The sequence below is a fragment of the Odocoileus virginianus genome, chromosome 14, assembly GCF_023699985.2.
Source record: "Odocoileus virginianus isolate 20LAN1187 ecotype Illinois chromosome 14, Ovbor_1.2, whole genome shotgun sequence".
NCBI classification, from domain to species: Eukaryota; Metazoa; Chordata; class Mammalia; order Artiodactyla; family Cervidae; genus Odocoileus; species Odocoileus virginianus.
The window spans coordinates 10,456,747-10,528,835 of record NC_069687.1 but is presented as its reverse complement, the minus strand read 5'-3'; the positions used below and the strand labels follow the sequence as shown (position 1 = coordinate 10,528,835).

Here is a 72,089-nt window from a genome sequence, read left to right as displayed (position 1 = left end):
ATTTTACAACAGAGAGCTCAAGTTGAACGTAAAGTCAATTTTAGACTGTCTGTGGCAATGACTGCTTTTATTTCCTTCTTTAAAGCTCAGTCAGAATGAGTGTCGAAAGCTCTTACTTAATTTTACTTGCATATGCCTACTACCACCCAACCAGTTGAGAAGTGGGGCCTATATGTTCTCCTTTTGAATCTGGGTGTTCTGAAATCTACAGTGTAATCTAGCCCATCTGAGGATGGTTCCTAAGCTTGATGAAACAGTTTCTGTCTGACTTTCCTGGGATGTACATGTGCATGTATGCCAAGTCACTTCAGTCATGCCCAAGCCTATGGGAACCCATGGACTGTAGCCCGTCAGACTCCTCTGTCCATGGGATTCTCCAGGCAAGAATCCTGGAGTGAGCTGCCATTCCCTTCTCCAGGGGATCTTCCCAATCCACAGACTGAACCCAGGTCTCCTAAGTCTCCTGTACTGGTAGGTGAGTTCTTTACCACCGGGGGCCACCTGAGAGGCCCAGGATGTACACAGTTGGACCTAAGTCACTAAGGCTTGGAGAAGCAAGCAGCCAAGAAGGTGCTGACATGGAAAGATGCACAGGGAAAGAAGCCGCATCCTTCAGTCTCCACCATGACTGGTCTGGTTGTCCAAGCTCAACAGTGAATCACCAGCCATTTAGAAAGACATCTATCCCCAGCAGAGCCACCCCAACCAATGTTGTATAGAGAAGAAGTAAGCCAGCTCTACTGAGCCCTGCACAGACAGAAGATTCAAAAGCAAAATTAATAAACTTTGTATTTAAGAAAAAGCTACTGTAGTCAACCCTCTACCCTCACTATCATTGGTTTGCTAGGCAGAAGTAGAGATCTGGCCCACCAAGTTTGTAGAGATAATGTGTGGATTTCTGTGTGGTATATGATTATATGTGTGTTCATGGCTGTGTGTGCTTGCAAACACACACCCATACACACACACACACACACATACACACATATATATATAGATATATGTGCATGTAGTTTTTCTTTTATAAAGGGTGATGGGAGTTGCTCATTTTCACACAGAAAACAAATAACAGTCCATACAGGGCATAAAAAAAAAGGGAGACAAAGATTTAGAATGTGGAAATGCTTTTTCTTTTAATGTCTATTAATGATTTCAAATCCCAAAATATATCTTTCCCTTTTTAACTCAGAGTTCATTGTTGCCTTTGAAATGTTTTATATTCCAAGAATACTATGCAGATAAAAATTTGAGTTTGTTTTAACATTTAAATAGCTCCTATAGAGTGGAGGTGAAATAAACATGCTCAAATTTGGGCTTGTGTGAACTGTATTTTTAGTTCTTCCGTAAACTAACTATGCAAGATTGCAAATTAATTTCACCGGACCCCACTTCCTTCACTTATAAATGGGCATGTGCTATGCACTGAGTTGCTCAGTCCGACTCTGTGCGACCCCATGGGCTGTAGCCCTCCAGGCTCCTCTGTCCATGGGGATTCTCCAGCAAGAATACTGGAGTGGGTTGCCATGTCCTTCTCCAAGGGATCTTTCCAACACGAGGATCGAACCCAGGTCTCCCACATTGCAGGCAGATTCTTTGTCATCTGAGCCACCAGGAAAGCCCATAAATGGGCATAGAGAGAATGAAATAATATACCAGAGACTTAAATTTATCATATAGAATATCCCAGATTATATTAAGGAGATTATGCATTGTTCTATATTATCTGTATGCTTTCATTAGCTAATATATTAATGATATAAATTTGAAACTAAAATTTGAATTAAGAACATATGAACCTCATAAGGGTAAGAGAGGAGAAAGCATGTAACACTTTAATGTAAAAGCATGACATCCATGAGCCCACATTTAATTTAATAATGAAATAGGAAGAACCAGAGGGCCACCCACTGGCTACAGACAATGATCTTGCCATTTTTCCCCAATATGGGAACTTCCTCCACAGCATTTACTAAAATCTCAGATAGGATCCTTGAGATACTTCAAATGACATCAGCACTTAGTTGAGGCAATTTTATTCCCAGAAACCCATCCGTGAACACAAAGTGATGAAAGCAAAACTTTAAATAAGCCTAGGCTTAGGAGAAAAATGACGTAATTTGTCTCTCTAGAAAGAGGTTCCTAATGTATGTAGTTAAAAAGCATTTCATGTGCCTTACCAAAAAATGGCTTACTATTTTTCAAGGAAAAAAAAAAAATCACAGTGTCACTAACAAAATGCAAAACTTTAATATCTAATAAAACCAGTGTTTCTTTTTAAACCTGGGATTTTATCCTCACTTGAAAATAAATCTTGGGTCCCCATAGAGGATAATGACTAGATGAATATAATTAAAACCAAAAAGAAAACCAAATGCATTAACTTCACATCTACATTAGTTTTTACCCCATAGGGATTCTCACTTTTATTTCACTTTTAGTTGGCTTCTAATTTCACTTGCCTTCTTGTAAGAGCAATTAAATATTTCTATAGATGAGCAAACTCTTAAAATATTCCATCTTTAGTATCATTTAAAATGCTTGATTCCTTCTTAATATGCCAGAGCCGGCATAGCACACCCAGAGTCAGAGAGAGGTCAGGTCACTACTCTGCATGAGCTTTCATCCAGAATGTGACAGCATCCAGGGAAGGGTAGGAAAGTGTTCCCTAATCATTGCTTTTCCTCAGTGTCTCTAGTGTGGTGGCTACTGATGACACTTAGCATCCTGGATTGGTTTATGTGATTGGGTACAAGGGGTGGGGGCCGGTGTCCAGGGGAATGTGAGCAGTATCAGTGTCGAAGAGAATAAGGGTGGAGGGGAAGACTGCTATTCCCATGTGTTAGCTTGGCTACTGATTTTAATGCCACTTTGTGTTAAAGAGGGGATGATTAACAGATACACACTACTACACATAAAAGAGAGAAAACAATAAAGACCTACTATATAGCTCAGGGAACTGTAATCAGTATCTTGTAATAACTTCTAATGGAAAAGAATCTGAAAAAGAATATATAACGATATATACATATGTAGATAACTGAATCACTTTGCTGTACCTCTGAAACATTTTAAATCCATTATAAAAGTGAAAGTGTGAATCGCTTAGTCGTGTCCAACTGTTTGCAATCTTGTGGACTATAGCCCACCAAGATCCTCTGTCCATGGACTTCTCCAGGCAAGAATACTGGAGTGGGTAGCCGTTCCCATCTCCAGGGGATCTTCCCAACCCAGGGATCAAACCTGGGTCTCCTGCATTGCAGGCAAACTCTTTCACCATCTGAACCACCAGGGAAGTCCCTAAATTAAAAATATTGCAAAAAAAATTAATATAAATAAGTAGAATGGCTGTAGCCTCCATCTCCTGGAAGACACTAAATCAGAATACAAAAAAAAACAGTCACAGAGAACTGATTTAATTCATTGCTGTCATATTTTTCTTTCTTCTGGTCTCTCTAATAAGTGTTCATTGTAAAAGCATGAGAAAATGCATACAAACAAAAATAAAATAAAGGTAAAATAACCTGTTATCCTCCCACGCAGAGTACTTCAGTCTTTGGGGGACATGTTTGTTTTCAAGTTGTATGCAAACAGCTGGTACACAGCTGAAACAAATCTCTGGGTAGTAACACAAGCTGAGACTCTACAATAAAATATTGAAGAATAGCCCTCAAGTAAAGACCTACCCCAGATAGTCAGTTCCTCTAGTCACAATTATGCAAGACCCAAGTGTATTCCATTTCTAATGGATTGCTTTAATGAGGCCACAAATAAACATAAGTCAAAATACATTCGACTTAAAAGAGAGTTTATCACTTACTGAGTTGCTCAATCATGTCCAGCTCTCTACCAACTGAGCCACCAGCAAAGCCCAAGAATACTGGAGTGGGCAGCCTATCCCTTCATGATCAATCCGATATTCACCCTTGACAGTTTATTTTGCCTGCTCATTTTCATCTCTATCACCCACTACAGTTCAAGCATTTTGAGTTTATGCATCTTTTTTTGCTATTCTTTGCATTCTAAGAATTAGACATAAAACTAGGTACATTGCAATAACTAACAATTACCTGATGAATTTATGAGCAAACTCTTAAATTACAAATCAAATGAGGTAAAATGATTCTTGTGTAAATTTATATAAACAGTCTAAAAATAGAACAAATAATAAGAGTTAATTTAACAGATTACATTAATAAAATATATTTATTAATATGTAGGTTATAAAGAAGTAAATTAGTCAGACTCCTGAAAATTGATTGCTGGAGTTGTTGGAGAGTAACTTAAAACCTGTAGACTAAATAAACAAACAAAAAATCTTAAGTAGAGATTTTTCACTTTCATTTTAAACAAACTTCTAGTCTAACCTATTCATAAGGTAGCAGCCCTTACTTTTGGACCTTACTGTTTTTAAAATATTTTGTTATTATTAATGTCTTGTTGATGATTCTGTCTATAAATGATCAATTTTAGTGCCTTCCTGTCCCATCACATCACGGCTAATAGATGGGGAAACAATGGAAATAGTGACAGACTTCATTTTCTTGGGCTCCAAAATCACTGCAGATGGTGACTGCACCCATGAAAGTAGAGGATGTTTACCCCTTGGAAGAAAAGCTATGACCTACCTAGCAGCATACTAAAAAGCAGAGAAATTACTTTGCTGAAAAAGGTCCGTCTAGTCAAAGATATGGTTTTCCAGTAGTCATATATGGATGTGAGAGTTGGACCATAAAGAAAGCTGAGCTCCAAAGAATTGATGCTTTTGAACTGTGCTGTTGGGGAAGACTCTTGAGAGTCCCTTGGACTACAAGGAGATCCAACCAGTCCATGCTAAAGGAAGTCAGTCCTGAATATTCATTAGAAGGACTGATGCTGAAGCTGAAGCTCCAATAACTTGGCCACCTGATGTGAAGAACTGACTCCTTGGAAGAGACCCTGATGCTGGGAAAAATTGAAGACAGGAGGAGAAGGGAGCAACAGAGGATGAGACGGTTGGATGGCATCACCGACTCTATGGACATGAGTTTGAGCAAGCTCTGTGAGTTGGTGATGGACAGGAAAACCTGGCATGCTGCAGTCCATGAGATCGCAGAGTCAGACCTGACTGACTGACTGAACTGAACTGAACTGAACCCAAATTTATGGTATCTGAGAAAGATAACAAATATATATATTTATTGATAAACTTTTTCCTAGTAATATCATTCAAAATATTGACTTAACTAATACTTTTCTTGCTGTGGTACAATGGTGTTTAACCAAGACAAAAAAGAAAAGCAAGATTTTGCAGAAAGTCTGCTCTCAGGTAGCAAATATTCAGAAAGAGTTCTTTCCTTTCTCCCAAGTTCAATTTGAAGTTTTCATGTTCTTTAGATTTATGCAGAGCATTTAATGATGTTCCAGCTGAATCTAGATGACAAGGTGCATGCATTTAGAGCACCTAGAGAAGAGTGGAACCAATACTTACAAGAAAGGTGGTTAGACTAGCTTACTCCCCACATGTGTGTGTGTGTGTGTGTGTGTGTGTGCATGTGATCAGTTGTGTCTGACCCTTTGGCAATCCATGGATTGTAGCCCACCAGGCTCCTCTGTCCATGGGATTTCCCAGGCAAGAATACTGGAGTGGGTTGCCATCGCTTTCTGCAGGGGATCTTCCTGACCCAGAGATCACAGCTGTGTTTCTTGCATCTCCTGCCTTTGCAGGGAGATTCTTTACCAACAACACCACATAGGAAGCCCCACTTTGCTCCCCCTAAATCCTTCACAAAGGGCAAGGTAAACTTAAGCCAGTGTTCCAATCCCTTTTATTTTTCCAGTGGAGAAGCAGATCAAAGGCCAAAGCCAATGCTAGCCACATGCATGCAGGGGTTGTCTGTTTACACACACCCTCTCTTCTGGTTTTCTTGGGGCAACTCATTAGAATGTGAGACCACAAGGGCAAGGCGTTCAGATCTGCTCTGATTAAATGAACTTCAGGAGCAGGGCAAAGAGGCTTCATTAGCATAGTGGAGAAGAGCAATTAGATTCAATTAACCACTTAAGAACTGCTTGCCCTTTGAAATTTCTTAGTGCCTTTAGCCCTAGTTATCTCATCAGTAAAGTTAGTATTGCTCACATATTTTAATGAGAGTAAACAACATTTGTAAAGTTCTTTATGGACACAAAAAGCATGTAATTTATTAAGGATACAGTGTGTGTTTAATTGTTTTTTTTTCCATTATTATCTCTATTAGATTTTGCCTATTCATTATGGGGCATAAGCAATGTAGGTTAAATTAAATTAGGGATAGAATATGATTGACCATTTCAGGAGCTGTAGGAACTGGGGAGACTTGTATGTGGTACTTGAGAAGATAATCTTTGGTAGGTTTATGGGAATTGAAGGTGCTTTTATCAGGTCTTCCCTGGTGGCTCAGGGGCAAAGAATCCCCCTGCAGTGCAGGAGACACGGGAGGCTCAGGTTCAAAACCTGCATCAGGAAGATCCCCGGGAGGAGGGCATGGCAATCCACTCCAGTATTCTTGCCTGGAGAATTCCATACACAGAGGAGCAGGCTATAGTCCGTGGCATCACAAAGAGTCAGACACAACTGAAGAGACCGAACATGCATGCAAGCAAAACAAATCTATCACCTATGAGAAGAGATTTTTCCCTGAGGTCACAGAAGGAGGAAAATTGTTTTCTATTAGGATCAAAAAGAGATTGTGTTATTGTTGTTGTTCAGTCGCTGAGTCAAGTCCAACTCTTTGCAGCCCCATGGACTGCAGCATGCAGGCTCCTCTGTCCTCTTCTGTCTCTTGGAATTTGCTCAAATTCATGTCCTTTGAGTCAGTGATGCTATCTAACCATCTCATTCTCTGCCGCACCCTTCTCCTATTGCCTCCAATGTTTCTCAGCATCAGGGGCTTTCCAGTGAGTCTGTTCTTGGCATCAGGTGCCCAAATTACTGAACCTTCAGCTTCAGTATCAGGTCTTCCAATGAATATTTAGGATTCATTCACATTAGGATTGACAGATTCGATCTCCTCACAGTCCAGGGACTCTCAAGGGTCTTCGTCAGCACCACAATTTGAAAGCATCGATAGATGCATTTTCCCAAAACATAACTGCAAAGGGGATTGTCATTAAGAATAACAAGAGTCACTTTCCAGTTAATGAAATGTATTATTTTTAACCAAACAGAAAAACATACATACAAATACTTTGAAACTATGGCGTAGTATCCCAAAGTAAGGCATAAGTTACGGATAATTACTTCAGTGGAGAGGCATAGACACAGAAGTGGAAGCCCTCTAAAAATCTGACACAAGAGCAGAGTAAACAGTGAACCATGGAGGAGACACTAGCAAGGAAGTCCAAGATGAAAAATGGCAAGGCCACAAGGCCCTTGTAACAACTTGCAGAAATATTGGGCAGGCTGAGGAGGGAAGTCTGAACTCACTGGAGAGATGTGACTAGATGACACAGTGAAATCCCAGTAGATTTGCGGTAGAAGTGGCTTTGAAACAGAAGATTCTTATTGAGGAAAATAAGATGCTGCTCCTTGTGGGGTCACCAGAAATAAGAGCCTAGGGCAGCTAAGAGCCAGACCTGAGTGTGGGAATCCTGCTAGAGCAGGAGGAATAGGATGGGAGCTGGAGAGTGCCGCCAGGAAGTGGAGAATGCATTGCTAATTTGGGAAAGTTAAATTGTAGGTCACCCTCTAGTTGAATGAAGCTACACTCTGGGTGAGCATAGAATTGCATCCTTCCCTCAACCACAAGTGAATTCATTCATGAAACCAGTATTTATTGAGCATCTAGCCAGGTCCTGAGGTGCTGAGACAGAACAGAACCAAGCAAAACCTGATTCTCCCTGTGCTTACATTCCAGTGTAGGGAGACCAGGATGACTAAATGGGCAAACCCATACCTACCATACAAGGTGGTGACAAGTGCTCTCATGAAACATAAAGTGAAATAAGTAAAGGCTGGGTTGATATTTTAGGAAGAGTTATCAGGGAAGGTCATCCTGCTAAAGTGAATTTGAACAGACTTTGATTGAAATGAATTAACTTCTGAGGACAGACTGGACCCCGGTAAGTCTGCTGATGACTCATAAACTGAGGATATGAAGGTAACCATGTCTTGCATGAGCAGTGGTAACCAAGACAGGGGATAAATTAAGCCAAAACAAAATTCTAGAAAATGTCAACTAGGATGTGCTCTAGTTTTTGTTTCACAATTTATTTGATTCCTATTTAATCTATGGGCTTAAATATATGATTTTCCATCTGGATACATTACTTATTATTTAGATTTTAACTCTATATTTTATTGGTGACTTTGAATGTGTCTCTTTTTCAAAACAAAATTTCTGCTAAAATAGTTACTGCTTTTGTAAATGTACTTTTAAATTAACCTCACCTGAAAATAAATATAAATAATTTGCTCATTGGGCATTCTTATCTACAATTTTCTGATTGCATGAGCAGTTAGAGCTGAAAATTCCGAAGAGTTTTCATAATTTTCTACTTATCAGTATGCATAGGACATTCTCTGTAAGATTCAAGTTTTGCCATATCTGTATGTGAGATGCTTGTGCTTGCTACATTTTTCTATCAGTTGCAAATTAGAAAAAAATACATTTTATTGAGTGTTATGATAAGCTAAAAGATTCAAATGAAACATTAAGTAAAAATTGTATCCAGAGCAAGCTATTGTTCCTCTAAATCATAAGGAGGCTATTTTAATAGTATAGACATGCAAATTCAATGACAACGCTAAAAACCATTTCAGAAAGAAACATGATACTATTCAAAGATTAGAATGCTCTGCCAGAATGTGATTTTAATTTATGGTTATCTGATAGCCTTTTTCCTCTATAACACATACAGAGCCCAACTCAGAGTGAAAACTTCTATCTTATAGAGATTAGAATGACTAAATTATTTTCATCATCTAAATTCAGTGTATGATTTGAATTATATTATTTGGCTCAGAGTGAACATAAAATATACAGATTATATTTTACCTTTATTTAGCAGGAAAAATTTTCTAGAAAGCTTCAGGATACACACAATCTCATGATGATGGGAAATAAAAATATACTTTGTAAAATTGAGATTTGACAGTAAAATAAAGAAAACAACTCTGAACATGTCATGAATATCAATCTCATGGAGTTTAGCAAACTTTGTTCATGATTTGCTCCTTTGTCATTTTTGGTATGTTCCTCCTGGTAAATGTGTTGTGGTTACAAGAAAGACAAATGGAAGACAAGAATGACCAAGGAGTTAACTTGCACTTTGATATTTTTAGGACTTTAATAGCAGTTTTAACTATACACTTTTCTAACAAAAAATAATAATAATAAATTATATGTATTAAAAGAGAATTTGAAGGTAAATAATTGTTCAATTTCAATGGTAAAATTTGGATACATATGTGCTAAGCAAAAATATTCTCTGATACTTCTTTCACAATCTCTGAATAAAGTCTTGATATCTACTTTTAGGGGGAAAAAAAAACTTAACTGTGAGTTATCACTGTGACTGTGTTATTCTTATTGAATGTTAAAAAAGGAACGTGGGAGAAATATTTATGGAACACTGTACCTTCCAAAATTAGAATATACTTTCTTTTCAAATGTACATTTAGAAAAGTTTCAAATTAGACAATTTAGAAATTTAAACAATTTAGAAAAGTCTCAAATATTTGGAAATTCAAAAACCTACTTCTAACTAATATATTGTTCTGAGGACATATAACAAGGAGGATTAGAGAAGTTGCAAATTGAATAGAAATTCAAATATAACATGTAGGAAGTTGTTGAATTCAGCTAAAATTATTATTACTAGGAAATTGATCATTTTAAATACTTAAAATTGAAAGTCTAGAATAAGTGACCTAAATTCTCATCTTAAGAAGGCAGAAAAGGAAAGCAAAACAAAACAACATTGAACATAATAATGATAAGGTCAGGAATCAACAAGATAGAAAACAAAAAATAGAGAAATTTTAAAAAACAAAACAGATCCTTTGAAAAGACCATCAAAATCTATAAAATTTCTAGCTGGACTAATCGAGAGAGAAAGAGAATTAATTGCAAATATTAGGAGTTAAAAAGAGGGTTATCATTATAGACATGGAAAGGATAGCAATGAATGACTTTATCATAACAAATTGAACAAGTTGGATGAAATGGACAAACATGCTTTAAAATACAGCAAACTACAGCAGACAGAAGATAGAACAGAAAATCAAAATAGTTTTACATTTTTTAACTGAATTTTATTTTTTTAAAACCTTCCTCCAAATGAAACTCCAGACACGTGTAATTTCAGTTGTGAGTTCCATCAGCCATTCAAGGAAACGTAGAATAAAATAAAAACACACAACATGAGAACTTTGTCAGCTTTATTTGGGGCTTACTGAGGACTTTAGTGCTATAGACAGTCTCTCAGATAGCTCTGAGGAACTGTTCCAAAGAAGATGGAGTGGAGTCAGTATATATGAAATTTCAGTGAAGGGGATACAAGCAATCAAGCACACTTCTCTGTAGAAGGTTGCTGCTAGTCATGAGAAAGAGATGTCTCCGTTAATGATTTTAGTGCTTTTCTAAGTATGAAAAGATGTAAGAAATCAGATTCATAAAATTTTCTGCTGAAAATATCTAATTGTCTGAAGGCGAATCTGCCACTTTTCCCAGAGAACAGCGTCTCATTCCTGATTGCCACCTTGAACTCCTTTCAGGATGTGTTCAAGGTCAAAAATGACAGTAGCTAATGACAACCCCTGAAGAGCCAGGTGGAGGGCAACATTCCTGAGTTGGCAGCAGAAATAAGACCAATTTACAAAAAATCATTAGAGAGAGGAGGGAAACTTCTCAATACATTTTGTGAAGCAAAATATAAATAATAATATCAAAAATAAACAAAAAATAAATTATAGAACATTACAAACCAACATCTAGTTATGAAATAAATGGAAAAATAGAACAATATCAGTATATCAAAAGGTGTGACATTTTAAAAGCATAGTACATACTAACTTCATGAGCTATTCCCAAAAAATCAAGGTTGTTTTTTCACTTTCAAAAAATCAGTCCCTACCACAAAGCTTACCATGTTTTGTGTGCAATCCTGAATAACCCACCAGCACCCTGCCTCCTCAGTTTTGTATTATCTTAGTCTCTAGAGACTTTCTACTTTAAAATTCAGTGCCTATTTTAAAATTACTTTCTGCAATTTGTCATTGTCTGGAGCTATTTTGGATTTGAAATTTTTAAGAGCACCAGCCAATTAGTCAATTCAATTTTTCCAAATCTATCAACCCGCATCTTATTTCAGCCTCTATCTAATTTAGATTTCAAAGCTGACATTTTAATCATTCTGTTGAGGATAATCTAAATTTCACTCATATGTCTTCATTCATGTTTTCTGACTGTATTCCTATTATAAAAAAGTCAGAAATCTAGTAAGGGCTTATACCTAACCAGTTTTTCTATGATAATGAAAAAAAAAAAAAAAACCAGACAATCACAGAATGAGTAATAATACCTAAATGTGTGATCACTATCCTGAGTGAGACCCTCACCACTAATGCCCACATTCATAAGCAAGTACACCAAACCTTTGGTATTCTACTCCTAAAAAAATCATATATCACCAGACTGTCTCACCTCCCCAACACTAAACATAAAAAACCCTGAAATACATTAGCCCTCCACTATTTCTTCCTCACCCCATTCCTCATTCCCATGATAATGGAATAGGATTATGTGCATATATCAAAACAACAACAACTGTGTCCTGTGTTTCCTGGTTTCCCATCCCCTGAGTGAGTGTGTTCACTGGCTCAGTCATGTCTGACTCCTTGCAACACTTTGGACTGTAGCCTTCCATGAGACTTCCCAGGCAAGAATACTGGAGTGGGTTGCCATTTCCTTCTCCAGGGCATGTTCCTGACCCAGGGATCGAACCTGTGTCTCCTGTGGAGCAGGCAGATTCTCTACCTGCTGATCCATCAGGGAAGCTGTATACCTTGACAGCTCAGAAAATCCTGTTTTCTCATATCCTGCCTTCACTTAGTTAAATCAGAGCATTCAAGTCACAAGCTGGAATCAAGAGTGCTGAGAGAAATATCAACAACCTCAGATAGTCAAATGACACCACTCTAATGGCAGAAAATGAAGAGGGACTGAGAAGCCTCATGATGATGATGAAAGCGTAGAGGAAAAGAGCTGGCTTAAAACTCGACATCGAAGAAATTAAGGTCATGACATCTGGTCCCAAAACTGCATGGCAAAGATGAGGGGGAAAAGTGGAAACAGTGACAAATTTTATTTTCTTGGACTCCAAAATCACTGCAAATGGTAACTACAGTCATGAAATTAAAAGATGCTTGCTCCTTGGAAGGAAAACTGACAAACACAGACAACATGTGAAAAAGCAGGGATATCACTTTGCTGACAAAGGTCCACAGTCAAAGCTATGGTTTTCCCAGTAGTCATGTACAGATGTGAGAGTTGGACCATGAAGAAGGTTGATCATTGAAGAATTGAAACTTTTGAATTGTACTGCTGGATAAGACTCTTGAGAGTCCCTTGGACAGCAAGGAGATCAAACCAGTCAATCCTAAAGGAAATCAACCATGAATACTCATTGGAAGGACAGATGCTGAAGCTGAAGCTCCAATACTTTGGCCAACTGATGCAAAGAACTGACTCCTTTGAAAAGTCCTTGGTGCTGGGAAAGATTGAGGGCAAGAGGAGAAGGGGGCAACAGAGGATGGGATGGTTGGATGGCATCACTGACTCAATGTGCATGAGTTTGAATACACTGAGGGAGATAGTGAAGGACCAGGAAGCCTGGTGTGCCCACAGTCTGTGGGGCTGCAAAGTGTCAGACACAACTGAGCAACAGCAGCAAATTTAAATCTGCCCTAGTGTCTCATGTCTCATGTTAAAAAACAAAACAAAGAAACACACCCACACAGAAAGCAACTTCGTAAATCCTGCACACTCCTCTAGGTACTTCTATTTTCAACATTTTTTGTTACTGTATACTGCTGTTGTTCAATAACCAAGTCATATCTGACTTTGACGACCCCATGGACTGCAGCATGCCAAGCTTCCCTGTCCTTCACCATCTGCCAGAGTTTGCTCAAACTCATGTCCATTGAGTCAGAGAGGTGATCCACTTTGTCACCATCCATTTATTTATCAAATGTGTTAATTATGTCTCCTCTCTCTCGTCATTTTGCTAAACTAGTTCTGACAAACATAAACATTGACTTCATGCCAATGAAAACCAGTGGACACTGTTCAAGCCTCTTCATCATCCACTTTCTCTGGCTACTTTCTTTGTGTTCAAGTTGGCCATCTTTTCTGTTTCATTTTTTAATGTTGGTACAACAAGTTGCCTTGTTTTCCTAATGATTCTGTAGTCTTTTTTTTTTTTTTTCATTTGACGGTAAAACTTGGCATTCATCAAGAATTTGTTATGGGCTATTTGATCTCTGTATATTTTCTTCCTGGGAATTAAGTAAAGCATGTAGTGTTAGCATCTTAATCTAGTCTACTAACATTGCTATTTCATGATCTCTAGAATAGCTTGTGAATAGTATACTTGGGAGACTACTGAGCTAATTTTCCATGCAATACTCTCCCATAAATTTTGTCTCATGTATTTTCTATCTCCCTAAATGACACCAACATTTATGTAAACAACTCATTTCAGAAGTCTTTATAACAATAGATGTTATTGTTGAGGTCAGGGCTTGTCTCACTTTCAGTTCAGTTCAGTTGATCAATTGTGTCCAACTCTTTTCGATCCCATGGACTGCAGTACGCCAGGCTTCCCTGTCCATCACCAACTCCTGGAGGTTGCTCAAACTCATGCCCATTTAGTCAGTGATGTCATCCAACCATCTCATCCTCTGTCATCCCCTTCTCCTCCTTTAGCATTCCTCAATTCATCCCTGGCTGAGACAGATCACTTTTTACTTCTCATAACCCTTAACTTGTTAGGAGTTATTTGAAAAAAGAGTCTGTCTACCAAAGTAGACATGGAGAAGGAAATGGCAACCCACTCCAGTATTCCTGCCTGGAGAATCCCTTGGACAGAGGAGCCTGGTGGCCTACAGTCAATGGGGTCGCACGAGTTGGACACGGCTTAGCAATGAAACCACCACCACCATCAAAGTACACAGTGAATTCTTTGAGGCGGGAACTGCCTTTCTTCCCAATACTATATTTCTAACATCTATTTGAGTGTCTGGTACTAATAGATGCTGTCTATACTCCCCTTGACTAAATAAAAGCTTCCTAGAATTTCTTTCACATAATAACTTACACAGTGTGCAGAGCTGACTGGACCAGAAAGTGAAAGTTGCTCAGTCGTGCCTGACTCTTTGTGACCCCATGGACTTAGTCCATGGAATTCTTCAGGACAGAATACTGGAGTGGGTAGCCTTTCCCTCCTCCAGGAGATCTTCCATCCCAGAAGTCAAACCAGGGTCTCCTGCATTGCAGGTGGATTCTTGACCTGCTGAGCTACCAGGGAAGCCAGAAATAATTTCTAAAGGGAAACTGAAGTACAGTGGCATTTTCCCTTGAAAGAAAGCCTTGGTAAGTGTGATAGGACATACTGATAATAGTAATAGAGGTTGAAGTACTGCTTATCTTTTGTTGAAAAGGAAGTCACTGCATACTGTGAAAACTTGACATGCAAATGAATGTACCAAATTCATTGAAAGTTCAACCTTAATCTCTTCTGAATGTTAACCCAGATGGCTGAGTAATATTTTTTTAATCTTCTCTTTTTTTTTATCTTCACTATTAAAAGAAACTCTAAAATTGCTAACAGCTGATGTTCCTTTAGTTCATTTTCCCCTTATATAATTAATAAATAGTCAAGTAATTTATGTCATACTTGTGTTTTAAGCAAAAATTAGAGAAATCAATGGTGTGGGAAAATTTCTATGGGGCCATCATGTAATCTTAAGTTTTGAAATAAAAAATAATTTTGTTTACAGACCCCTAAAGAGAAATCTATTTACACATTGTAAACTTTGTGTCAAAATAATAATCTTCAAATAATACAATTTGAGGCACATATTAGATATTTTCATTGTTCTATGAGAAATTGTTTTTTAAAAAAATAAATGAGTTTAATTAGCTTACTAGTTCATTATAACTCATTAATAATAAGCAAGATTATTTCATGTGTTCACATGTGTATTTCAGTTTTAAATTAAAAGTTAAACAGATCTTGTTTCCTCGATGTGTATGCCCAGGAGTGGGATTGCTGGGTCATATGGCAGTTCTATTTCCAGTTTTTTAAGGAATCTCCACACTGTTCTCCATAGTGGCTGTACTAGTTTGTACAAAATAGTAATTCGTTATGATATGTATGTGTTAAAAGCAGAGACATTACTTTGTCAACAAAGGTCTGTCTAGTCAAGGCTATGATTTTTCCAGTGGTCATGTATGGATGTGAGAGTTGGACTATAAAGAAAGCTGAGCACTGAAGAATTAATGTTTTTGAACTGTGGTGTTGGAGAAGACTCTTGAGAGTCCCTTGGACTACAAGGAGATCCAACCAGTACAACCTAAAGAAGCTCAGTCCTGGGTGTTCATTGGTAGGACTGAAGTTGAAGCTGAAACTCCAATACTTGAGCCACCTGATGTGAAGAGCAAGACCCTGATGCTGAGAAAGATTGAGGGCAGGAGGGAAAGGGGATGACAGAGGATAAGATGGTTGGATGGCATCACCGACTCAATGGACAAGGGTTTAGGTGGACTCTGGGAGTTGGTGATGGACAGGGAGGCCTGGCATGCTGCATTTCATGGGGTCACAAAGAGTTGGACATGACTGAGCGACTGAACTGAATTGAACTTTATGAATTTTTCATCCCCTTTTAATGCTATAGTAGTGTAAGTTGCTCAGTCATGTCCAACTCTTTGTAATCCTATAGACTGTAGCCAGCCAGGCTCCTCTTGTCCATAGGATTCTCCAGGCAAGAATGATGGAGTGTTTTGCCAGGTCCTTCTCCAGGGGATCTTCCTGATCCAGGAATCGAACATGAGTTTCTTCCATTGCAGGCAGATTCTTTACCATCTGAGCCACCAGGGAATTTCTCCCCAAAGAAATATGAATTTATGATTCATTTTCTTTTTTTTTTCCATTTATTTTTATTAGTTGGAAGCTAATTACTTTGCAATTTTGTAGTGGTTTTTGTCATACATTGACATGAATCAGCCATGGATTTACATGTGTTCCCCATCCCGATCCCCCCCTCCCACCTCCCTCTCCACCCGACCCCTCTGGGTCTTCCCAGTGCACCAGGCTCGAGCGCTTGTCTCATGCATCCAACCTGGGCTGGTGATCTGTTTCACCCTAGATAATATACATGTTTCGATGCTGTTCTCTCGAAACATCCCACCCTCGCCTTCTCCCACAGAGTCCAAAAGTCTGTTCTATACATCTGTGTCTCTTTTTCTGTTTTGCATATAGGGTTATCGTTACCATCTTTCTAAATTCCATATATATGTGTTAGTATACTGTAATGGTCTTTATCTTTCTGGCTTACTTCGCTCTGTATAATGGGCTCCAGTTTCATCCATCTCATTAGAACTGATTCTAATGAATTCTTTTTAATGACTGAGTAATATTCCATGGTGTATATGTACCACAGCTTCCTTATCCACTCGTCTGCTGATGGGCATCTAGGTTGCTTCCATGTCCTGGCTATTATAAACAGTGCTGCAATGAACATTGGGGTACACGTGTCTCTTTCAGATCTGGTTTCCTCAGTGTGTATGCCCAGAAGTGGTATTGCTGGGTCATATGGCAATTCTATTTCCAGGTTTTTAAGAAATCTCCACACTGTTTTCCATAGCGGCTGTACTTGTTTGCATTCCCACCAACAGTGTAAGAGAGTTCCCTTTTCTCCACACTCTCTCCAGCATTTATTGCTTGTAGACTTTTGGATAGCAGCCATCCTGACTGGCGTATAATGGTACCTCATTGTGGTTTTGATTTGCATTTCTCTGATAATGAGTGATGTTGAGCATCTTTTCATGTGTTTTTTTTTGCCATCTGTATGTCTTCCTTGGGGAAATGTCTGTTTAGTTCTTTGGCCCTTTTTTTGATTGGGTCATTTATTTTTCTGGAGTTGAGCTGGAGGAGTTGCTTGTATATTTTTGAGATTAATCCTTTGTCTGTTGCTTCATTTGCTATTATTTTCTCCCAATCTGAGGGCTGTCTTTTCACCTTGCTTATAGTTTCCTTTGTTGTGCAAAAGCTTTTAAGTTTCATTAGGTCCCATTTGTTTATTTTTGCTTTTGTTTCTAATATTCTGGGATGTGGGTCATAGAGGATTATGATTCATTTTCTTCCTCAAGTGAGTTTTCACAAATATGCCCCAATCTTTTTTTTCCCCCTTTTTTCCCTCAGTCCAAAACCTTCAGATGTAGTCATCTAATATTCTGTTACGTTTCCCCTTTATTTTTCCCTCATAGCTCAGTTGGTTAAGAATCCACCTGCAATGCAGGAGACCCTGGTTCGATTACTGGGTTGGGAAGACCTGCTGGGGAAGGGACGGGCAACCCACTCCAGTATTCTTGGGTTTCCCTGGTGGTTCAGCTGGTAAAGAATCTGCCTGCAATGTGGGAGACCTCGGTTTGATCCCTGGGTTGGGAAGATCCCCCTGAAGAAGGGAATGGTTACCCACTCCAGTATTCTGGCCTGGAGAATTCTATAGACTGTATAGTCCATGGAGTCGAAAAGAGTCGGTCATGACTGAGTGATTTTCACTTTCACTTATGTTTCTGCACAACTGCTGCAAATTTAACTCAAACATAACAACAAAACCCCCAATTCAAGGCAACCAAAATTGATCTCACTCTTAAACCATCTCTATATCACTGTCAGAATAATATCCCTGAATCAAAATGCTGATGGTTCTGTTACTCTGTACAGAAATTTTATAATGCTCATAATTTATTATTAAATAAAGTTCCTTACTTTCAAGGAACTCCACAAGCATTCCTAAAACTCTATTTGTTCTTATACTACTATTTCACTATATGCCTTCAAGAACTCTGCCTTCTAACAGAAAGCATATGTGCCTTCTTTCTGGAAACATCTAACAGTTTTCCACAGATCCATGGTTTGACTCACCTGTGCCATATGTTTGAAATGCCTTCTTATGTTTCTGGTGAACTTAAGATTCTTGCTTTGTAGAGAAAGAACTCAGAGATAAACTATTAGGTAAGAAATGGTATTTAGAGAGAAACAACCTGGCCATCTCAGAAGTCAAGAGTACTAACACAATCCACAGACAGAGTGTAGACTATATCAGAAGACAAGATCTTTGAAATATGGGGTGATTAGTTTTTATGGGCTGGGTACTTTCATAAGCTATTGAGTTGGAGGATTATTCCAATTATTTTAGAGAAAGGGCACAGATTTCTAGGAATTGGGACAGCACCCACTTTTTGACGTTTTTAGTCAGCCTCAAAACTGGCATGGGGTTTGTGAGTGTGCCATTTCCCATGCTAGTGTATTATAATAAACATATTATGAGGCTCAAGGTCTACTAGAAGTTGAGTCTTCCACCATCTGGGTCCCAGTTGGTACTAACCAGTCTTTATCATGTCCTATGGTTATGTCATTCCTTTAAGGGTTGTATCCTGCCCTCTTCCCTCTTATTTCATTTAGATGCACCTAAAATTTTATCTACATTTCAGCATCAGATTAAATGCATTCTCCTTTACCCTAAACACCCCCCAACAAGGACAGAACTTTCTGTAAAAGTACGCAAACCTTCCCATGGGCTTCATTTATGTTTCTGACCACATAGTGCCTTGTTAACTGGATTTTTCCTTCTTTGATCTCCTTTGCTAGATTATAAAGTATTGAGACTGGGGACCTTATATTATTCATCTATGAATTCCTCTCAGAACCTAAAGCTCTGGTAAGGAGCAGAACATCTTGCAAGCACTCAAATATTTATTTTTTGAATAAATGAATAATGCAGTAAGAACATAAAAAGTGAAGAAAACAACATCAAAACTCTCAAATATGTTTTAACCATCAGAGAATTTTACTATTCCTGCAATCATACATTCTGGCTGCATGAATACATACACATAATTAAAAACCCAAAAGATATGAAATAAAATGGATAATAAAATGTTTTTTCAACCCTCTACTCCAGTCTCCATGCTATGCTGTTCTAAGGTACTTCAGTCCTGTACAACTCTTCGCTCTGTCCATGGAATTCTTCCCGCAAGAACTGGAGCATTGCCATGCCTCCCTCTAGGGGATCTTCCTGACCCAGGGATCAAACTCGAGTCTCTTACATCTTCTGCATTGGCAGGCCAGTTCTTTACCACTAATGCCCCCTTTAGTCTTTGTATCAATCTAAAAAGCAATGAATTTTCCCAGCTCAATGTATTCCCTAGAGATAATCTATACACATAAAAAGTTGGTTCTGTACATTCTTTTGCCAATTTACAAATGCTAGCATACTTATACACAATATTCTGCAGCCTGATTTCCACTGAAGAATCATCTTTTTTTTTTAATATATATATTCTCTCTCCCTTGGCTAAAATGTTCTTTAGTGGTTATACCATAATCTGTCAGTTTTTTATTAGACATTTATTGACAGGCTTGTAGATTTTTTTTCCATTCCTCTGTTATTATTAAAACTTGCTATAATGGATTATTTTTGTATATGTACCTTTGGGTGTGTGTGTGTATATATATACAATATATATGTTATAATTGAAATATAAATTCTTTAAGTAATGGATTAAATAATTTATTAGTAGTGCATAGTAGTAGTGTTAGTCACTCACTCGTGTCTGACTCTTTGCAATCACATGGACTGTAGCCCTCCATGCTTCCCTGTCCATGGGGAGTCTCCAGGCAAGAATACTGGAGTGGGTTGCCATTCCCTTCTCCAGAAAATCTTCCTGATCCAGGAGTTGAACCTCGGTCTCCTGCATTGTAGGCAGATTCTTTCCTGTCTGAGCTACAGGGAAGTCCTAAGCATATATATAAAGATTTCTAAAACAAACAATTAGAAAGGAAAAGCAATTTATTTGTAATATCATGTTATTATAGATTAAAAATCTATTTGTAGTTTTAGGAAACAGACCCACATAGACAAACAATGGGGGACAAAACTGATGAGGACCCACAGATCGAGTAGGGGGAAATCTGTAGTTTGGATCCTGATCTTCAGTAGGATATGAAAGACGTTACACTTCCATGGAAATGAAGTTAAATCAAAGATGGAGACAGCCCAGCCCAGCCTAGCCTCTGTTGGATCAGGAAGGACAATCAGGGCAGAGAACACAGGCCAGTGTGAGGAGGGGCCATGGTGGGCAGGGATGAGCCAGGCCTCCACTGCTTCACATTATGCTAATAGGAACACCTACACATTCTGGTGACATCTGGAGAAAGAGAAGTCAGATCTTCAAGTCACAATTCAAAGGTGGGATGAGGATCCTGCATCACTCAGTTCCCACAGACAGCTGTCTCACCATTTAGGATCCATGAGAGACATAGCAGAGCCCTGGGAACCATCATCACTTGCAACCAGAGCATAGTTCCCTCCTTTTTCACCTGAGCGCTTCTTCCTCCAGATCACAGCTCCAGTCACCACAGCTCCAATGACCACAAGGAGAACCAGGCCAGCAATGATGCCCATCATGGGGATGGAGGGTAGAGGAGGTTCCCATATCAGGGTGAGTGGCTCCTGAAGCCCCTCCTGCTGCACATGGCACGTGTATCCCTGCCCCTCTCCAAGAGGCACCATGAGGGCCACCCGCTTCCGGATGGTTTCATCTCCGGGGGCCAGGTCTCCACAAGCTCCATGTCCTGGGTCTGGTCCTTCCCATCATGCTGCCAGGTTACAGAGATCTCCTCATGGTAGAAGCCAGGGCCCAGCACCTCAGGGTGACCTCATGGTCAGAGAGGGGATGATGGGTCACATGGGTCTTTGGAGGGTCTGTGCGATGCGGTGTGTCCTTCACTCTCCAGGTATCTGCAGAGCCACTCCGTGCACCTGCCCTCCAGGTAGTTCCTGCGGAACTCCGCCATACCACCTTGCTCAAACTTGGGCTTTATGATCTGAGCCTCTGTGTCTGCCACGGTCCAGGAGCACAGGTCCTCCTTCAGTGCGAGGTAATTTTTGCTAGTCGTAGACCAACTAACCGTACGCGCGGAGGAGACACCCCTCCAGCCCCACGTGCATAGATGCTTTATTATTTATCTACCGCTGCATACCAAAATACCAAGTGCAAACTTAGACTTAACACAAACTACATTTACTTTCTCACAGTTTCTATGGTACTGAAGTTTAGGTATGGCTTAGTTGAGGCTGTATATTGTCACCCTGCTTATTTAACCTACATGCAGAGAACATCATGTGAAATGCCAGGCTGGATGGAGCATAAGCTGGAATCAAGATTGCCCAGAGAAATATCAATAACCTCAGATATGCAGATAACATCAACCTTATGGTAGGTTGCTTTTCTTTGCAGAAAGCAAAGAAGAACTAAAGAACCTGTTGATGAAAGTTAAAGAGCGTGAAAAAGTTGGCTTAAAGCTCAACATTCAGAAAACTAAGATCACGGCATCTGGTCCCATCACTTCATGGCAAATAGATGGGGAAACAGTGGAAACAGTGAGAGACTTTATATCTTGGGCTCCAAAATCACTGCAGATGGTGACAGCAGTCATGAAGTTAAAAGACGCTTCCTCCTTGGAAGAAAAGCTATGACCAACCTAGACAGCATATTAAAAGGCAGAGACATTACTTTTCCAACAAAGTTCCATCTAGTCAAGGCTATGGTTTTTCCAGTTGCCATGTATGGATGTGAGAGTTGGACTATAAAGAAAGCTGAGTGCTGAAGAATTGATGCTTTTGAACTGTGGTGCTGAAGAAGACTCTTCAGAGTCCCTTGGGCTGCAAGGAGAACCAACCAGTCCACCCTAAAGGAGATCAGTCCTGAATATTCATTAGAAGTACTGATGCTGAAGCTGAAGCTCCAGTACTTTGGCCACTGGATGCAAAGAGCTGACTCACTGGAAAAGACCCTGATGCTGGGAAAGAATAAAGGCAGAAGGAGAAGGGGACAATAGGATGAGATGGTTGGATGGCATCACTGACTCGATGGACATGAGTTTGAGTAAACTCTGAGAGTTGGTAATGGACACGGAAGACTGGCGTGCTGCAGTCCATCAGGTCACAAAGAGTCTGACATGACTGAGCGACTGAGCTGAACTAATTGAATACATATAAGATTGCTATTTAGGTGTCAGCTGGAGATAGGATCTCATCTGAATTCTCAGCTGGGGAAGAATCCTCTTCAGATATTACTCAGGTTGTTGGCAGAATTCAATATCTTTCACCTTAAGATAGAGCACCTCCCTTTCTTGCCAACTGATCTCAGCTCCTAGAGGTCAAACCCAGTTCTTTACATTGTGGGCTCCCCAACATGGCCACTTGTGACATCATCAAAACCAGCAAGCCAGAGTCTTCTCAGGAAGGTGGGCACTACATCTTATCTCATGTAGTCCTATAATACAGTCATGCATGTCTTGCACCCTCTGTTGTATTCATTTCCTTAGAAGGAAGCCACATTCCAGGGGATTACCCTTGGGTCTGATAACCCCTAGGCAAGGATCTTGAGGGTAACTTCAGAGTGTTCCTGCCACCACTGATAGAACAATTTAGAATTCTATCAAATATCTGAGAGTGCTTTTACTCCATGCCCTCACCAAGAGACCAATCCGATAATGGGGGCTTCCCTGGCTCAGTGGTAAAGAATCTACCTCCCAATGCGGGATACTCGAGTTCAATCCCTGGAAGGTTTGGAAGGGGGCTGGAAGATTCACCTGGAGGAGGAAATGGCAACCCACTTCAGTATTCTTGTCTGGGAAATCCCATGGACAGAGGAGCCCGGCAGGCTACAGTCCATGGGTCACAAAATAGTCAGACACAACTTAGCTACTGAAAAAAAAAAAAACCAGCAACAATTATCTGATTGATAAAAATAAATGATCTCTCATGTAGTTTTAATTGGTATTTATCTTCAACCATGTGAGTCAAAGCATCTTCTTACAAATTAATTTGAAATAAATATCTCCCTGTTTATGGATTGTCTATTGATAGATGCCTGTTTCTCTATATGTCAGTTTATTTCTTTTGTATTCTCTTTGTCTTAAGGTGTAGAAATCGTTTCTCTATATGTCAATTTATTTCTTTTGCATTCTCTTTGTCTTAAGGTGTAGAAATCATCTACTTGAGTTAAAAGAGCCATGTGTCTCTAATACTGTTGAAAATATGTATTTTTTTTGGTCATTTGTTTTTAGATTTTGTAGATTTTCTTTCCAATGCAGAGATTTTCATTTTCTTTATTTAAATATGGTGGAGAAAACGACATGGTTTTAGTTCTGTTCCCTTATACAAGACTAAATCCCAGATGGATGAAAGATTTAAATATAAAAGAAATCAGTAAGGAACAAGAATAAAACACCACTGGGGAAGGCTGGCGGGGGTTAATTTATAACCAACCAAGAATAGAGCTTCTAAACCAAGATTGTTTTCAAGAATTCTATGCTAAATAAGGTAGGAAAGTGAGGTCAATCTACATACCTGAGATAAACTGCTGGCTGGTTGGCCTTCAGGAAGATTAATTATTCAGTTCAGTCGCTCAGTCGTGTCCGACTCTTTGCAACCCCATGAACCGCAGCACGCCAGGCCTCCCTGTCCATCACCAAGTCTCGGAGTTTACTCAAACTCATGTCCATTGAGTCGGTGATGCCATTCAGCCATCTCATCCTCTGTTGTCCCCTTCTCCTCCTGCCTTCAATCTTTCCCAGCATCAGGGTCTTTTTAAATGAGTCAGCTCTTCCCATCAGGTGGCCAAAGTATTGGAGTTTCAGCTTCAACTTCAGTGTTCCGGTGAACACCCGGGACTATCTCTTTTAGGATGGACTGGTTGGATCTCCTTGCAGTCCAAGGGACTCTCAAGAGTCTTCGCCAACAACACAGTTCAAAAGCATCAATTCTTCAATGCTCAGCTTTCTTTATAATCCAACTCTCACATCCATACATGGCAACTGGAAAAACCATAGCCTTGACTAGATGGATTAATTAATAAGATCCCCAAAAAGCGAGCCCAGGCCCACAGCCCCAGAAAGGACAGTCTTAACCTAACCAAGCCCTCTCACTGCAACTGGGAAGTCATTTCCAGCCTGCCCTTAGAGCTCAGAGGTAAAAGTATAAACTGAACTTCTGAGCACAGACAAAATCAAGCCCTTAAATATCATCACTCAAAAGTCACAACGTCAATAATGGTGTCCTCTTCTATCTTCTCTAAAATTTCAACACTCATTACACTTTCAAAGTCATTTTCTTTCTTTACTTTTCTCCCCCTCCCTTGGTCTTTTTACTATCTAGTACATATATGAACTCTTGTTGTTCATTTGCTAAGTTGTGTCTCACCCTTTGTGACCCGATGGACTGCAGCATTCCAGGCTCCTCTATCATCCACCATCTGTTGGAGTTTGCTCAGATTCATAACCGTTGAGTTGAAGCTATTTACCCATCTCTTGCTCTGCTGCCCCCTTCTCCTTTTGTCTTCAGTCTTTCCCAGCATCAAGGTCTTTTCCAATGAGTTACTTCTTCACATAAGGCAGCCAAAGTCTTGGAGCTTCAGCTTCAGCATCAGTCCTTCCAGTGAATATTCATGGTTGATTTCCCTTAGAATTAGTTTAGTCTCCTTGCAGTCCAAGGGACTCTCAAGAGTCTTCTCCAGTGCCACAATTCAAAAGCATCAATTCTTCAGCACTCACCCTTCTCTGTGGTCCAACTCTCACACTTGTATATGCCTACTGGAAAAACCATATTAACTTGTTGTTTTATTTTCTGTCTCTCCAGTAAAGGTAATCTTTACAACTACAAGGACTTTGTCTACTTCTGTCACTTCTGATTCTCTGGAATTAATCACAGTTCCTGGTACACAGAGCACAGTATGTGCTCAAATTTTTGCTCTTTAATGAGCAATTGACTGAATTAATAAAAGAGAAATAAGGTGGAAAGTTATTAAGTGAGATTCACTCTTACTATACCAGAACAAATATACCAGAACAAATTATACCAGAACAAAAAAGCAGGTCTAAGGAGCTGCTCAAATTAAAGCATGATCAAGACAAAAAGAAATGATAGTAATAAGGGACATAACCTTAGAATAAATACATGGCTGCAAACAAATATGCATATATGCATGTGTACATATTTTTAATAGGAACACAGATTGCAAATGTCTGATAAGTAACCCAAAGTGAAAGAAGTGGACCCAAGAAACAGAAGAAAACCACCTTGAGTGTTTTCTAAATATAACTTAATAAAAATATGAATTAATAAATCAGTAAATTAAGAGTTTAAAATTACAATCAAACAGTGTTTTGTAAACAAAAAGGAATTGTTTACCAAGAAAAACAATTGGAAATTCCCATTAAAAATCCACAGAATTCTCCAGGAAAGAATACTGGAGTGTGGTGCCATTTCCTTCTCCAGTGGATTGTCCCAACCCATGGATTGAATCCAAGTCTCTTGCTTTGCAGACAGATTCTTTACTGTCTCAGCCACCAGGGAAGCCTTAAAATAAATTAGGAGCAACAAAGAATAGGATATACAAATTTGAGAGAAACTTGAATCAACAAAATACTAACATTTCTTTAAATTCATTTAACAGGCTTCCAACAAGTTTCCTCTGTTAATAGCCAGAGGGTAACTTCTGACTGAACCTGATAAACATTTAAAACTTGACATAGTTACTAGAGAATATAATTCCTTCATTAGAAAATACAGATGTTTTATTTGCATCTGGCCCATTTCTCCTTTTTCATATTATCTTGTTGTTTTACAGAAGCCTTCTATGAAATAATCAATATGGACCATTTATATGGTTGTAAATTAATTATTGTCTTTGGATGATCAATGTAATTTTCCTTTAAATACATTTTATTTTAATTCTTCAAATTCATTTTGTAGAAATTAAAAATTTTTATTATAGAATTCTCAAAAAACATTCTATTTAAATTCTTTTTTTGCTAACGCTGCACATGAAGAATTATTTACATCTAATTATTTTACCCTGTGATTTTTTAAAATAGATTCAACCATCAGGAAAATCAGGATGCAAATTTCAAGCAATACATTTAAAATAAGTTTTTAAACTTTTAAATAAAAATGGAACTTCAGCAAACTCAGAAATCCCAAGTCCATAGTTAACCATGGCAATAATGTCCTTGGTATTTAATTGAAAAAGTCACTGTCTGGACTCAGCCTAGGCATGGCTTACCTATTTCAGGCCAGAACTCCACTGCTGCCTATCACTGTTATCTGCTGATTGGAGCAGGACATGATAATCCCGGAACATTTTTGTTTTGTTTTGTTTTTAATGTGCTTATTCACTCAAGTCACGTCTGACTCTTGGCAACACCATGGACTATAGTCCTCCAGGCTCCTTTGTCCAGGGAATGGAGATGTACTCTATTATTCTATAATACTTCAGGGAAAGCAGCAGAGTCCCAGTGGTAACAGGAAGCTGACTAGGATGAAGCAGTCAATGACTTTTTAAGTTTGACCTGCCCTCCACTTGCCAAAACATATTTAACAATTGACCTGAATTAAAGTGGTAATCTTGAAGCTTTCTTAATTATCTGCTAAAACAGAGAACATGCATTTTTTCCCCTTGTTCTGTTATCATAGTATTCTCAACACCTGGAACAGGATCAAGACCATACAAGCACTCAATAAATATTTATCAAACTCTAGACATTTGTTTTTATTATTAAAACCAGTGGAAAAACATTCTCATAGAATTACTGTTGATTTTCTGGGGATAGGAGTAAAGAAAAATTTAATTTTCTTAAGGGAGCATATGGGGATTTTTACATCCCAACTTTAATCATCCAAAATGTAACTCTTTTACAATTTATTTTGACTTTGGATTCCATTCTGCCTGCTAACAGAAAAAAAAAAATGGTCTGTATAATTCCAGGAAAACTTGGTAACTGAATTTTTTTCCTAATTCATTTCAAGATTAAACTCTTTCCATTGAAAATTATAATTCAGTCAGCTCATTACACTCACATCTTTGTCTTCCTCTGGGAGCCTCTGTCCTCATATTTCAGTCTGTTGGCCACAATCATTGGGCCCTGTGTGCTGTGATTCTGCCTTTAGTTCCATTCATGCACTTGGAGCACTAAGTGGGTGCTGCCATGCAGTTTGCTTGGTCATAGTTACCCTGTTCTCTGGCTCAGGTTGGGACTCTCGGCTTCTGGAAGTTCCACTGATGCCTTTTGGCTACACCTTTGGCAGAGAGGCACAAGACCAGACATTCTTGGCTTCTGCCAAAATTATCCAGCACCTCTTCCTCAGCTCCAACGTGTTAAAGTTCTGTCTTGAGGAATATGAGTCACTTTGCAGAAACTTCCATCTGTAGTTAAATCTATTGCTGCTTCTTCCAATTCTCTAATCTTTCACCCGCCATTTAATTTTTTCTTCTTTGGAGCTGTAGACCAAAATCCTTCACTGTTGCATAGTATTGAAAAGCTAGCATTCCTGCTACAGGTCTCAGAAGTGTATACCCACCAGTGGCCACTTCATATAATCCACATTTGAACTTCTGTATCTTTTTTTTTTTACCATCTTTCCTATTGCATTTTTTGTATGAAATTTCCAAGGTTTACAATATATTACTACAGAATTATATGCATACATTTTTAAAATAAAGGTACACCTATAGTACTATTTGTGATCTAAGCATTAATAAAATTGAGTAATCTAAAATATGACACTTGTGCTTTGGGGTACAGCATTTATGGATCAAGTCTTTTAGGAAAACTCAAAGCCAAGTTTTCCAAAATCAAAACATTCTCTCCAGCAAAACAAAATCCTTTTTCTTTAAGACTACTGTCTCACCTCGGAATTTCAATAGCCTATTTTGCAACTTGAAGACTATAATTTATTTTTTGTTATTTTTATGTTTTGCCAGACTTTGAATACGGCCTCTGCATAAACTGTTTTTATCATTTTACTTTAAAAAATAATTATCTCAGCAGCTTGGTCTAGAATGTATTTTCTGACTTATTTGGGGGTGGGACTAATTTTCCTCTGCTTATAGCTTTGGAAAATTTCAATCATACAGAACAGTGAAAGTAAAGTACAATAAACAACATTTATCTAGGTTATCTAATTGTTAGCATTATTAGCATGCCCAAATATATGTGTTCTCTCTCTCTTACTTTCTCTCATTCACAATAAATTTGAAATTTTGAGAATCATGTTGTTTCACAAATAAACATTTCAAGATCTATCTAAAAACAAGGTCATCTTTTTAAATAACCAAAATACAGCCATCAAGTATAATAAATCCCCTCCAAGTTGCCGGCATCTGAAATAAAGCAAACTTTCCTTTCCACTAACCTGGCCCGCTTACAGCCGGAATCCCCATGCATACCTTGCAGTAACAACAGTACGAATAACAAACCAACAATAATTCAAGATTACTTTTATATTTGTGCTTAGAATATTTCCCACTGAGAGGAGACAAAATAGTGTCTTCAAGTTCCGTGGGTCATGTCTTACCTTCTTTATCTTAGTTAATTTGATGTTGATATAAGTGATGAGGGCATTAACCAAGGAGAGGGCATTAACTTTCCTTTTGTTGTTCAGTCACTGTCTGACTCTTTGCCACCCCATGAACTGTAGCCTCCTCTGTGCGTGGGAATTCTCAGGCAAGAATACTGGAGTGGATTGCTATTTCCTCTTCCAGGGGATCTTCCCAACCCGGACTCAGAGACTGAAGCCACGTCTCTTGTGTCTTGTGTCTCTTGCATTGCAGAAGTACTCTTTTTTTTTTTTTTTAACTGCAAAGCCTTCAGAGAAGCCCTTAACTTTCCTTCCCTTGACTAAACTTAGGTATTTTCCCTCTCTAGACCAGATTTCCCTTTTCTTAGTACTATTGTAAAGTCTTATTCCTCCCCATGGAGGTATAAATGCTCTACCTTTCTCAAGGACTTGGGAGCCATTCCTTTGAAATATAATCATCAGGAAGACCTGGTTCCTATCTCCCAGTCTCTGTGTGAGCAGGTAGGAGTCTCTGAAAGCTCCAAAGCCAACTCCTATCAGGAAGATTCAAGAGACAAATTTCCTTTTCCTTTGGGTAAAGCCGATTAGTGAAGACAGATAGCCTATGATCCTTGTCAAGTTTAATAGTTGTCAGTCCGAGTCCGGAATCTTTTCTCATGTGAGAATTATAACCCCTGTTTCTTATTATTCCTATGCTTTTCTTTTTCCATGCCCTTAATTTCTAACCTTTCTGTTTCCTTCATTTTAGGGTTAGTATATATATGTTAGTGAAAGGCGCTCAGTTGAGTCCAACTCTTTGCAACCCCATGGACTATGCAATCCATAGAATTCTCCAGGCCAGAATATTGGAGTGGGTAGTCTTTCCCTTCTCCAGGGGATCTTTCCAACCCAGAGATCGGAACCCAGGTCTCCTGCATTGCAGGCAAATTCTTTACCAGCTGAGCCACAAGGGAAGCCCAAGAATACCGGAGTGGGTAACCTATCCCTTCTCCAGGAGATCTTCCGAACCCAGGAATCAAACCAGGGTCTCCTGCATTGCAGGCAGATTCTTTACCAACTGAGCTATCAGGGAAGCCCCATGTTTGGAGTTGTGTTTTATAGGCTAATTTGAAATTTCTGTTTTTTAACACTTGAATGAATCTCATCAGTATTTATTTACATAAATGATTTGATCATTCTTACTCCATCAAACTACGTTGTGTGTGCGTGTGTGTGTGTGTATGTGTTTCATGCAGACCCTAATTTACTTAGTTAATTACTTTATTTTGAGTCTTTAGGGATGTTTGCATTCTGCTCTGCTGATTTCTATATTCAAACTAAAATAGTTACAATGTCTTTAATCCTGTTTTTCCTTATTTTGGCAACTAACTGGGTTTCAGTTTTAATTGATTTACCTGACTTCCACTTACTAACAATGGGACAATGAATAAACTTATATCACTTTCTCCTTTTGCTTACCCTACTGACCACAGGCTTTACATTACAATATTTCTATGTTGTCACATATTGTTTTTCTATACATGAATCCACATTTTAGTATGAGACATACAGTTAGATACATTAACTTCCCTCCATCAGTTCTTTTGGAAATTTTCACCCTTTACTTCTTGAATGAACCAATTTACCAGTAGATTCTCTGGTATTCTTTGATATATTTCATGAATACCATTTTCTCTGAATTTTTGCATGTTAAAAATGTTTCTATAGCCTTGAGTTTTGAATTACAGCTTGGCTGGATATAAAAATCTCTCTTCACACTTTCCTTTATTTTATTTAAAATGCTGAAATCTCTCATGATTTGTAGATTTATTTGAATCCAATGCCAACTTGACTTTCCTTTTTGGGTAGCTGACTGGGTCCTTTTGTCTAAGGCATTGAGAATTTATTTTCATTTATTATTTACATCATTACTTTATCAGAATACGTCTTAATTTTGAAAATTCCAGGTTAATTTTTCATGGCATATGATGATCACTTTAAAAATAATTTAAAGTCTTCTTCTATTTTCAGAAATAATTTTGGATTATAATATTATGCATTATGGGCTTCCCCAGTGGTTCAGTGGTAAATAATTCACCTGTGATGCAGGAGACACAGGTTCAGTCCCTGGGTTGCGAAGATCCCCTGGGGGAAGGCATAGCAACCCACTCCAGTATTCTTGCCTGGACAATCCCATGGACAGAGGAGCCAGGCAGGCTAAAGTCCATGAAGATGCAAAGAGTTGGGCATGACTGAGGTGACTAAGCATGCATGCATGTGTTATATATTTTATGTAGTATTATTTTTCTTCTTCACAATTACATTAAAAATATAATGGATTCTTTTCCTATCTTCTAAATAGATAATTTCTTTTGTGATCCATTTTAAATTACTTTCAAAAACTTATTTTATTCATTTTTTTCAATGTCTTTATTATACTTTTGGTCAAATCTGATTTCCCTCTGGCCATTTAGTAAGTCAGTTCAAAATATTTTTGTAAATTTTTCTTTAAATTTCTCTTCAGTTTTTCTTCAATTATTGTCTTTGTTTAATGATTATCTAATGTCTTTCAAACTTCAGTTCGATTTTGTTCTTTTATTTTCTGAGTTGTTTTTTTTTTTAACATTTCTCAATGAGAAATTTATTGCATCTGTAGTTTCATTCAATTGTGATTCAGAGAGTGTCTTAAAGTATTTTCTTCTTTGTGATTGGTATTGATGGAGAACTTTTATGATCTGATATGTTTTAATTATCATATTCTATTGTCTCCTTGTCATAGATGTCATCTGCAATTTTCTATTTGATTTGTAATATCTTATTTTTCTAGACCAGATACAATGATTGATACAATGACTATGTGTACCCAAGGTGAAGGCTACAGTGGAATGTGACTTCCAAGGTACATGACCACTGACGGTATCCACTGGCCCTTGGTTTGAAACTATTGAAAAGGTTTATATGATACAATATGTTCCAGACATAATTTTATTTAACTACTGAAAAAGAAACAAAGCATGCAAAAAAGCACACATTCCAATAGCAGTTTTATCCAAAGCTTATGAAAAATATCAGGTCCAAGTTCTAGACTGTACCTGCACCCTCCTCCCCAACCACCAGAGGGAGAATGCGTAGTGATTTAGCATCATAATACAGCAACCTGCCTATCTTATATCTAGATACAATTCTCTTGATACCACATGGACTAGTTTACAAAACTCAGCTAACATTAGTAAATAAATTCAGCAAGCAGTTCTGCAAAAACATATAATTGTATACATGCTCTGCCACAAATTTGGTACAAGATTTAGATAGCCAGCACTTTCCTAGAACAACTCACAATTCGGCAATCTAATAATCTTGACAAGGCTTTGTGGGCTAAAATTAATTACTGAGAATGCAAAAACTTTTGATTATCATTTCAAAATATAATTATGCAACCCCCATCCCTCTATTTTATTAAAACTTTGGAAAATGGTTATGCATCCCATCTAAAATTTAAATTAATTTTTTAACAAAAAACAAACATTCTCAAATACAAATGGTCATAAATCTGTCACATTTTGATAATCTTACATAAGAAATGGGCTTCCCTTGTGGCTCAGACTGTAAAGCGTCTGCCTGCAGTACGGGAGACCCAGGTTCGATCCCTGGGCTGGGAAGATCCCTGGAGAAGGCAATGGCAACCCACTCCAGTACTCTTGCCTGGAGAATTCCATGGACTGAGGAGCCCAGTAGGCTACAGTCCACGGAGTCGCAAAGAGTCGGACACAACTGAGCAACTTCACTTTCACTTTACATAAGTAATGCCATTCCTTGATATGTTCTATAATCATCAAGAATTTGCTTTGAGTATTTTATAAGCTTCCCTTCAGAATTTTAATTACATTACTGTTCAATATTTACCTATGGTCAGAAAGGCAGTTACAAACATTTAACACAGTCAACTTACCTCCAGAAAAATCAATTGCTGTGTCACATCACTAAACCCTGTGAAAGCTGGGATTTTCATCTCTTGTATTTATGATTAAATCTCAATTCTCCCAGATAGAACTCTGAGGCATCAAATTTGCTCACTGAATAGTTTAAATGTTAAATAAAATTTGAATCTAATCGCAGGTTGTGGCTGTTGCTCTTCAGTCACTCAATCGTATCCAGCTCTTTGTAACCTCATGAACTGCCTTGACCATCTCCCAGAGTTTGCTCAAATTCATGTCCTTTGAGTGGGTGATGCCATCGAACCATCTTGTCCTCTGTCATTCCCTTCTCCTCCTGCCTTTACTCTTTTCCAGCATTAGTCTTTGCTAATGAGTTGGCTCTTTGCATCAGGAGGCCAAAGTATCGGAGCTAGTTACCGAAGATATAGTCAAATTGATATTTTTATTCTATTGAAAAGGCAAGAACCTAGATTATGGCTATATCAACATACAATATTCAAGTTGACTTAATAACTCTGTTAATAATATGCTTAAGTGATAGCCTGAAGGAAGTTTTAGCAACACAGAGAGAACTGAGGGGAAGTTTAACTAGTTTTCTGCCTGCCAATGCATGAGATGCAGGAGATGCAGGTTTGATCCCGGGGTGGGAAGATCCCCTTGAGTAGGAAATGTCAACCCACTCCAGTATCCTTGCCTGGAGCATCCCGTGGACAGAGGAGTCTGGAGGGTTACAGTCCATGGGGTCACAAGAGGTCAGATACAACAGAATACACATGTAATGCCACTCATATGGGTACCCACCCCTTGAATCTAAGCTATCTCTTCACTGCCAATTAGAGCACCATATTAGAAAGAACAGGTTAATAGAGGAGAAATTATAGACATGAACTGATGCTGGAAGTTGTGCCTACAAAATTGTATTTATATTATCTAAAAGTTATATGATAAAGAAGTACACCACAGGTTACAAAGGACCTGAGAAAATCAATGGAGAAAATAAATCTAAATTGCAATCCAAGGGAACATTCCTGAGGGCCCTGAAGATTAAGAATCAAAATTCTACCTGTCAAAAATTATAGTAAAAGTAAAATGAAATTCTGTGACCTTACTCTTATCAGGGGGGCATAGAAAATGTCATAGAAGCAAGATATCTGTTATGGGATTGCCCCCAGGGGGTGAGAAATAATATCTCCAATCAAGCATTCCCTGTACTGTGATCTTTGTTAGGGCTCTAGACGGCTTGCACTTGGTGACACAAATCAGTTAGATACTTTTACGGCCAAGAAAAGTGATAGTTCCTGAGAACAACTATCACAGCCAAGAAATTCTTTCTTCTTTCAGAACAAGTCCAAACACCCTCACACACAGGATCTCAATCTTGTAATGCCCTTTTATGAATTGTCAAGTGTAAGACGGAGCTTTTGTTATCCTGAATAAGCTTCACATGGAGAAGGAAGCTATGTAAGTCTCTTGCTAAGCCACAGGAGAAAAGGAGTAGGACTTACAAGATGTGAAATTTGATAGTAAACTCACTCAATTATTCTGCATAATTTTTGGGCCTGATAATTATTAGGTGCTGGAAATAATTATTTTTAACCACTGAATATACAATTTATATCAGTGCGGTTGGTTAGCTAATTAGGTAATCTAAAATGAGGGTGGAATCCATAACGTATCTCTGATTTTATTTTTGGTAGGTTGTCATTTTGTCTTTCTTGAAATGTGCTTTTGTAGAAAACATTTAAGCCATGTAAAGTTACATGATTTTTTTGGTATGGCAGGACAAGAAGCAGGAGTAACTGATTTCATGTGCATTCATTGCCAAGATGTCCACTTACCTCACTGTCCTTTGTGTCTGTCTTGCCTTCCCTCACTGTCTAGCCTAGCTGTGAGCCTAAAATCACCTTGCTGCATATTGCCACGTGGGTCACGGAGAACACAGCACCCAGGTGAATGCTAACCAACAGCAAATCTCAGCAAAGGCACCAAGGAATCCTGGGAGATGTATCCCATCATTCCTTGCTCACCTTGGTGATAACCGCACTTCAAAAATTCGTGGGTCACTAGGTGGCTCAGTCAGTAAAGAATCCATCTGCAATGTGGGAGACCCAGTTTCTATCCCTGGGTCAGGAGGATGCCCTGGAGGAGGAAATGGCAGTCCACTCCAGTATTCTTGCCTAGAGAATTCCATGGACAGAGGAAACTGGCAGGCTACAGTCCATGGAATCTCAAGAGTTGGACACAACTTAGTGACAAAACCACCACCAGAGTTTACAGGAAGGGAAGGAAACACTCACAAAAAATGTAAAATTGTATGGCAAAATTACAAGATGTGGAGGGAAATGGTGCAGGAAGCAGGAAGGAGAAACCACTTGGCGTAAGGGTCAAGGTGGTCCTTCTGGAGTCAGAATGTCCAGGATTAGAATCTCATTCTGGTGCTTCCTAGTTCACTAGTGTTACCTGCATTCTAAGTCCCTTCAATCGTATCCAACTCTTTGCGACCCTATGGACTGTAGCCCGCCAGGCTCCTTTATCCATGGGATTCTCCAGGCAAGAATATTGGAGTGGGTTGTCATTTCCTACTGCAGAGGATCTTTCTGACCCAGGGGTTGAACCCACATCTCTTGTGTCTCCTGCATTGGCAGATTCTTTACAAACTAGCTCTGTTCAGTTCAGTTCAGTTCAGTCACTCAGTTGTGGCCAGCTCTTTGTGACCCCATGGACTGCAGCACGCCAGGCTTCCCTGTCCATTACCAACTTCCAGAGCTTGCTCAAACATCCAACCATCTCATCTTCTGTTGTCCCCTCCTCCTCCCGCCTTCAACCTTTCCCCCCATAAGGGTCTTCTCCAATGAGTTGGGTCTTCTCCAATGAGTCAATTCTTCACATCAGGTACCAAAGTATTAGAGTTTCAGCTTCAGCATCCGTCCTTCCAAATGAATATTCAGGACTGATTTCCTTTAGGATTGACTGGTCAAATGTCCTTGCTGTCCAAGGGACTCTCAAGAATCTTGTCCAACACCACAGTTCAAAAACAGCAATTCTTCTTCATCAGTTCTACTAGTCCTATAGTCTTAAGCAGTTGATTTATTGTACTGAGTCTCAATTTACTCATCTGTGAATGGAGAATCTCGATTGTACCAAAATCATGACAATCATAGAGTTGTTGTGAGGATAAAACATTGAAACTGCTTAGAGCAAGTTCTGGTATACACGCAGTGATCAATAATCTTGACAACCACTAATTGTATTTAAATGGTCCAAGCCAAATTGTCTCAGGTCTGTCACTTCTGCAGCTGTACCTCTTTTAAACCTCCATAGTAAGCACCATCTACCTCTCCTTTGCAGTGTATTTCACCTGATAATAGAGGTTGTTCCTGTCGGGCAATCTAATTAGAAGAATGGCTTTTCCACACTTCAGTTGTTCAGTCTAGACCAACTCTCCCATGCAGTTGTATCAGGCTGGCGGAGGATTTTTGCTCTGAGAATCCAGCACAGGTTTCAACTATAGAAGCCTGGTACATGTGTGAGGTCTCCTGCCAGAGTGATAAACCTTTTCCTCACTTCAATTTCCGGAAACCTGATGGAGTTGGCACTTCAGATTAGTACATAGGTGGGTGATAATCTCTCTCCTTGGCTTGCAGGCCCTCTTTGCTTTGAAATCTGCCCCCTCCTCCCCAGATGATGGGCTCACTATTCATATATGTTCTTCTTGGCAGTTTTCTCCTGTACACAAAACCAGGCTGGAAATGGCTATTTGGAAGGTCTGACTCATTTCTTAGAGAAATGTTTTTTCCTCAGCCGAGGCTGGATGTATAAGCACAGAGCAATGTCAAGGGCACTGTTTCCTTTTTTCCAGCATCAAACAATTTTCTAGGCAGCAAATATGGGAAAGCTCAGAAGTGTATCTAACTTCTTTAAATAAGATGTAAAAGATAATCTAAGATAACAATTGAATTATGCAGCATTATTTAGATTTATTTCTTTTTGTGACCTCATCACCCACACTCAACAGCCCTATAAGGAAAGTATAGTATTATTATCATCATTTTACTGAAAAGGAAAAATAAGCCCCAGGGAGTTAAGTAACTTTCCAATATTACAAATATGCAACTGCAACATTAATTATTTGGTCACATAAATATATATATATTTTTACTTTAGAGTATTAACCTAATTACTAATAAATTATTTTGTATACATCATTTTTATAGCTATAAAATATAATAATAATATATCAACATGGGCATCAAATAGCCTCTTATTTCTTGTTCTCCATCACCATAGTTAAAACATCAGTATGTATCTCTGTTTATGGTACATATTTGTGGAATTTACCTTTGATTCCTATGTGTTATGTTGAACCATATGAAATTGTCATTTGTGACCAACCTTGGCCTATATGAACAATAATTTATTATGATTCAAACTATATGTAATATCAATAATACATGGAGTATCCAGAAAATATACATTTTAGTATAGAGAATTCCATTTAGATGAGACTGCCCAGGAGGAAAAGATGGACAAAATTAAATCATTTCTCCCCTGTTTTTTCCTGCCTCCCTTCCCTGCCTATCCCAGCCCTAAACATTATGTTTAGATCAATTTTGAAGTTCATGGATGAAATGAATCCCTTAATATACAGTTATTAAAGATCAAAATATATCCTATTATCAAAGAAGAGTTCACCAAAGAAGAATAATGAGGCCTATTACATACTAATTTGCTTTTGGGGAAAAGAAAAAATATCTCTGGCCTCTCAGAAACTTCCATGAAACGTAGTTTCTGGACTGATGTGTCAATTTCTTCAAAGAAACAATCAAAATGCTAAAGTTGAAAATACATTCTAAATAGTTTTGTGTAGATTTCAGCAAGTCAAAACAACTTTTATGAATTACCTTCAAGCTAAAATATGGGAGGAGGTATTAATAAAGCCCTGACCCTGATACTGGGAAAGATAGAAGGCAGAAGGAGAAGAGGGTGACAGAGGATGAGATGGTTGGATGGCATCACTGGCTCAATGGACATGAACTTGGGTAAACTCCAGAAGATGGTGAGGGACAGGGAAACCTGGTGTCCACGGGGTTGCAAAGAGTCAGACATGACTTGGCGACTGAACAACAACATTAATAAATGGCTGCATGGTGACCACACTGGGCCAGGATACAGACAAACAATAGGAAAAACTTCCAAGGATCTTGTCAGCTGTGCAGATGCGTGAGGCATGCAGACTCTGTGGGCTGACATAAGGAGAAAATTCATGAGACTTCTAGTGAAAGAACAGACATATTAGCAATTTGACTTAAAGGTGTTAGCAAACTTGACTTCAGAATTGATCCCTTGTTGTCTAAACACTGGCTGCAGAAAACAACTGGCATATAGCTATATAAGTCAGTAAGAAGAGGTTAGGGTAGTAACTGAACCAATTAATGAAAAAGGTTAAATCCAGAGAAGCAGCAAATAAGAATGATTTTCAGTAAGTTTCCCATTTCTTCCAATTTTTAATTGCATAAATGTTGTTTTCCGACAGTTCCCAACTGACTAAATGATCTCTGTCTAGGAAATAGACAGTCTCATTCCCAAACGAAGAGGCCATATTTCTCGGCTGAGACAATAGCCCAAGTTGCCTCTGAAGAAAGGAGGGTTGGGAAATGTACAAACCATTGAAAAGCAAAGACAAGAGCACAGGCTACAATTCTGTAATTCATTGCATTGAAGATGCCATATATTTTACCCAGCACCCTATTGTTGTAGCATTAAGAAGAAGGAAAAAAAAAAAAAAGGTTACCACCAGGACACAATGTTTCCTAATAATCTAAGAGTTTTAATTTTGCTCTTAATAGCAGAGAACTTTTACAATTATTTACACAAAGATATTTATCATTTGTCTCTCTCATTCATAAACAAAAATTAAAACACAAACAAAATGAATTAGAGATTGTCCCTCCCAGGAAATCTGTCAGTCTGAAAGGGAATCAGTTTTGAATATTTATTGGAAGGACTGATGCTGGAGCTGAAGCTCCAATACTTTGGCCACATGATGCAAAGAGCTGACTCATTGGAAAAGACCCTGATGCTGGGAGAGATTGAAGGCAGCAGGAGAAGGGGGCGACAGAGGATGATGTGGTTGGATGTCATCACCAACTCGATGGATATAAGTGTGAGCAAGCTCTGGAAGTTGGTGATGGACAGGGAAGCCTGGCAAGCTACAGTCCATGGAGTCCCACACAGTCAGACACAACGGAGCAACTGAATGGAACACCTCTCCCAAAAGAGATTATTTAGCCAATTGAAGATATTCCTCTACAATCAATACTTGTGTCACTAAAAAATATGAGTCCACTGCTCTATTTCTATGCTGTTTTCTATACATATTAACTTTTCCTTAGAATCAAGTCATCCTGTAATCTTTTGAATGTATTTCAAAAGGCAGTTAAGCTCTACTGCATGTAGTTTAACTGCAAAATAAAGAGATGACAACACAAACAGCTAGAACCAAGTTTGTTATTTCATATATGCAATGACAGCCATAAAATAAAGGCTTCCTAACTAATAACAGCCTTCCCAGGCAGCTTAGTGGTAAACAATCTGTCTGACAATGCAAGAGAAACAGGCTTGATTCCTGAGTCAGAAAGACCCCCTGGAAGAGAAAATGACAACCCACTCCAGTATTCTTGGATGGGAAATACCATGGACAGAGGAACCTGGTGGGCTACAGTCCATGAGACTGCAGAGTCAAACACAACTTGGTGACTAAACAACTAAAAATAGCAGCAAGTATCCTTAGTCATAAGTAAAATCCCAAAAACACAAATGTTGAAATATAGGAAAAATGATCTTAGATAGATGAAAAGCAAAAATAACAATGATAAGCTTAAAATATATGTGAATAGAACATTAAATAGATCGGGAACTTGGAGGATCTTTTGCTTTGCATGGCTATAATAACTATTCTTGCGTTTATATCCTCTTTTGTGCAAAAAAGCACATTTTCACTACACTCAGCAAAGTAGCTAAAATGACTAAGCATGTCAAGTTTTTGTATGTAGAGCAAGGAAAACTCCCTTAGCACATCTAGTGAAAGTCGTTCAGTTATGTCTGACTCTTTGCAAGCCCATGGACTGTAGCCCACCAGGCTCCTCTGTCCATGGGACTGTCCAGACAGGAATACTGGAGTGCAGTCATTGCTTTCTCCAGGGGATCTTCCCACTTAACTCATCTTACTGGGTTGTAAATCAGTGGCACTAAGTTTGAGATCATTTGAACCACTGGTGGTTCAGTGGATAAGAACTTGCCTTCCAATGTCAGGGATTCTGGTTCAATCCCAGGTCCAGGGAGATCCCACATGCCTCAGGGCAACAAAGCCCATGTGACACAGCTAGGGAAGCCCAGCATGTCCTGCAGTGATGAGCTCCTGTCCCACAGTGAAGACCCAACGCAGCCACAATTTTTAAAAATGAAAATCAGACGAAATCATTTGGGGGTATCTCACAAAATAAAGCATACTCTTAATATATGACCTAGTAATTCTACCCCCAGAGCAATGAGTATATCTATCTACACAAAGTCTTTCATGAAAGAGTATATCTGTCTACACAAGCACTTATACATGAAGAAAGAAGCATATCTATCTACACAAGGACTCATAACAGTAGTACTATTACCAGCCCAAACTGGATGACTGCAATGTTCATCAGGAGGTACACCATGAGAATTGCTCAAGTATAGACAAATATAACAAAAAAATGGAAGTTAAAATGCTAAAATAGCAATTACTTTTGGCACGCGTGCACGTGAGCCTGTGTATGTATGTCCTGTATACATTGGGAAAGTGCATGAGGAACTCTGTAACCCTAGATATGCTCTATATCTTAATCTGGCTAGTGATTAAATTTGTACCTATACAAAATCACTTAACTGTGTATGTCAGATTAATATACTAGATGTATTACTTTGCAAGTATATTATCTCTTAATTTTAAAGTATTAAAAATAATTTACTCAAAGTATCTAAAACATTTATGACTCAATTCAACATAATTCAGTTTGTTACAGTTCCTAGATATGTTCCAATGGATGTTGGCAAATTTATCTGTGGTTCCTCTGACTTTTCTAAATCCAGCTTAAACATCTGTATGTTCATGGTTCACGTACTATAAAAGCCTGGCTTGGAGAATTTCGAGCATTACTTTGCTAGTATGTGATATGAGTGCAATTGTGCAGTAGCTTGAATATTCTTTGGCATTTCCTTTCTTAGGGATTGGAATGAAAACTGACATTTTCCAGTCCTGTGGCCACTGCTGAGTTTTCCAAATTTGCTGGCATATTGAGTGCAGCACTTTCACAGCATCATCTCTGAGGATTTGAAATAACTCTACTGGCATCCCATCACCTCCACTAGCTTTGTTTGTAGTGATGCTTCCCAAGGCCCGCTTAACTTTGCATTCCAGCATATCTGACTCTAGGTGAGTGATCACACCATAGTGATTATCTGGGTTGTGAAGATCTTTTCTGTACAGTTCTTCTGTGTATTTGCCACCTCTTCTTAATATCTTCTGCTTCTGTTAGGTCCATACCATTTCTGTCCTTTATTGAGCCCATCTTTGCATGAAATGTTCCCTTGGTTTCTATACTTTTCTTGAAGAGATCTCTAGTCTTTTCCATTCTATTGTTTTCCTCTATTTTTTTGCATTGATCACTGAGGAAGGCTTTCTTATCTCTCTTTGCTATTCTCTGGAACTCTGCATTCAAAAGGATATATCTTTCTCTTTCTCCTTTGCCATTAGTTTCTCTTTTTAGCTATTTATAAGGCCTCCTCAGACAACCATTTTGCTTTTTTGCATTTCTTTTCTTGGGGATGATCTTGATCACTGCCTCCTGTACAATGTCACAAACCTCCATCCATAGTTCTTCAGGCACTCAGTCTATCGGATCTAATCCCTTGAATCTATTTGTCACTTTCACTGTATAATCATAAATTCTTAAAGTTATGGGAATACCAGACCACCTTACTTGCCTCCTGAGAAATCTGTATTCAGGTCAAGAAGCAATAGTTAGAACAAGAAATCGAACAACAGACTGATTCCAAATTTGGAAAGGAGTATTTCAAGGCTGTATATTGTTCAGTTCGGTTCAATTCAGTCACTCAGTCGTATCCGACTCTGCGACCCCATGAATGGCAGCATGCCAGGCCTCCCTGTCCATCACCAACTCCCGGAGTTTACTCAAACTCATGCCCATCGAGTCGGTGATGCCATCCAGCCATCTCACCCTCTGTCGTTCCCTTCTCCTCCTGCCCCCAGTCCCTCCCAGCATCAGGGTCTTTTCCAATAAGTCAACTCTTGGCGTGAGGTGGCCAGGGTATTGAAGTTTCAGCTTCAGCATCAGTCCTTCCAATGAACACCCAGGACTGATCTCCTTCAGGATGGACTGGTTGGATCTCCTTGCAGTTCAAGGGACTCTCAAGAGTCTTCTCCAACACCACAGTTCAAAAACATCAATTTTTCGGTGCTCAGCTTTCCTCACAGTCCAACTCTCACATCCATACATGACCACTGGAAAAACCATAGCCTTGACCAGACAGACCTTTGTTGGCAAAGTAATGTCTCTGCTTTTTAATATGCTATCTAGGTTGGTCATAACTTTCATTCCAAGGAGCAAGCGTCTTTATAACTGGTGTCAAATGATGTATGTCTTTCTCTGTCTGATGCATGTCATTTACTCCTTAGTAGGCATGAGTTAAACTACCTTGTTGTCTCCCACCAGTAAGTTAAGATCAACAAGAGAGCCATATTTTTTGGATCAAGATATAAGAATACATATTTTGAGAATGGAATAGGATATAATCTTTGTGGTACCAAAAAGGAAAGACCAGAATACAGGAAAGGACTACAAAAATAAAACTAGGATGCTGTCTATTTTAAATATATGTTACTACAAGAGCAATAGAAAATGTCAGATACTTTTCTTACTCATACTATTCACATTTGAGAAATTCAGTCTAGTACTGTGAATATGCTTGTTTAGGCATATTATTAGCAAAGTAACTTTTGTGGGCTGACATGAAAACATAAGCAGCACACAAAATATGGACAATTTAGTTAATGGAATTTATGGAAACTTTTGCTATGAATTGCATTGTTCCCTCCCCAAACAATGCTTACAGTTGCACAGTTGCCTTATAAAAATGCCTTGCAAGTGATGGACAACTTGTACTATACTTAAATTCAATTACCTCAAATTGTTATCATGTTAAAAAGTAAGTTGTTTCTGCATATGTCAGGCTAGTTTCTTTTCTACTTCAGTGCAAAGTGCAATGTTGGCAGGTCTTAATTTTAAGTTGCTTTCCTTGGAGAAATAGGTACTTTTCTCCTGAGGCTGATGCGTGAAAGGCAAAAACCTATCTAGAGGGTAACCAGGGGACATACAAAATTTTGAAACATGCAAACACTTCAATTTCAGAACAGTTTTCTAAGGGCAAGTACTTTTTTTTTTTTAAGGCGATTGCTTTTAAGGATAGGTGATGCAACGTAATTTAAAAGAGAAGATTTCTAACAGCCCAAGCATTCAAGGGTTTGTAAGATCCCCTGGAGGAAAGCATGGCAACCCACTCCAGTATCTTGCCTGGAGGACCCCATGGACAGAGGAGCCTGATTGCCTACATTCCATGGGATTGCAAAGAATCTGACACGACTGAGGCCACTTAGCATGCACGCAAGCACGCAGGCATTCAAGACGTGGGAGCTTGTTAGGAATTTGGTGTTTCCGTTCAATGGGATACTTAGCAGCCTTTGAAATGGAAAGGTAGACATATTTGTGTTGACAGTGGTGATTCCCCTTTATTAAGGGAAAATTTTTTTAAATGTTGAAGAATATAATAAAATCTAATAAATAAATAAGATGCCTTAATTTAAAAATTTTAAGAAAGGGCATTAGTGGAAAACAAGTCACATTTGAGTATGGTCTATAGTTTGGTTGAGACAACTGTACCAATATTGATTCGCTGGTATTGATAAATACACCCTGGTTATAACAGGTTGTTATCACTAAAGGAAGATAAGTAAAGGGTTATTTTTCCAATTTTCCTGTAAAGCTAATATTAATTCAAGATCAAAAGATTTTTTTAAGACAGTAAAATTTAAAAAAAAAACAGAATAGACCGTTAAATTTAATTTAAAATTTTTAAATAAAAAGTTTAATTTAAAACATAACAAAAAGAATATGTAGAATGATATCATATGTGTCATGCATATAATTATTGAACTCAGAGCTTTATATGAAATGACTGCAGTTATCTCAGGAGGATAAACAATAGAAAATGGCCGAGTACATTTTTAAATTTTTTCTTTAAACAAAAATTGCACATATGTAGCAAAAACACAGATCATGTTTTTGTTTTCAAAACAGAAACTTAAAATCACATTCCAGTCCAACTATAAGAAGCATATCTTTTCTATAATTTTCAACTTATTTCTTAATAAATTTAATAATTAAAATATCCTACTTTGCATTTTTCAACTTTCTCATGAAAACCCGGAATTTCCTCTTAAATTATGGAGCCATATTTAAACATCTTTGTAAAAATATATGAATTGTGTGAGCAATCACATGCGTGTTTGCCAAGTCACTTCGATCGTGTCCAATTCTGTGCGACCCTATGGACTGTGGCCCGCCAGGTTCCTCTGTCCTTGGAATTCTCCAGGCAAGAACACTGGAGTGGGCTGCCATGCCCTCCTCCAGGGGATCTTCCCAACCCAGGGAAGGAACCTGTCTCTTGTGTCTCCTGCATTGCTGACAGGTTCTTTACCAGTAGCAGCACCTGGGAAGCCCAAGGGTATTCACTGCATCCCAAATGTTTATTCTCTATTTATCTGTTTATGTTGCAATGCTGCAAATTGTCATTAAAGTTAGTGACTTAGTGCCTGAAACTGAATAAATACTGTATTTATATGTCTAATGTTAAGAAAAAAATCACCTATACACTGAAGAGGAAGAGAGGTTTTAAATTATGTTACCCCTTGCTCATTTTTTCAGCACCTACTGAGACCCCAATTGTTAGGGTTCACCATTCAGATTTAAATGTCTCAGCCTCTGACCTCAAGGGGACTCATCTTGCATTAAGCCAAGCAATTATCACCTGGAGCAAAGTATCCTCTAACAGTGAAGATCAGAGTGCCATAGAACCCTTGGGAAAGTTCCCAGAAATGGCTGAGTTTGGATGAATGAGAAATACTCAAAGAAATAATTGACTAAGGACATTCAAACTGTTTATAATACAACCTTCAATCATAATCACAACCACTCAGACCAAAAGAAGGCATCACTTTTGTGTATAAAGTCTTTTTAGAAATAAGAATAGAACTATCTAAAGTACACATTAGTACATGCATCATCAAAGAAAGTAAATCATTTTGAGTAGGGACTCTACTGAAACTATATCCATTTGACCACATAGATAAACCAGAAGAGGATATTAAGAGGGAACACTGAATGATTGACAGCAAGGTAGATATAAGATGCAATTACAAGTCCATGTCAGTGAGAATCTATATCCAGACACAATTAATTCATCTGAAATTTCTTCTCTTTTTTATTTTTTTTTAAATTTGGAGTAGCAGGGGCTGTAATCCTTCTGAATCTCATTTGAGATTGTCTCAGGAACTAAGATTTTTTAACCTGTTGTCAGACAGGCAGGATGGAAGTTTTAAGAATCCAGGGAAAGTAATCAAAACTAAAGCTGCAGAATTAATATAAATTAAATACCAATCTTCTACTTTGGGAATTTCCCAGGTGGCTCAGTGGTAAAGAATCCACCTTCCAATGCAGGAGGTGAGAGTTCAATACTGGGTACGGAAGACCCCATGGAGAAGGAAATGACAACCCACACCAGTATTCTTCCCTGGGAAATCCCATGGACAGATGAGCCTGGTGGGCCAAAGTCCATAAGGTCACAAAGAGTCTCACAGGAGTTACCAACTGAGCACTTCAACTTTTACCCTTTGTGTTTCTTTGATTCTTACGGAAATATTCTTATGCATGTGAGAAAATAAATGTTAACATTGCAGTTCTAAGAAGGAATTATTTTTACTAAAATGAGGAAAGAGGCTGAAGCCAAAATAGGTATGAATATGACATGAAATAGGAAAGTGGGCTATGGTAATGAATGTGGATCTTGCAAACTTGGTCGCATAAAAAGTTCTGTGAAAGAACAACCTAAGAAATTACTTAGAGAAGTATACTAAGTCCTAATTTTTTAATGTAAGACAAAATTTAATAGAAATAAAACATATGCCAAAATTGAATTGATCACTCTGGATTCTATGCTACTCTATTGACCATAATGTAAAGAAAAAGGAAATTCTAAAACCACATCAAATTTCTGTAATTAGTCACATGCTTTGAAGCTTCAAAAACACACAGAATAGATTCTAAATGTATATTTCCTGCTTGAAAACAGCAGTTTTTACAGGGCCTCTCAGCCAAAGCACAGTGGGGTGCTCAGTTAAACACAGTCATTTTCAAACACTTAAAATTTTGTGTTGAATTAATTTAACAGCTCTCAATATCTCATGATTCAAACCCTTTGTGTTTTCCTCAGTCTAAACCACTGACCTTGCTGCTTAAGTCCATCTACTCCCTAATATTCACTCAACACCTTCAAAATTTCACTCCTCTGTGGGGTAAAGGGGGCTGCCCAGTTCCCAATTGTGCCTAAATTGGGGGAACAAGACAATGGTTAGAAACCATCTTTCCCGACCAGCAAATAAAATCCCGTTGAGTGGGTGAAGGGAAGATAATGAGGACGCGTTGGTGTTCAGTTCAGGTCAGTCCAGTCACTCAGTTGTGTCCGACTCTTTGCGATCGGATGAACTGCAACACACCAGGCCTCCCTGTCCATCATCAACTCCCGGAGTCCACCCAAACCCGTGTCCATGGAGTCGGTGATGCCATCCAACCATCTCATCCCCTGTTGTCCCCTTCTCTTCCTGCCCTCAATCTTTCCCAGCATCAGGGGCCTTTCAAATGAGTCAGTACTTTGCACCAGGTGGCCAAAGTATTGGAGTTTCAGCTTCAACATCAGTCCTTCCAATAAACACCCAGAACTGATCTGGACTGGTTGGATCTCCTTGCCTTCCAAGGGACTCTCAAGAGCCTTCTCCAACACCACAGTTCAAAAGCATCAGTTCTTCGGTGCTCAGCTTTCTTTATAGTCCAACTCTCACATCTATACATGACCACTGGAAAAACCATAGTCTTGACTAGATGGACCTTTGTTGGCAAAGTAATGTCTCTTCTTTTTTAATATGCTGTCTAAGTTGGTCATAACTTTCCTTCCAAGGGAAGCGTCTTTTAATGCATTGGTGTAAAGGATCACAACTGAAGAATTATTTTGAAAGAATTAAACTCTTTCACAGATGTATAGTTCATTCTCCCAGGGATCCAAGTTCTCTCAAGGATATTCCAGCTTCAGCACCCCATAAAAAGAAGGGGGGGTGAGGGTTACCAGTTATGAAAGAAAGAACATAAGAGATAGAGGAATTTCCTGACATCAAGAAATGAGAAATAGCTAAATTTCTTGTTTCCTGGAGGAATAAGATAGAGAAGATGAAGGGAAGGGAGTTGGGCCATCATGTGTTCTAACTTTCCTCTTTGAGATAAAACATAGATTCAGGGGGCAGCTGACAACAAACTATCTTGCACTCTGCCTCACTTCTCTGCAGGTAGACACCATAACCCAATGAAAGGTGCTGTGTTGGAGTTAAACAGTGAGAGGACCTGATTGAGCACATCTGACCCCTCTCCATCCCCTCACATTGGAGAAGGGATTCTGGTCTTCTTGCATTGGATATAGAAGAGGTTAGTGGCTGAGTTAATATGCTCTCCCCGAGTTAATATGGCTCCCCTGATGGTTCAGACAGTAAAGAATCTGCCTGCAGTGCTAGAGACCTGGGTTTGATCCCTGCATCGGGAAGATCCCCTGGAGATGGAAATGACAACCCACTCTAGTATTCTTGCCTGGAGAATCCAATGGAAAGAGGAGCCTGGCAGGCCGTGGTCCATACGATTATAAAGAGTCAGACACAACTGAAGCGACTTAGCAAGCAATATTCTCTCTACTTATTCATGAGAGTTGGCAGCACAGATAACAGGGAGAGAGGCCAGGTGAGCAAGAAAAAATGGCTCAGTCTCAAGGGCAGGAATCCACTGCAAACAGAGCTCTCAGAGAACACATCTGAATAGTCAGTGATCTGGGGTGACCTGGAGGGCAGCCTAATCACCTCATGCCATCTTGGGAAAGAGGGAGGTAAGCACAGAAACACTGAGATTTTTAGGTATTTACTTGGATATTTCTTTAGCATCTCGAACTTAATGAAAAAACCTGTAATTTTGGTTCTTATTGTTGTTCAGTCACTAAGTCACGTCTGACTCTGCCACCTCATGTTCAGTAGCACACCAGGCTCCTCTGTCCTCCACTGTTGCCCAGAGTTTGCTCAAATTCATGTCCATTGTGTTGGTGATGCTATCTTTATATCTCATACTCAGCCACCTCATTCTCCTCCAGTCCTCAGGCTTTCCCATCATCAGGGTCTTTTCCAATGAGTCAGCTCCTTGCATCAGGTGGTCAAACTATTGGAGCTTCAGCTTCAGCTTCAGTCCTTCCAATGACTGTACAAGGTTGATTTCCTTTAGGATGGACTTGTTGAATCTCCTTGCAGTCCAAGGGACTCTCATGAGTCTTCTCCAACACTACAGTTTACAAGCAATTCTTCATCGCTCAGTCTTCTTTATCCCTGTTCCCTATGTTAGTAAATAACCCAATCTATCCAGAAGTTGGCGAGTCTTTCTTGGTATTTTTTCCCTCATTACCTGCATCTAATCTACCATAAATACCATTTGATTTTACCGAGTAGTCACCTCAAACCCACCCAGTTCACTGTCTCTCAACCCAAATCACTATCACCTTTCTTCTGAATTGAGGCGTTAACGTGCTAAGGGGCACTGTGGCACTCCGACTCCCAGTGCATTCAAGACAGTGACATGGTAGGTAAATGCGGACTGTGCCAGACTGCCTCAACTCTGCCCTTTAGTCATGGAGGAGTTAGGCCAGTTACTAACTTTCAGAGCCAGCTTTTTTAAGCAAGATGAGAGATAGTAAGAGTACACACCATATACAGATGAGGCAAGGATTAAAAGTCCTCATCTGTGCGAAGTGTTCAGAATGAGGCCTGACACATAAAGAGTACTATAGAAGTATTCTTTCATCTTTTTTGTCTTCTTTCCTTTTTCCTTCCGTCCTCCTTCCCTCCCCTTTACCACCCACATTCTTTCCTCCCTTCTCCTCCTCCTTCTTCTCTGTCTTACTTTTTCCTTTCTTTCATTTTTGTTAAATTCTAATTCCTTGCATAAGCTATTCACAAGCTACTCCTCACTGTAATTTTAAGCTGTGCTTTTTAGGGCTGAGTAATATTCCATTCTATATATGTTCCACCTTCTTTATTTATTCATCTGTTGATGGACATTTCAGTTGCTTCCCTGTACTGGCTATTGAAAGTAGTGCTAGGGTAGTACATGTGCCTTTTTGAATTATCCAAAACTGGGTCATTTATAGAGATGTGGGTGGACCTGGAGTCTGTCATACAGACTGAGGAACTTGGAAAGAGAGAAACAAATATAGTGTATTAATGCATATATGTGGAATGTAGGAAAATGGTACAAAGGAACCCACTCGCAGGGCAGGAGTAGATATGCAGATGTAGGGAACAGACTCGTAGACTTGGAATGGTATGAATTGGGAGACTGGGACTGACATATATTAACCACCGTGTGTAAAACAGATAGCTAGGGGGAAGGTGCTTTATAACACAAGGAGCTCAGCTCAGTGCCCTGTGGTGACCTAGAGAGATGAGATGGGGGCAGGAGGGAGGTCCAAGAGGGAGGGGGTAAATGATACATAGAGTTGAGCTGCTTCATTTTAGAGCAGAAGCTAACACAACATTATCAAACAATTATACTCCAATAAAAATTAAAATTAAAAACAAATTTATGCTGTGCTGCCTGTTTGATACTGAGCTACTCTCTTCTCCAGTCACTCTGAAGTTCTTCATTTCCTCCAGCACTCCAGGTACATTTCTCCCCCAGTGTTTGTTCACCGCCTACTGTGCTTTCCAGAGGCTCCATCCCACACTCTTGGCGGACCTGGCTGTACCTGTGTGTTTCAGGCAGGCTCAGTTGTTCAGTCATGTTGGATTTGTTTGCAAATCCATGACTTGTAGCTTGCCAGCCTTCTCTGTTCATGGAATTTTCCAAAGAGTACTGGAGTGGGTTATGCCTCTTGCATTGGCAGGCAGATTCTTTATCACTAGAACAACCTGGGAAGCCCTTATCAAATAGATAAACATCCAATATTATATCCAAATATGTGCCTCTGCGTTTGTTTCTTGAGTATCTCTTGAAGATCAGAAGTTGTTAATTGGTATGGAGTTCAATTTACCTTTTTTTTTTTCTGTTTGGATTTTTTAGGCAAGAAATGTTTGCCTATCCTAAATTTGCAAACATACTTATCCATGTGTTTTTAGAGATTTTATGCTTTTAAGTGTTATGCTTATGATCTATCATAAATTAAATTTTTATGCATGGTATAAAGTAAATATAAAGTCTCATTTTTTTTCAAAAAATATCTAAGATAATACAGTACCATTTATCAAAAATATCCTTCTCCACTGACCTTTGTCAACAATCAGTTAACTATGTATGCATGGATCAATCTAGACTCCCTATTGTTCCATTGATCTGTTTGTCTATGTCATACAAATACTAAATCAGTTACTGTAGTTTATTATAGATCTTATCAATGTTAAGACTAGCTAACCAATTGTAAATCTTCCAATTTTGTGCTTTTGCAAAATTATATTTGCTCTTCCAGGTGCTTTTCATTTCCACATATAAATTTTAATTAGTTTGTCAATCTCTATCCAAAAATATTTGTTGAAACTTAATTGATATCCCTTTGAATTTTAAATATTTTTACACATTAAAATGATTTCATGACTTTTGTCATCATTTTAAAAATGATTTTAATATACATCCTTGAAAGAAAAAATATTGGTAAATTGAAAATTCCCAAATGTAAAGACTACTTTAGGAAGATTTCCAACCAGTAACTGAAATACATTATAATAAAGTTAATTAAAGAATTGGTATCAATACAAGACTGGCAGATATAATTAAGAATCCAGAAATATAACTGCATATAAATTGCCTTTAAATTAGATAATCTTGAGCTAGAAAAATTAATTATCAAATTGACAAAAAGTCCCAAAATAGACATAATTACTAATAGTACTATTCTGTTAATTTATATAAATATGAAAATTCTTTACATTGCAAACATTTTAAAAAGATAAGCTGAGAAACATTTATTCAGTTTTAAAATAGGCAAAACTTTAAGATGTGTTCTTGTACATGAGTATGAAAAAGAAAAAACCCCAAGAAATGAAGTAAAGATATGAATGAGTAGTTCACAAAAGAAGAGAAACAAAGTTGACCAGGTATTGAACATTCACTAAACATATTAACAAACCAAACCAGATTAAAGCAATAATGGAATGTTTTTTGCCATTTAAATAATCAGCCAATTAGAAAAAAATAAACTGCATAGTTCCAGGATTTGTTATTGCTATACTAAAATGAGTTCTCTAATAATCTGTAAATTTGTACAATCTCTGTAAAAGTCAATTTTTATGGTATGTATAATGTTTAGAATGTACATATCATTTGCCCCAGCTGTTTCACATCAATGAATGTATTAAGATGCTAATGGAGAAGTTACATGACATGGTGTGTGTGTGTGTGTACCCATGTAAAGATTATCATTGCAGCATTACTTATAATAGCACAGAACTGGAAAAATTCAAAATATCCACTCATAAGACACTGTGCTTAGTTGCTCAGTTGTGTCCCATGGATTGTAACCCTCCAGGCTCCTCTGTCCATGGGGTTTCCCAAGGCAAGAACACTGGAGTGGGTTGCCATGCCCTCCTCCAGGGGAGCTTCCTAACCTAGGGATTGAACCTAGGTCTCCTGCATTGCAGGCAGATTCTTTACAGACTGAACCACCAGGGAAGCCATAGGCTACTAGTCAAATAAATTGCATACGTCTATTAAAAAAATGAATATATCGCACTTAAAAATGATTTGATTTTGCATAGTAATTGGTATAATAAAGGACCACATCCTTTATTCAGATTTCTAAAAGGATCTTGAGAAAACTACATGAAATATAAGATCACTTTTGATTTGTGAATGTATACACAAAGACATTTAGCATCACATTAATAAGTGTTTTACCCTGAGTTGTGGTGTTTGGATTGTTACCACTTTGTGAGGTATTTTAAACAGCTTAGACTCTTAAATAGTTATTTATGATAAAGGAATCAGCAATGAATATGAAAACAAATTTACAGGTTAAATACACAAGAAATATTAATCTCCAATAAGTATATGAAAAATATTCAACCTCAGTAATTATTGGGAAAGTGTATATCTCAATGACACGTAGCATGTAATTTTTCCTAATTATCTTCCTGTATATAGCTTTTAATGTGATGAATTCAGTATGGAAAATGATTATGAGAAATGCATCATTTCATATATTACTAGCAGAGAGTTTAAATTGATACTGATTTTCTGGTGTGCAGCTTCATATCTTTAGTAAAATAATTTTAACAGCTTTATTGAGGCATAATTGGTATGTAAATGACTGCAGATATTTAATGTGTATAATCTGATGAGTTTGGACATATGCAAATACCCATGATGCCACGACAACCCTCAAGGAAATTGATGTAGCCAATACCTCCCAGGGTTTCCTTGTAATCCTTTGGGGGTTATTTTTCCTTTCCTTTTCTTTTTTTTTCCTGGTGATAAGAACACTCAACATGAGGTCTATACTCTTAACAAGTTCTGAAGTGCACAACACTACATTTTTAACTATAGACACCACGTTTGTAGAGCTTATTCACCTAACATGCATGAAATTTCACTCCCATTGAGCAACACATTTCCCCCACTAAGTGGAAGCGAAAGTGTTAGGCGCTCAGTCGTGTCCACCTCTTTGCGACCTCATGGACTCTGCTCCTTGCTCACGGAATTCTCCAGGCAAACGTACTGGAGTGAGTAGCCATTCCCTTCTCTGGGGGATCTTCTCTCGCCTGGGATTGAACCCAAGACTCCTGCTCTGTAGATGGATTCTCTACCTCAGGGCCACCAGGGAAACCTCTTCCCCCAACAAGGAGTGCATGTAATTTGCTGTAGCAAGTCTTTTCTTGGCACTGATTCAATGCTACTTGCCACGTGCACAGAGAGAACCTTACGGTCACATTCTCTAAGGTATTTTTCATAACAATAGAGTTTGGAGAGATACTAAACGACTACTCTGACAAGAGTGAAGGAGATGACAGTAAAAGTCGTTGGACTGCCAGACGGCAGTTATAAAACAATTAATTAATGCTGCAGGAAGAGACAGTGAAATAGCTCTAAGATCTGTATTTACATAGAAAACTCCGGAGAAAGTAATTAGCTTCTCAGTGTTATGAGATTAAAAATCAAAATATGTATTTTCTTAATGTTTAAATGTTTAGTAGGATGCACTAAGGCCTTCCCTGGTGACTCAGTGGTAAAGAAGCCGACTGCCAATGCCGGAGACTCCTGTTGGATCCCTGGTCCAGGAAGATCCCCTGGAGGAGGGCATGACAGCCCACTCCAGTATCCTTCCTGTAAAATCCCATGGGCAGAGGAGCCCAGTGAGCTACAATCTGTGGAGTCCTGAAAGTGTCAGACACAACTTAGCAACTAAACAATAACAACAATGAGGCTACACAAAAATTGTAGATATTTAAGTATAAAGTAAAAAATGGGAAATAGAGTGAATAAGGATATTTTTAAACATGTACCTCCTGTTTTTAAAGATGTTACACACAAAAAATGATCTTATCCAAATTTATGGCAAGTAAATCTTAAAAGTTTAAAATGAATGCTAAATTCAAGTTTTCACAATGCCAGAAATTCTTTTACATTCTCTCTGTAGCTGGATTTTGCTTCCTTTTCCAGAAATAGATGAAGACGTAGCTCTAAGCTCCGTGATCACAGAGAAAGAATTTGTCCTACTCATATCTTAGGCTTACCTTTAGTACACAGGATCTAACAGACATTTAATAGTATTTGTAGAAGTAATTCACAAACAAATGCACTAATTAATTATACCAGAAGACTGCCTAATAGATAGAACATGCAAGAGCCTGGTAAGACTATTGACCTTGACATAGCCAGCCTAATACAGGAAAGCAGAACAGCTTGTCATTACTGATTACATTGTATGTCTTCACTCAAGGAAATGTGCTATTAGTAAGATTTGATCTCACACTGAAATACTATCTCATTAAAATATACACTTAAACATCCTTGTAACATATTTTATAATAGTGCTATTAACATTACAAGCATACCAAGTAAACAGTTTTATTTATTTTAGTTTTCTTTGTGAAACTTCTCTATGTTTGAGATATTGGTGCCCGTTTTTTACAAAGCTTTAAAGTTAATCTTGCATTCTTTTAAAGAATAGTAATTATAGTGAATAAAGGTTGGAAAACAAAATCTCTTTTAAAAAACAATGTATATTACAAGTCCAATTATTTAAATGAGACTAAGAAATTGTAATTTTTTTCTACTGCTTAGTAGCTGAGTAGAAAATGAAAGGTTGCCTTGACAACGGAAGATGGCAAAATAAAATGCTAATGAATAGTAATTGTTCTAATCATCATATAAAATACTGACTCTATAATATGTAGGACAAATGCTTATTGAATTATAAATCATATAATAACAACCAGACATTAAACATTCATCCCTTTAATACATATTTCAACTATTACTTTTGATAATGAATGAATTTCCTCTTGAACCCAATTAGTGCTACTTAAGGAGTCCAAAGTAACATTTACCATCTCACATTCATGTTTTGAAAATGGATGTTCTGGAGATGGAGAAAAATTGGACAATATTAAGGGAAAATGTTCAATAACAGTCCTCTTTCTCCACATTCTAAGATGTGAACCTAATGAAAATAGAAAAACAATAACGTCAATAGTGAGATTGTTGGCATTATTATTTATAAAGCTTATAGTGGCTGCAATTAACACAAGACATCCTAATATTGTGTTATATTGAGCCCTGCTTAAGCAGTTAGACAGTCAAAGCGCTTTTAATATTGAAGTTTGCTCTTTATAGATTTTGTTTCATGGAGGAGCAACTCACAGAGGCAGCTGGCTACCAAGAGACAGAAAAGGTACTAGTCTCCACCTGGTCAGGTGCTGTGGCTAAATGCTTCAATCAGCTCAGGAACCATTTCTCACCTGGGAAAGTATGCAAAGACATAGGCTAGTAGCGTTCAAAATACTGTGGCATAGAAATATAAGGCATGGAGAAAACTGCCCGTTCTAACATTTGCCAACATTTTTAAACGTATGTAAACATGGGGTTTAGCCTTGCCTGTGTTTCCATGACTTTTTCATTCTCAGAGGCTGTCAGCAGCATATCCTTGCTAGTCTGTTCCTATGCTCACAAGACCCTCCTATCCCTAAACTAACCATTACGCCTTTGTGTGTCTTCCAGAAATTGCTTTTGGTTAGTAATCATTTACTCCCCAAAGGCTCTGAAATTTGTGCATCTATCAATTCCAATGCTGTCTTCACCCAAGACTGAAGATCACTCCATATATTATAGTGGCGGCTTACTCACTAAGTTGTGTCTGACTCTTTGTGGCCCCTTGGACTGTAGCCCACCGGGCTCCTCTGTCCGTGGGATTTCCCAGGTAAGAATACTGGAGTGGGTTGCCATTTCCTTCTCCAGGGAAATGGGTCCTCTTCCTGACCCAGGGATCAAACCCACATCTTCTACAAAATATTGCAGGCAATCTCTTGCATTGGAAGTAGGGTCTTCTTTTTTTGAAACATTTTTTAAAATTTATTTTTAATTGGAGGATAATTACTTTGAATATTGTGTTGGTTTCTGCCATATATCAACATGAATCAGCCATAGGTATACATACATCCCCGCCCTCCTGAGCCTCCCTCCCACCTCCACCCCATCTGACCCCTCTAGGTTGTCACAGAACGCTGGGTTTGAGCTCCCTGCACCACAGCAAATTCCCACTGGCTACCTGTTTTACAAATGGTAATGCATATGTTTCAACGTTACTCTTCCAATTTGTCCCCCTCTCTCCGTCCCCGCTCTGTCCACAAGTCTGTCCCCTGTGTCTGCATCTCCACTGCTGCCCTGCAAATAGGTTCATCAATACCATCTTTCTAGATTCTATATATATGCATTAGTATACAATGTTTATTTTTCTCTTTCTGACTTATTTCACTTTGCATATTAGGTTCTAGGTTCTTTCTTTACTGCTGAGCTCCAGGGAAGCCCCTATATGGTATTCCAAATTGTACACAGCCTCCAGAGCCCTGCCATCTGAATGCTATAAAAAGCTATTTTAATCATGAAACACAGTTGCTTAGAAAATGCCAACATTTGAGTTATAAAAATTAACGTCTCTTAAGTTGTTGAAATTCAATTAAAAAATGTTATGTCATTCTTATAAGTTAAAGCTCGAAGTAAAAAGTGTAAAACCATATCTTAAAGTGTAAAACCAACAACTCTTTCTTCAAATCCACCCCCTATTTTCTTACTTTAATCACTCTTACCCAGAAACTGTCTCCACAACTGGAAGGTGGTACAGCCTGAGAGCATCTCCCTGGACCAGAACAAATCCTTTACGGTCTTAAAAATGTAGTTAGATAACACGTCAAAGCCTAGATGCATTGTTCACTTTTTAAAGTGTTCAAAAGTTTTAAAAGATATTATTTTCTCAACTCAGGATCCTCAGTAACCAAATTTAAAACACACGTCAGATTCCCACCCTGATAGCAATTATCCTGAGAGAATTATAACATCAGAAAGCATGCTTAGTGTTATAAAAGGACATAAAAAAGATTTAAGGGGATACTGATTACTGGAATGGTGATTCCATTTGAAAAGTATTTCTCAAATAACCTATTTCATCTTGAGAGAGCTTTGATAGTTTGTGACTTTCAAGAAATTTCTTCAATTATTATCAAACTGATTGGTATAAAGTTGTTCATAATATTCCCCTTAGTCTTTTTATCTATGTAAGATCTTAAAGATGTCAGCTTTGCCTTTAAAATATTGATAATGTGTATGTTCATTTTCACTCAGTACATCTGCACAGAGGTTTATTTTTATGCATCTCCTCCAAGAACCAGCTATATTTGGTCTCACTGATTTTTGTCCTGCTTTCAATTTTATAGATTCCTACTCTTTATTCTTTTCTAATTTTTTCATGTTTGGGACTTATTTACTCTTAGGACTTACTCTCAACTACTTTCACGTATCACATACAGCAGTGTTAATTATATTAATCATGTTGTTACACCCCTAATTCTTATTTATCTCGTAACTGGAAGTGTGTACCTTTCGATCCCCTTCACCCAATTTCTCCTCCCCTGCTTCCTGTAGCCACTTTGGAGCATGCTTTAAAAATTAGCAGGAATGAAATGGAATCAGCAATTTTTAAAAAACTTTCAATAATGTCCAGCACCAGATAGCTTTTCAGGTGAATTCTCCCAAACATTTAAAGAAGGGTTAACACCTATCCTTCTCAAACTATTCTCAAAAAATGCAGAGGAAGGTATGCTTCTGAATTCATTTTATATGGTCTGTGATATTAAATCTAGACAAAGATACCACAAAAAAAGAAAATTACAGGTCCACATCACTAATAAACATAAAAGAAAAATCCTCAACAAAATACTAACATTGAGTTCAACCACACATTAAAGGCTGAACTGTTGGATTAGATGGTTAAACAGTCTTTCTGCAATGCAGATGACCTGGGTTTTATCCCTGGAATGGCAAGATCCCCTGGAGAATGAATCCCTACCTACTCCAGTATTCTTGCCCAGAGAATTCCATGGACAGAGGAGGCTGGTGGGCTACAGTCCTTGGGGTCTCAAAAAGTTGGACATAATTGAGTGACTAACATTTTCACTTTCTTTTTCACACATTGAAAGGATCACACACCATAATCAAGTGGGGTTATCCCAGGGATACAAAGATCATTCAATATCCACAAAATAATAAATGTGATATTCCACATTGAGAAACTGAAGGAAAAAATACTATATGATCATCTCAACTGATGCAAAAAAAAAAAGCTTTTGACAAAATGTAACGTATATTTGGGCTTCCCTGATAGCTCAGTTGGTAAAGAATCTGCCTGCAATGTAGGAGACCCCCATTCGATTCCTGGGTCGGGAAGATACACAGGAGAAGGGATAGGCTACAGACTCCAGTATTCTTGGGCTTCCCTTGTGGCTCAGCCAGTAAAGAATCCGCTTGCAGTGTGGGAGACCTGGGTTTGATCCCTGGGTTGGGAAGATCCCTTGGAGAAGGGAAAGGCTACCCACTCCAGTATTCTGGCCTGGAGAATTCCATGGACTGTATAGTCTATGGGGTCACAAAGAGTTGGACACGACTAAGCGACTTTCACTTTAACTAATATACATTTATGACAACAATTAACAACAACAAAAATGTGCATAGAAAGCATGCACTTCATTATAGTAGAGACCATATATGTCTTTTTGTATTTTCATTTGACATTTCTATTGATAAATCTTTAAGTTCACAGATTTCCTAACCACAGTGCTATGCGTAGTTTTGAGATGAGCTCATCTAAGGAGTTTCTCAAGTATGGTATTGTTTGTATCACTTCCACTTGTCACTTTCTTATCATTTTCCATTTGTATGCTGAAATTCCTCAACTGTTCATGTCTGTTGTTCACCTTTTCTACTAGATTGTTAGCATATAAATTATAAATTTTCTAATTCCTGCATGGCAATTTCAACATCTGATTCTTGTTCCATTTATTGCTATGTCTCTTGAAAAAAATCTTCTTTTTCCTTTGCTTTTTGCACCTTGTAGTTTTTGATGGATTGCTTTTTTTCCCAGTAATTGAATCCTACCTCAGCTGATTTTATTAATGAAACATTCTTGAATACATAATTCTGATTCAGCTGCTTTAAGGCTGGCACTTATGTTTACATAGACAAGTCACAGCAAACAGTACATAAATCTCGTACCAGCTAAAGAAGCTAGAGACCCTCAACTGCTTTTTTTCTTTTTTTAATTTTTGACTTTGCTGGGACTTCATTGCTGCTCAGGCCTTTCTCTAGTTAAGTGAGCAGGGTCTATTGTCTAGTTGCGGTGCATGGGTTTCGTATTGCAGTCCCTTCTGTTGTTGCGGAGCAGGGACTAGCGGGTGAGTGGGTTTTAGTAGTTGCAACTCCCAGACTCAGTGGTTGTGGCGCCTGGGCGTCCAGTTGCTGAGTGGTATGTGTGGATGAGAGGACTCATACAAGGGATGGAACCTAGGAATCCTCCATTGGTAGGTGGATTCTTTACCCCTGAGCCACCTGGAAGCACTTGTCCTCACCTATTTAATTAATATCCCCCCCTATGACCACTTTGCCATTTTATTAAAAGACTGTATTTGTAATCCAGGCACTCTTGAACCTTATATTTGTAAACATGGAGGCTTTGTGCACATTTTTCTAACACACTATGTTTCTTGGCCCAGACAATAATTTAAGCTAATTTACCACTCCGATAACTAAAGCATGATGCAGTAAGAGATACTCTTCCAGGAAAAATGTTTTTCTAAATAATTTCAGTCTACTGATCCACTCTCCAAATTATTGAATGAATTCGCCAAGTAAGAAGAAGAAAAACAAAAAACCAAAGAGCTAGCAAATCTTGATTAAATCAACTATTTTATATAAGGTTTTAATCAAACTTTCTTGAACTTCGAAAAAGTAACCAAGAAACACCTCCCATGATAATGTTGATCTCCAGTGGGGACAGCAACTTCATTTTCCAAAATGAAACAAATAATAGCCCTGGAGGAGGGCATGGCAGCCCACTCCAGTATCCTTGCCTGGAGCATCCCCATGCCCTGAGAAGCTGGGCAGGACACAGTCCATGTGGTCGCAGCGTCAGACATGACTGGGCAGCTAAGGACAGCACGCAGCACCGCACCATAAAAGCGCTCATTCCCAGAAGTCATTTTCTAAGTAACATTTATTCAATTGTTTGTTTGTATGAGTTTTTTCATTATGCATTCAGCTATTATTTTAAAGTAAACGAAGTCCTTCTTATTATTTGAAAATACGCACAGGCAGACATCCAAAGATAGGCAGTGAAACAGTAATAATGGTTAGCTAGCATCACTGACTCAACGCACATAGATTTGAGCAAACTCCAAGAGACAGTGGAGGACAGAGGAGCCTGGTGTGCTGCAGTCCATGGGGGTCACAAAGAGTTTGACATGATTTAACTTACTGAACAACAAGTAGCTTTACTATTCAAGTCATTTTGATTTGCGGCTTCAAATAAGTAATTCAAGTAAGAGAATTACTTGAAATTGAAATCTTATTTATCGTTTGTGACTACTAATGTTATTAATTTGAGTAGACTCTGGTAATGAGATGTTTGCTCAAAATCTTATCTAAGTGCTTCTGTAAAGGCATTTTTTAGATGAACTTAACATTGGAGAAGGAAATGGCAACCCACTCCAGTGTTCTTGCCTGCAGAATCCCAGGGATGGGGGAGCCTGGTGGGCTGCTGTCTATGGGTCGCACAGAGTCGGACACGACTGAAGCGACTTAGCAGCAGCAGTAGCAGCAACATTTGTAATCAGTTGAGGCTAAGTCAAGCGAATGACCCTCCATAATGCTCATCCAGTCAACAGAGAGCCCTAAGAGCAAAGAGTTAGGTTTCTGGGAAAAGGAATTGTACCTCCACACTGTAACACAGAAAAATTCTGCTCTAGTTTTCTAGCGTTTAGACTTAAGACTGCAGCATCACTTCTTACCTTAATCTCCAACTTGATAGTTTGCCTACAGATTTTGGGCTTGTCAGTCCACACACTCACATGAGCCAATTCCTTAAATCTCTTAATACATATGTATTCTACTGGTTCTGTTTTCTGGAGAAATCTAATTAATCACTGATGCAGTGCTTCTATTTTGCAACTAACAATATTATGTTCAAATAATAGATTATGATGTTAATTGATAATTTAAATAATTGCCTAAAATCCATTATCTGATTCTTTTTATGAAAACATCTACATTTGGTATGCATTGGGGGAACTAACATGTAAACAATCTTAATCTCAGGTTCATTTTATATTTATTTATCTAAAAACCAATATTTTCAAAAAGATTAAGTAAATAATTTTATAATTATTTTTAACTTAAACTGAACAAGACCTATTTTGCTTATCCCCATTTCTTTTGTATTCTCTGAATCTGGGTAAGATTTATTCTTTTATAATGGCAGGATAATCTTACCTACTTTTGTTTAGTACAGAGGAATTTTCTTGCAGTAAGATAAAAACAATAGAATCTGCTTAGAATTATGGGATAATATAATTTTAAACTCACAAATAAATTTTTACTATTTCTTGTTGTCAAGGAAACCACTTTGTCTGTCCTTGTGCTAAATTACTAAAATGTTAGGCTTTCTTAATGCAAATACTTATTCCTATTTCATTTTGTATGCTATACTAATCATTGTAATTTATATTTGATGAAGCTATTTTAAAGTGTTTGTCGATAAAACACATGAATGAAGCGCAAATCAAATAGCTTTTGCATGACATAGGATTATTGTAGGAAACAATCTATCCCTTATCAATTGAAAATGTATGAAACAGATTATACATATATGCTTAGTAAGAAAAATATTAACAGTTTGAGCATTGAGTTGTAATATGTTGTATGAAATGTCTCAAAGAAGGCGAAAGCATTTTGCCAAAAATGATATAAATGTTTGTCAATATCTACAGGGCTTAGACAATTTTTTTTTTATGTAGACCTAGGAACCATTAGGAAGTTGCAAATCCCACATAGAATCAAATATCTTTTCCAATTGTTTGATTGGTCTCAGTCTAAAATAGCATCACTTATATATTAAATGGGATTAATAGTCAAAGGTCTCAGAAATGGGAGGCTACACTGTAAGCATTTAAACATCTTAGAGTAATTTTTCATTGAAACAGTCAAAAAATATTGAACAAGTTTTAGCTTTTAAATCAAAGCATATAGGCATAATGAAAGAATGTATTTCAAAGACACTGTGGAAAGCCACAAAATCTTGATTCCCTTCATGTCAGATTTTTAGCATCTTAGAATTTTGCAAGAGTATTTCTTAAATATATCTTCATAGTGTGTCTAATCTTTAATGGCAAGGCAACATATAAACATACAAGAAACTGCCTTTCTATGTACTCAGGAGGCAGACAATGATGACTATGCCTGAGACTAAATGAGAAACACATAGACATGCCTACACCACAACTTTGTGACAAACAGGTAAACAAAATGAAAACTTGGGCTTCTGATCTGCCAATGTGGGGTGAGAGTGACAGGAAACCCTGGAGAATGATCCAAGTCACTGAAGAGAAATTATGGTTAAATCACCAAGTACCAATGGATATATACCTGTGCACACTCATACCCAAAAAGGTGGGTACACACATATACACACACTAGGATATTTCCCTGCATTAATCAGCAACACAAGTGTTGCGCTTTCAATATTTATCTCTATTATTTTTCCTTGTGTTTTGCATGTGAAGTGCTCATGCAAAACAGAAAAAGAGATTCAGATGTATAGAACAGACTTGTGGAGTCTGGGAGAAGGCGAGAGTGGGATGTTTCAAAAGAACAGCACTGAAACATGTATATTATCTAGGGTGAAACAGATAACCTGCCCAGGTTGGGTACATGAGACAAGTGCTCGGGCCTGGTGCACTGGGAAGACCCAGAGGGATCGGGTGGAGAGGGAGGTGGGAGGGGGGACTGGGATGGGGAATACATGTAAATCCATGGCTAATTCATTTCAATGTATAACAAAAACTACTGTAATGATGTAAAGTAATTAGCCTCCAACTAATAAAAATTAAAAAAAAAAAAAAAGAAGTGCTCTGGATCAGGGACAGATTATAATTATTTACTTTTAAAAGTGACCACACGGATTGGCAAGGGGTTTGGGAGTGGGAAGGGAAGGATTGGGAGTTTGGGATTAGCAGATACAAACTATTACATATAGGATGGATAAACAACAAGATCCTGCTATGTAGCACAGGGAACTATACTCAATATCCTGTGATAAATCATCATGGAGAAGAAAAGAAAAAAGAATGGCTCAGACAGTAAACAATCCTTCTGTCAACGCAGGAGATGAGGGTTTGATCCCTGGAGAAGGGAATGGCAACTCACTCCAGTATTTTTGCCTGGAGAATTCCATGGACAGAAGAGCTTGGTGGGCTACAGTCCATGGGGTCACAAAGAGTCAGACACGACTAAGCAACTAACACACACACACACACACACACACACACACACACACACACATATCTGAATCACTTAAGTGTACAGCAGAAATTAACACAGCATTTTAATTCTACTAAACTTCAATAAAATTAATTTTTAAAAGTGACCACACAGTTGCCGCAATCCAAGTTTTATCCACAGTCAACAAAATAAAAGCCATGGAAAACGCCCTATGCAAACAAAATTTGATGTCTGTGTCATAATCAAGGAATTGGGGAAAAAAAGATTTTATCTGCTTACAGAGGGAAGAGAGATTCCTTTTCTTCTTCCCCCCTGAAGAGGTCTCCTTGAAAATGTAGTGGGGTTGGGTCCATACTCTAGTTCTTTAACATATAAAAAAATGTCGGCCAGATGAATTATGTATTCCCAGGCTGAGGTGTGTCTAAAGACCCTGTCATCACTCCTCTTTGATAGGGGGCATTACATAAGTCTCTATGTAGTTCTCACAATCTCTAGAGTTGTAAATTCAACTATTACTCTTAGACCAAGACCCCAGGTTTCAGCAAAATTTGCTCAGAACCCTGACTGTGTAGAAACATAAAGATATTTTCTCTATCATCCTTAAACCACACAATTATATACTGTAATAAAAAAATAAACTATAGAGAAAATTTAATGGAGTGCTGGTATAGAAATTAAATAGGTGGAATATTTTTAAGTGGTCAAAAGAAGCATGCCTGAGAAGGTAAATTTTAAACTAATATGTGAAAGTGCAAAGCAGCAGCGATATAAGAATAGACTATAAGCCATTAGATATAATTAACAGCTAATGAGAAAAATCCTGAGACCTGAAAGAGTTTGATAGGTGTACAAATTAGTATAAGGTATTAGGAATAAACAAAATCATTACAAATGAGGTGAGAGGCAATGTGCCATGTAGCCGGGCAGGTCTCATTCTGCAAGGTTTTTTTCTAGCACTGATATGATGTTGCGTTTTATGTATAGTATATAAGTATTTGGGCTTCCCTGGTGACACTGGTGGTAAAGAACCCATCTGCCAATTCAGGAGACAAGAGATGTGGATTTGATCCCTGGGCTGGGAAGATCCCCTGGAGGAGGGCATGGTAACCTACTCCACTATTCTTGCCTGGAAAGTCCCATAGACAGAGGTGTCTGGTGTGCTATGGTCTATAGGGTCACACCGAGTTGAACAGGACTCAAGCAACTTAGCATACACACAGGCATATAAGTATTTAATCTTTGTTGGTCCCATAAATTGCAATAATACCTCCCTATATATCAGCCTTTGCTTTGTCTATTATGTTCATTTGTCAAAAATTCTTAACTCTGATGGAGCAAAATTTATTCAATGATTACCTATGCATTTAATGTTGGAATGCCTTAAGAATTCTTCCCCATTTAAAGTAATAAAGATTGTCTTTCACATTATGTTTTATTTTTATACTTTGTGCTTTTACATTTAAACCATTAATATTTGGGGACATGTTTTTATTTGTGATGTGAGATAAGATATCTTTTCTCCACATAATTAAGATGATTATCCCAGTATGTCTACTTATCCCTAGATATGAGACACTTTTCCACCAGAAAGTCTGCCACAAACTTGCATACCTATTTTTGAACACCCTAATTATATTCATTCTTTATCACTTTTAATTCTCATATCAATTTACTGTCTCATACCATGTTACTGTCATTTCCATGACTTTGTTTTAATAATTTGTGCTAATATTTAGTAAAGCAAACTCCATCCTTTAGGAGTATAAATATCTTTATGATATTATATGGCTACAATTATTCAGATATTATTTATGCCCTTGTAGCAAGGATTTCCAGTTGGCCCCATTTTCAACCTCCATTTTCCCCCTCACCCTTCATAACTGTGATTTTTTCTTGGCTGAACACATGGATCTTAAGATAAAAATCTATATTATCCAACATTTTCAGCAATTAGGAAAGTTTCTGAACACACTGATGTAGGTGAATTGCTATGCTTATGTCCCTCTTCTATTTTCATTTAAATCTCCCACAATTACCTTGCTAAAATAGTGTTTAAAATCAATGTGATGAAAGATTTATGAGACATAGATTTTTTGACAGCTTTCCTGGTTTCTATTTTGGTGACCTGCTTGATTTTTCTGTCTCTTCTTATGTCAAGTTTCTTTTAATCTGTTTAAACTGTATAAGAAATTTAGTTATGTGAGTGTGTGTTTAGTTGCTCAGTCATGCCCGACTCTGCGAGCCAAGGACTGTAGCCCACCAGGCTCCTCTGTCCATGGGGATTCTCCAGGCAAGAACATCGGAGTGGGTTGCCACGCCCTCCTCCAGGGGATCTTCCCAACCCAGGGATGGAACCCAGGTCTCCCACATTGCAGGTGGATTCTTTACTGTCTGAGCCACCAGGGAGATTCTAGCAAATTGTTTCTGATAATTCTTTGAATTAGTTTTGTATTTATAACTTTGCTGTTGTTTGATTGCTAAGTCATGTCCGACTCTTTGTGATCCCGTGGACTGTAGCCCTCCAAGCTCCTCTGTCCTTGGGATTCTCAAGGCAAGAATACTGGAGTGGGTTGCTATTTCCTTCTCCAGGGGATCTTCCCGACTCAGGGATCAAACCTGTGTCTCCTGCATTGGCAGGTGGATTCCTTACCACTGAACACCAGGGAAGCCTATTTATAACTTTATAACTTTAATTAATCCTAATTTCACATTATAGGACTTCCTTTATTAAATCTGCAGAAGACCTGTTTATCTCTTTTATTCTTTTCCTTAAGAACTATTCATTTACAGTTTATTCATAATCTGTATTCTTTTGTTACTTTATTAAATTTATATTTTAAATAGCCCTATGACTATCTTTCCCTATATTTCTCTTATTGTATTACTATTTTTTAAAGAAGACATTATTAACATTTACTTTCTTTTTATGTTAAAATATGATTAATATTTTTCTTTGAGCACCATCTTCATTATATTTTTTAGGCTCTAATATTGGGCTTCCCCAACAGCTCAAGCAGTAAAGAATCTGCCTGTAATATAGGAGAAACAAGAGATGCAGTTTCGATCCCTGGGTCAGAAGGATCCTCTGGAGAAGGAAATGGCAACTCACTCCAGTGTTCTTGCCTGTGAAATCCCATGGACAGAGGATACTAGCGGCGGGGGTGGTGGGGGGTGGCGAGGGGATGGGGGGCTACAGTTCCTGGGGTTGCAAAGAATGGACATGACTGGGCATGCACACAGGTACACTCATTGTGTACTTTACTTACCTGTATACAGCTTTAAAACATATATGAAACATAAAAATGTTAGATTATGCTGCATTCTATGGAGAAGAGCCATAAAAAAAGATAAATAAAATACCTGGGCTTCCCAGATGGTACAGTGGTAAAGAATCTGCCTGCTAATACTGGAGATGCATAACACATGAGTTGAATCCCTGGGTCGGAAACTTTAGTTGGATTTATCAATAAATCCTATGGAAAGGTGGCATTTTAGCAAGAACCTGAAGGAGGTCAGGGAGTCAAGCATGTGCATATTTTGGCAATGAAGATCACCAGCAAAGGAGACAATTTGTGCAAAGACACTGAAGTGCAAGTATTCCTGACCACAGTCATTGTTGAGGCAATATCGGCTATTAACAGGAGCTTTTGTCTTTTCATTTGGCACAGATTAGAAACTATTTCTGACATTATCTGATGGATATTTTTTAAAAGGAAAACTCTAAACTCTAGTTATTCTGTTGAAAATCCACTGGGTCAGCACTGGAGGTGTAGACATGGGGAAACTGAGATGATATTGTCTTGGACCAGGGCAGCAGTGGTGAAGGCAGTGAGAAGCAGTCTGAATTACATAAAATTTGAAGCCTTAGTAAAAAGCATAATGGGCTTCCCAGGTGGAACTAGTGGTAAAGAATATGCCTGCCAATGCAGTAGATGCAAGAGACACAGGTTCAATCCTTGGTTCAGGAAGATCCACTGGAGAAGGAAATGGAAACCCCACTCCAGCATTCCTGCCTTGAAAATCCCATGGATGCGAGATGCTGGGAGTTACAGTCCATGTATCACAAAGAGCTGGACATAACTGAGCACATGCACACAAAAAGCAGAATAGAGAAAACAGTTAAAGTTTGCTTGCCAGAGTCAGTAGGTCCCTGGGTGGTGGAAAATTTTGTGAGTGAGCTTGAAGGAAAGAGTGAAGATCAGAGCAGGATCCATGAAATTAAGAAAAATGAAATGTTTGTTGTTATAGTTAATGAAAACATAATGGGATATATCCTGAGAATGAGTGACTAAGAAAGTGTAGAGAGTACAATAAAACAAGAAGGTAGGAGTAGAGAGTTTTCAAAGGATTATCTACCAGAGATGGAAATTACCAAGAATTAACTCAGAAGTTTTACAAAAGAGAGTAAGTGAACTGGGTGATTAAAGCTTCAATGAGTAAACTTGCTTTGATCAGATATTAAGAGATGACTGTACCAGGGTGGATAATCAGATGATATAGCCCAATGACAAATAATTGAAAACTGGTGATGGAGTTTAGGAAAAAGAAGAAAGATTTGGAAATGGAAATAAACAGCAGGAAGGATAGCTATCCCACCTCCAGGCCAAATTGTAGGAAGTGTGGGAGAGAAAGCAGCCCTCACTGGAGGACACTGCAGAGGCAGCATTTTGTTGATGACAGAGAGTTCCAGAGGACACTTTGGAAAAGTCTCAGAAACACAGGACAAGGGAAAGTGAAACCGAGTGCCCAGGCACTGGGATGCAGGAGATGAAGGCTCACCTGGAGCCCAGGGCTTAATATCATAATACCCATGTGATTAATTTTCACCGCGTCTCTATGGCAGATGGGATGGTAAGGCTATCATTGTTGAAAGAGAGCATGCAGTGGGGATGTTTCTAGAGCATTGAAGAGCCCCAAATTTCATTTCCCTTCCCACTAATAATGGTTGTAAAGCTGGGAAAACAGCTTTGCCTGGAAAATCCCATGGACAGAGGAGCCTGGTGGGCTGCAGTCCATGGGGTCGCTAGGAGTCAGACACGACTGAGCGACTTCACTTTCACTTGTCACTTTCATGCATTGGAGAAGGAAATGGCAACCCACTCCAGTGTTCTTGCCTGGAGAATCCCAGGGACGGCGGAGCCTGGTGGGCTGCCGTCTATGGGGTCGCACAGAGTCGGACACGACTGACGCGACTTAGCAGCAGCAGCAGCTGCAGGGGCAAGTCTAATGTACACAAACATCAGTTGTTTGAGACAACAGCCTTTAGAGCTGGAGCTCTAGGGCTTTCTTCTACTTGATTCTTCCCAGTGGTGATCTGGATGCTAGTGTTCATGGCCAAAGAGTCTGATTTTAGGAGCTGTGCTCTTAACCAATACACTGCATTTTCTCATGATAGCTTAGGGTACTATATAACATTTTAAAGAATTTCAATAATATTGTCATAAGAGACACGGATCAAGACTGAGCAATAGTTAGCAGATACAACTGCAACTCACCCAGAAGATTAAAACATCACAACTATCAAGACAATTAACTTTGTTTAACATAATTCCTAAACAACAACAACAAAAAATCTGTTTAAACAATTATATGTATGCCTCAAAAGGAAATTAATATTTTTTCCAATACACATGGACTTCCTGGGTAGCTCAGCTGGTAAACAATCCACCTGCAATGCGGGAGACTCCAGTTCAATTCCTGGGTCAGGAAGATCCCGTAGAGAAGGGAATGGCAACCCACTCCAGTATTCTTGCCTGGAAAATTCCGTGGACAGAAGAGCCTAACAGGCTACAATCCATGAGATCGCAAAGAGTCAGACACTAGTGGGTGACTAAGCACACAGCATATATATACATACATACACACACATATATGTGTGTCTGTGTGTTAGATATAGATCAATTTGACATTGAAAATTAAACTATTTTTTATAATGAAAATAACAGTGTAGAACATCTTATAAAGAAATGTCAAAAGCCGAGGGCTATTAAAGCCAAATAGATTTCTTTTCATTCAAGGAAATTTGGTAGAAACAGTTGATAATAACTCAAATTCATTTTTTTCTTGAATGGTTGCACTCAATTTGGATAGCATATACACTTTACACTGCACATTTGATACAATAAAATGGTTAAATACAGATGTTTAAGCCATCTGTTATAACAGAAAAATAATCTTTTCAAAACTATGATTGAAAGGATAATTAATAAATAGATAAAATGGAAATGAAGTCATTACTATTAATTTATGTTTAACTCCACATGAAAAATTGGCAGATTTCATATCTCATTAGTATTATTGAGACTGTTAAAATGGGGAAAAAATATCAGTTTCTCAGGAAATATTTGATGACAGGCTCAATCAATAAAGAAGTAAGATAGATTAATCAATTCATTTATTCAGCAAATTCGTTCAACAATCCATTCTGCTGTATTAGTCCTAGAAATATGCAAAGCCAATGTTTCTGCACTTCAGACATTCACACCCTTGGAAGAACAGTATGGCACTGCAAAGCAGTTCTTCCCATTCATCCATCTATATGAAAATTTCCATTGAATTAGTGTGAAATCTTCATAATTAGGAATTTTGTGTTTATGCATTCAATATTTTTAGTCAATAAGATTTGTGATTTTGCACCATGATATTGTGATTTATAATGAGAAATATATGTTTGTTCTTCATCCCTAGGTTTACTACAGAGCTCCTAAAACTCTTTAAGTCTCCTAGATGCTGAGAACCTTAAATATCTTTTGTTATATTTATGTTGTGCCCTTTGGGAAGCACCTAAGGATCGGATTGGGGATTGGTTGCAAGGAGAACCAGCAAAGCTATTAAAGGATTACAAATGTCAATCTTAACCCTCCAACCTCTGGGGAAGGAAGAGGCTAGATGTTGAATCAATCACCAATGGCTAGTGATTTAATCAATCATGCTAATATAATGAAGTCTGCATAAAACCCCAAAAGGAGGGGGTTTGGAAAACTCCCAAGTTAGTGAACACAAGGAGATTTAGGGAGAGTAACATGCCTAGAGAGCTCAAGGGAGCTCAAAATTCTTTCCCCACACCTTGCCTTAAGCATCTCTTCCATCTCACCCTTTTTGAGATATATACTTTTTAATAAAGCAATAATCTAGCAAATAAAATATTTTGAGTTCTGTGAACTGTGCTAACATATTAATCAAATGGTCCTGAAGAGATGGTCCTGAGAACCTCTGACTTACAGGCAGTAGGTCAGAAGCAGGGCTTCCCTGGTAGCTCAACTGGTAAAGAATCTGCCTGCAATGCAGGGGACCCTGGTTCAATTCCTGGGTTGGGAAGATCCCCTGGAGAAGGGATAGGCCACCCACTCCAGTATTCTTAGACTTCCCTGGTGGCTCAGTTGGTAAAGAATCCGCATGGAATGTGGGAGGCCTGGGCTCAATCCCTGATTTGAGAAAATCCCCTGGAGGAGGGCATGGCAACCCACTCCAGTATTGTTGCTTGGAGAATTCCCATGGACAGAGGAGCCTGGTGGGCTACAGTCCATGGGGCCGCGAAGAGTCAGGCCAGACTGAGTGACTAAGCACAAGTCAGAAGCGCAGGTGATCATCTGGGATTGTTTTGGTGTCTGGAGGAGGTGGGAGCAGTCTTGTAGGATGGTAACCTGTGGAATCCGGTGTGGTCTCTGGGTAGTGTCAGAACAGAGCTGAATTATAAGATGCCCAGCTGATGTCTCTGGAACATTCCTAGTTGACAGTGTGGAGACATTCCCAGAACAAACACACACACATGTTAAAACTGGGTTCAGGAAAAATTGTACACGTACTTCTGAATGGGGGCATACCTTAACTCTTCATAGATGGTTAGCACCTATTAGTTTAGCAGAGATTTAACATGAATGTATAAAATGGGGGCACTCCTAGAAGACCATAGCAGAGTATTGTACTACTGCATAGAAAGACTGGATTAAGAAAGGAAAATAAATATGTGAAGTTAAGTGTTTCTTTGTCCTTCAAGGCTTCCTTGGTGGTTCTGTGGTTGAGAGTCTGCTTGCAATGCAGAGTACACGAGTTCGACTCCTAGTCCAGGAAGATTCCATGTGTCTTGGAGCGACTAAGCCAGTGTATCACAACTGGTGAGCCCGTGTACCTACAGTGGCTGCTCCATAACAAGAGGAGCTGCCACGATGAGAAGCCTGCATACCGCAACTAGAGAAAGCCTGCGCACAGTAATGAAGAGCCAGCACAGCCAATAAATAAACAAATATAAAAAATAAAGTGGCTGCACCATTTTTTAAAAAGTATTTCTATCTCCTACATTGTATAAAGCTCAATCTGTTGAAGTTTATGACAGAAAACCTAACCCAAAGAATTGTTGCTTAAAATTTAAAGGCAAAAGACACTGTGCAGTAATGAAGACCCAGCACAGCCGATAAATAAACATTATAAAAAATAAAGTGGCTGCACTATTAAAAAAAAATACTTTCACGTCCTACATTTGTATAAAGCCCAATAAGTTCAAGTATATGACAGAAAACCCAGAGAATTTTTGCCTCAAAATTTAAAGACCAAAGACAGTACTTGTCAACTTCAATTGCTGACTTCAGTTTCACCAAGATGATATCTCAAGCTGAGTCCAATTTTTATCTACAATAAGCATAATGCAAGCTGAAATTAATGGGTTCTAGTGGGTGAATTAAAATCTCTTTGTTACTGTAAAAATCATAAGAACATATTATGTGAAAACACGGAGTTTGAGTAACATTAGCAACAATTTCAATGGCTGGACATATAATGAAAAAAGATTCCATTTAGGCAAAAATAACCTCGTAAATACTTCATGAAACTAATATATTCTTCTAAGGGTGACACCAGGAAATTTGTAGGAAGGACAGTGTAACACAAACTCCAATCATTCTAATCACATAATTAAGCCAAAATGAATAGAGTCTTTCTAACAAGACTAAAAGCATACTTGAGATTGGAAGAAAACCATATAAAAATCCAGAAATTTCAAAGAATGTGATTAAACTCATAACA

At 38.3% G+C, this 72,089-nt stretch overlaps 1 pseudogene; it reads right to left on the bottom strand.

Moving 5' to 3' along the window:
* Positions 1 to 20,536: 20,536 nt before the first annotated feature.
* On the bottom strand, positions 20,537 to 27,414 carry LOC110149889 (BOLA class I histocompatibility antigen, alpha chain BL3-6 pseudogene; annotated as a pseudogene).
* Between the last annotated feature and the right edge of the window lie 44,675 nt (positions 27,415 to 72,089).